The 70,827-nt window shown below is 40.4% G+C and overlaps 5 protein-coding genes across 5 annotated transcripts in view; all 5 read right to left on the reverse strand.

The window, feature by feature from the left end:
- Positions 1-2,094: 2,094 nt before the first annotated feature.
- zgc:136908 lies at positions 2,095-9,698 on the reverse strand. The gene is made up of 18 exons (XM_019261746.2): positions 9,298-9,698; positions 8,904-9,015; positions 8,642-8,814; positions 7,701-7,843; positions 7,371-7,501; positions 6,796-6,927; positions 6,589-6,691; positions 6,311-6,444; positions 6,094-6,229; positions 5,887-5,999; positions 4,568-4,732; positions 4,362-4,484; positions 4,047-4,259; positions 3,762-3,940; positions 3,521-3,650; positions 3,265-3,423; positions 2,821-2,972; positions 2,095-2,727 (listed from the first exon to the last, which is right to left on the reverse strand). Exons 1-18 carry the CDS (start codon positions 9,318-9,320, stop codon positions 2,622-2,624), a joined length of 2,427 nt encoding a protein of 808 aa, XP_019117291.1. The 5' UTR covers positions 9,321-9,698; the 3' UTR covers positions 2,095-2,621.
- Positions 9,699-11,750: 2,052 nt separating this feature from the next.
- samd1b (sterile alpha motif domain containing 1b) lies at positions 11,751-23,272 on the reverse strand. The gene is made up of 7 exons (XM_019261747.2): positions 21,609-23,272; positions 20,204-20,489; positions 16,809-16,933; positions 13,974-14,022; positions 13,746-13,863; positions 12,322-12,436; positions 11,751-12,196 (listed from the first exon to the last, which is right to left on the reverse strand). The coding sequence occupies exons 1-7, from the start codon at positions 22,815-22,817 to the stop codon at positions 12,053-12,055; spliced, it is 2,046 nt and encodes a 681-aa protein (XP_019117292.1). The 5' UTR covers positions 22,818-23,272; the 3' UTR covers positions 11,751-12,052.
- A 1,124-nt stretch (positions 23,273-24,396) lies between these two features.
- prkacab (protein kinase, cAMP-dependent, catalytic, alpha, genome duplicate b) lies at positions 24,397-40,883 on the reverse strand. Its single transcript, XM_010739005.3, has 11 exons — positions 39,910-40,883; positions 37,751-37,812; positions 36,445-36,573; positions 34,654-34,752; positions 30,996-31,078; positions 30,657-30,783; positions 28,903-28,998; positions 28,117-28,239; positions 27,031-27,090; positions 26,832-26,936; positions 24,397-26,745 (listed from the first exon to the last, which is right to left on the reverse strand). Exons 1-11 carry the CDS (start codon positions 39,953-39,955, stop codon positions 26,620-26,622), a joined length of 1,056 nt encoding a protein of 351 aa, XP_010737307.1. The 5' UTR covers positions 39,956-40,883; the 3' UTR covers positions 24,397-26,619.
- Positions 40,884-42,323: 1,440 nt separating this feature from the next.
- asf1bb (anti-silencing function 1Bb histone chaperone) lies at positions 42,324-46,262 on the reverse strand. The gene is made up of 4 exons (XM_010739006.3): positions 45,748-46,262; positions 44,929-45,044; positions 44,629-44,805; positions 42,324-43,377 (listed from the first exon to the last, which is right to left on the reverse strand). Exons 1-4 carry the CDS (start codon positions 45,854-45,856, stop codon positions 43,180-43,182), a joined length of 600 nt encoding a protein of 199 aa, XP_010737308.1. The 5' UTR covers positions 45,857-46,262; the 3' UTR covers positions 42,324-43,179.
- Positions 46,263-47,387: 1,125 nt separating this feature from the next.
- LOC104925397 (complement C3-like) overlaps positions 47,388-70,827 on the reverse strand; it is a 30,360-nt gene continuing 6,920 nt past the window's right edge. Inside the window, exons 11-44 of the mRNA XM_027282993.1 lie at positions 70,814-70,827; positions 69,911-69,995; positions 69,730-69,824; positions 69,453-69,638; positions 69,120-69,275; positions 68,913-69,042; positions 67,859-67,927; positions 67,398-67,598; positions 67,189-67,309; positions 66,764-66,852; positions 66,520-66,659; positions 64,583-64,795; positions 64,391-64,454; positions 64,198-64,287; positions 63,805-64,011; positions 63,568-63,643; positions 59,937-60,096; positions 59,715-59,810; positions 58,115-58,265; positions 57,726-57,811; positions 56,674-56,751; positions 56,366-56,521; positions 55,519-55,581; positions 55,069-55,120; positions 54,780-54,828; positions 50,470-50,560; positions 50,277-50,366; positions 49,672-49,789; positions 49,398-49,487; positions 48,410-48,502; positions 48,253-48,336; positions 48,101-48,133; positions 47,805-47,949; positions 47,388-47,642 (exon numbers count right to left, since the gene is read on the reverse strand). The exon at positions 70,814-70,827 is cut by the window's right edge and continues 133 nt beyond it. Of these exons, the coding sequence (XP_027138794.1) occupies positions 47,501-47,642; positions 47,805-47,949; positions 48,101-48,133; positions 48,253-48,336; positions 48,410-48,502; positions 49,398-49,487; positions 49,672-49,789; positions 50,277-50,366; positions 50,470-50,560; positions 54,780-54,828; positions 55,069-55,120; positions 55,519-55,581; positions 56,366-56,521; positions 56,674-56,751; positions 57,726-57,811; positions 58,115-58,265; positions 59,715-59,810; positions 59,937-60,096; positions 63,568-63,643; positions 63,805-64,011; positions 64,198-64,287; positions 64,391-64,454; positions 64,583-64,795; positions 66,520-66,659; positions 66,764-66,852; positions 67,189-67,309; positions 67,398-67,598; positions 67,859-67,927; positions 68,913-69,042; positions 69,120-69,275; positions 69,453-69,638; positions 69,730-69,824; positions 69,911-69,995; positions 70,814-70,827 (3,713 nt within the window). The 3' untranslated portion in view covers positions 47,388-47,500. The remainder of the gene's footprint in view (positions 47,643-47,804; positions 47,950-48,100; positions 48,134-48,252; positions 48,337-48,409; positions 48,503-49,397; positions 49,488-49,671; positions 49,790-50,276; positions 50,367-50,469; positions 50,561-54,779; positions 54,829-55,068; positions 55,121-55,518; positions 55,582-56,365; positions 56,522-56,673; positions 56,752-57,725; positions 57,812-58,114; positions 58,266-59,714; positions 59,811-59,936; positions 60,097-63,567; positions 63,644-63,804; positions 64,012-64,197; positions 64,288-64,390; positions 64,455-64,582; positions 64,796-66,519; positions 66,660-66,763; positions 66,853-67,188; positions 67,310-67,397; positions 67,599-67,858; positions 67,928-68,912; positions 69,043-69,119; positions 69,276-69,452; positions 69,639-69,729; positions 69,825-69,910; positions 69,996-70,813) is intronic.

The following is a 70,827-nucleotide window of genomic DNA, read 5'->3' on the forward strand; positions in this document are numbered from 1 at the left end:
GCTGGGCATAACAAGTGGAGGCTCATCCAATTTTGAACTTGGTGTGGTGGAGTGTCAATGTTGGCACTTGTGTGGCAGTAAAATTGGGAGGCTTACAGTGGCTTGTTTTTATGAGTGTAGTGTTGACCAGAGGGGTAAATGGTGTGGTGCTCTCTTTGTTGACCTGCATTCAGAGACTGGTGGCTTTAAGTTGTGCTGTGTATGGCTGTAGGGTAGTTGTGGCTAGAGCAGTTTTGTCCCTCTGCTGTAGTGGCAGTTGTCTCACCAGGAGGGGTTGCTCTGTTTTTCTGAACAACAGGGGGATGAGCATCAGCATCCTCATGAACAGGAAAATCGTCCTGATCATCAAGAGGATGAGGAGAAGGACGACAAAAATGTTTTCAACCCTACCTCCTCACTTTGGCACAATCGCTGCGTCGACTTTTCTTTCAGCCTGGGCTACGTCCTTTGCGTCTGGCAAGGCCAGTGATGGTGCAGGAAGCCCTTGCGACTGGCAAGGCTGTCGATCCCTCATGTCCACAGCAGGAGAGGAACCATTAATTTGGCTGTGTGGTGAGAGAAAGAGGAAGATGCCAAAAAGCTGCAAAGAAGAACAATACAACAAAGTACTTCCACTCTCACCACCAAGAAAGCTCCTCAAGGGAGCAGTTTAAATTTCATGCAGCTTGAAGACCCCTCCAAAAACATTTAGCTAACGCCTTCTGTTAGCTCCTTAATCTTCACATGTACAAAAAAAGGTAAGTATGAGCTTCTCAGTTCTAAGCAAATTCAAATGATTCATTCAATAATTCATAGACTGTCTTACTAACCAATTTTACTCTTCACTCCAAACAGAAAAAGTAAGTGTGTGTGTGTGTGTGTGTGTGTGTGTGTGTAATTAATAGTAGTTAATAGTAAATAGTAAAGTAAATAATATTTTATTTATTTTATTTATATAGACAAAACCAAAAGACAAAATGCAAAGGAAAACCGAAATAATAAAGAAAACCCAGGGGACAAAATCATAAAACTACGACAAAGCAACAAAATAAAAATGACAAAATAAGGCAATGAGACAAAGTAGAATCATGAAAACAAAAGTGAGACAAAGCAGCTGTCTGGCGTGGAGTCGGCTGGGGGGAACAAGCAAGCAAGCTGGTCTGCAGCATAAGCGTCAAAGTCAGCCAAACTCCACACTGAATTAACTTTTATGCATGGAGATCAGACCCCCATTCAGGGTGTATTGCACTGGTTCTCAAACTGTGGCACTGAGTACTACTGGTGGTACACAATCTTCTTGTTATTGTACTTGGAGGAATCTCTGAAATTACTTTTGGAAATGAGATAAATTAATTCAAAAACACACAGGATTATCAAAATACTATGCTGGAATGTGATTTAAAATAAACCTTTCATTTCCTGTAATATTTTGTTTCAGTATCAGCCTAATGGGGCAGGTGGAAGTGTGGATCAGGAGTATGTGTTTTCCACCAAATTAACTCTGGCTCTTGAGACAGTTCTGTTCAGGATTATTATTAATTATTAAAATAAACAAGGTTGACAGTACTATAACGTCTGTCAGGGTGGTGTTACTTGGACAGCCGAATATTTTCTGAAGTGGTACATGGCGTAAAAAGTTTGAGACTGGTTTATTGATTTATCAAACACTGCAAATTGAGGTACAACGAGGTGTGTTTGGCAAAATATAATAGTCATTTGTGTGAACCAACTCCTTAATATACATTTTAAGGCTCTCACGTCGAGGAGCCTCTGTCAAATTTAGCCTTATCATGGTAATTATCTTGTTTATATTGTGTGTTCATGATGCACATACATTTGTGTTTGATCCAATCGTCCTGTCTCACAGCAGACATCTCGACTTGTCACAGTAAGAAAAGCGCAGGTGTTACTAAAAACAATAAAGGTACATTGTGTGCATCCAGTGGTGAGATTGCAATCAACTGAGCATCCATCGTCTCATCCTACTCCTCCAAGTCTTAAGGAAAATATACAGTGGCTGCAAAACTTACAAGAAAGAGACAGTGTTTGGTTTGTCTTGGGAACACATGGGAGGCCCCGTGGAAAAGGACCCCGCACCTCCGTAGATATAAAAAGGCTCATTCTACAAAACAACTATCCTGTTTTTTGACAAATTCTGTCAATAGATTACTCCTAAATCTTAAACCCTGGACCTTTAGTGAAGGCCTCCGAGTTCTATAAACTGCATATGCAACCGGTATTCCAGGCTAAACCTTGTCAGAGTGATCATAGAGTTATACAAATAAATTTATTCATCACATTTTAAACTCACACATACAAACAACTTACATAAATATCATTGTGCAAACAGATTACAGTGTGTTAAAACCCAAAGATTTAATGTTATTATGATTATGGCATTGAAATCAATATTATAACATAGATTATAGACAGACATTTTTCATCTGATTTCTTTGTTTGATTCATGTTATTTCCTGTGTGTTTAAAAGTCTTCCTTATAATTATTATTACAGTATGTTTTCCTTTGTATTTTGCCATTTCCACTCCCATTATTCTTCTGCTAACATTTCTCCAAGGAAGCCAAGCACCGTAGTGGAAAAGGAAAGCATTGTGCAGCTGTTCAACTATACAATGAGTTTTTATCACTGATAGAGATCATCACTGCCTTCATCTCCATACATGTTCGGCCTCCCTGATCCAGAACCTGACCCCTGATCTCCAGACCGGGTACCAGTAGCTGAAGGGAACCTAGGTGAAGGGGGAATAAAAAGGAATGAGTCTTAAAATGTGTATTGAAGAAATCAAGATTTCATTTTCTGTGTTGCACATGAATATGTGTACCTGAAGTTTCCAAAACCTCGGCTCTGCTGCAAAGTTTTAGCAAACACTTCATATTTGCGGATGTCATTGTCACTGACAGAGCGACGTGCAAATCGCATCGCCTCTTCAAAATGGTCCTTCCTGATCTCTGGGACTGGATCAAAGTCCTCATCCTACAAACAGAGAAAAACATTATGAGGGTGGAAACAATACACACTCTGTGTGTGTGTGTGTGTGTGTGTGTGTTCCCAGTCCAAAGGCTGAAAGTTAGGAAAACACACAGCCGCCCTTTAGGGAACTTTTTTATCTTCCACCATCTCTATCTGTACCGAGCACACACAGCCTGGTACTGCCTTGAGGAGTGGAGTGTGTGTGTGTGTGTGTGTGTGTGTGTATTAAGGAGAGGAAAAACTCCCAATTATCATTTTATGGTGTAAGTATGCAGTGCGGCAGTAGCAGTCTGACCATGGGGATGCCTGGTCTGTTCTGCCTCTGACGCTCAGCCTTGATCTCGGCCTCGATGGCCTCACGGATGGCCAGCTTACAAGCCCGCTGGCAGATCTCTGTCAAGTCAGCTCCAGAGAAACCATCTGTGATGCCAGACAGGTATTCCAGGTCCACATCCTACAGAGAGGAGATGCAAAAGGAAGGTGAAGGAGCAGAGACTGAGACTTAAGACACAAAAAATGTGACACTTTGATGATCAACATTCAACACTAACTCGTGCGACAGGGGACTTGCGCAGGTTGGCGTTTAGGATTGATGTGCGAGATGCTTTGTCTGGGAGTGGGATGTAGATGAGCTGGTCTAAACGGCCCGGCCTCAGGATGGCAGCATCTATGATGTCTGGTCTGGTGTGATGAATAAAGAAAGTGAGATGAACAGAGAGGAAAATCAATCTCGAGTCCCAGTGTACCGACCTCTCAAACCACCAGTCCCTATACAAATTCCCACATGTGCACCTGTTCGTGGCGCCAATAATGAAAACATTCTTTTTGTCCGACATGCCGTCCATCTCTGTGAGTATCTGGTTAATGACTCTGTCAGCTGCACCACCTGCATCCCCAGCTCCGCCTCCTCTGGATTTGGCGATGGAGTCTAACTCGTCGAAAAACAGGATGCAGGGGGCCGCCTGTCTGGCCTGTGAGCAGAGAAGAGCTCAGCATGGTTACAGTGTGACACACAGACACTACAATTGTCTATCCTGTCATGATTTATTCATTCATCTCTTCTTTCTCTGCTCTCACCTTGTCAAACACATCTCTGACATTGGCTTCTGATTCTCCGAACCACATGGTCAGCATCTCTGGTCCTTTGATGGAGACAAAGTTTGCTTGGCACTCATTAGCAATGGCCTTAGCCAATAGGGTCTTCCCACAGCCTGGAGGGCCGTAGAACAGCACTCCACGAGATGGAGTCATACCAAACTTCAGGAACTTGTCTGGATACTCGACAGGGTACTGAGGAGAGTGAGACAAAGAAAGATGGATTGTTGGTGGGACTTGTGTTTACAGGTATGTGTGGAGTCTCTTAGCGTGTGTGTCAGTGTGTGTTGCTTCCACCTGGACGAGCTCTTGAAGTTCCCTCTTGACCTCGTCCAGTCCTCCGATATCCTGCCAGGTCACCTGAGGCACCTCAGCAACGGTTTCTCTGAGAGCTGATGGGTTGCTCTGACTCAGTGCCCACTGATGGAGGACATGACGGTGTCAGAGAAAGGGGACGGACTTTGATGGATAGTCTGTATGTGTGTATTTGTGTGCATGTGTACTTGGAAGTCATCCATAGTGACAGCCAGTGAGTTGAGCAGGTCAGCGTCGATGGAATCGTCCTCCAGGTCTATGAGGATCAGCTTCTTGCGGATGGCTTGCAGAGCAGCTTCTGAGCACAAAGCAGCCAGGTCGGCGCCTACATGACCATGCGTCTCTGTGCCTATCTGAGATATAATAAATAGTTAAATAATTAGGCACATTCAGACAGGATCCGGCACTGCAGAGAAAACAGTTTTTTTCTCTTATTTGAGTGCAGGTAGTGCGTTTTGGCTGAGCCGGTGCGGGCTGCTGGGGTGTCACAGTGACCTGTGGCGAAGAAGAGGCTACCAGGAGGCTATCCAGGATTCATGGACTAAACTCTGATACTCTACCTGTTGTGTTCTAGCTTTGTTTATTTCATGTCTGGCTAGCAATTTACGCTGCAAAATAGTGGCATGAAGAAGTTTAATTTGTTTTGTGTCCATTATTTTAAGAGAGACAGAGAGGGAGCGAGTGAGCTTTGGTCTAGAGACATGGACAGTTAATGACAGTTAGTGAGTTAAGCCAGTTCATCAGTGAAATAAAAAGTTATTTACTTAGACACAGTCATACTTTACAGGCAAATATGTTGATGGAGCTGTGCTGTTACACACAGTAATAGTAATAAATTTAATCAGCATGAGAGTGAATGAAAACTGGGCTCTGTTGAATTTATTAATACTAGACGGTTAGCATGTGACAGTGCTTTTTTTTGGAAAAATTTATTTTTACACAATACCTCATTCAGTAGTTTATATTGAAGCTGCAAGTAAGAACTCTTCATTATCAGTAAATTGATTAACTGTTTGGTGCATAGTATGACAAAAAATACTGATAAATCCTCATCGTAATTTTCCAAATCCCATCTGGCATTATCAGATTTCTTGTTTTGTTTAACCAACATTGAAAAACCCAAAGATGATCAATTTACAATCATATAAAAAAAAAAAATCAGCAAATCCTCAGATTTCAGAATTAAAGTTTGATAGTACTTTGAGTCTGGCTTTTTAAAGGACCAGCATGTAGGATGTAATGACATCTCGTGGTGTAGTTGTAGATTACAACCCTTTCCAACAATCCTCCTGTTTCAAACATGAAGAAGAAACTACTGTGTCCATGAAATGCTAGAGAAAAATAGGTGATACGTGATTATACACTAATCTTACACACTGGACATTTAAACAAAAAATTTCATGATTAAAATAGTTGCAGACTTATTATTTTTGATTATCTAAGTGTTTCAGCTTAAACTATTAAATCATTTTATGTTCGTTTGACCTGAACTGCTGCACTTAATCACCTTCTCCAGGTCGACGTCGTCACCCAGTTTCATGTTTTTGGTGTGAATCTGCAGGATCTCCAGTCTGCCAGTTGAATCAGGGATTCCAATGTCAATCTCACGGTCAAACCTACCTGGATGGAGACAACGCAATAAATGTAAATGAATGTGTGTGTGTGTGTGTGTGTGTGTGTGTGATTGCTTTGTGTTGCGTGTGTGTGTCCTGACCAAAGCGCCTCAGAGCAGAGTCCACGCTGTTTGGTCTGTTTGTAGCTGCCATGACAACCACATGCACTCTTTGCTTCAGGCCATCCATCAGGGTCAGGAGTTGGGAGACTATACGCCTCTCCACTTCCCCATGGGTCTACACAAACACACACACACACAGAGTTACAGACGCTATACAGCAGATACAGACATTTTGTACGTGTTCTCTATTGTTTACCTTTTCTCTCTTGGGAGCGATGGCGTCCAGTTCATCAATAAAGATGATGGCTGGAGCGTTTTTCTCTGCCTCCTCAAACGCCTTCCTTAGGTTGCTCTCTGACTCTCCAGCCAGCTTACTCATGATCTCAGGACCTTCACACAACAATGCAGAGCATCTAAAGCATATTTTCACTCAAATCTACAAATAAGAAAACCAATGAGTAAACAATCATTTACAACCAGGTTCTAGTAACTCTTCTTCAACGCTATGTCACTATGAGAACAAAAATCACTCACCATTGATGAGGAAGAAGAAGGCACCAGTTTCATTGGCTACAGCCCGGGCCACCAGGGTCTTCCCTGTGCCTGCAGGGCCGTACAGCAGGATCCCTCTTGGGGGCTGAGAAAGAGGAGGAGAGAACACACTGAGTCATGAAACGAGAAATGTAAGAACCAAAAGAAGCAGGACAATAAGTGAATGTGATCATTGTGTATGTATGACACCTTCACTCCTATAGCCTTAAAAAGGCCGGGGTGTCTGAGAGGAAGCTCCACCATCTCTTTGATCTGGGCCAGCTGTTTCCGACAGCCTCCGATGTCGTCGTAGCCGATGTCATTCACTGTCTCCTCCTCGTCCTGTCACAGGGATATATGCAAGAGTCACATCTCGTTGAGTTTAATCTCAGTCGTGGATGTGGTATACACTTAGTGGCTCCGGTTCCTAAAGCCAATAAGGTTAGCCCTGCCTGTTTTTAACAGCACAGGCCTGAAGTGTTATCCTTGCACCATTATTAAGCCTATTAAAACTTCATAATTATCATTTAAACACACTACTTTTGCACTACTTTGTAGAAACCCCTGTATCAGTTACTATATAAACTATTCTAATGTAGTTTTTAAAGAGTAACTTTCACCTTTAAAAAAAATACAAAATTAAGTATAATTTAAAAGTTCCTGTTTGTACAAATAGTTGATTGCGAATAGTTGTTGCATCAGAAGGTCTTCCTTATATTAGTTAAGTTGTCCACTAATGTGGCCTCTTGATGCTGACGTTCAACAGTGCAGCGGATCTCACAGACCTCTCTCTTGATTGGCTCTCCCTCACAGTAGATGACAGTGTCCGGGGCGACGATGCAGTGAGGGCTGGGGTCAGTTTCTACCACCTTGAACTCCACCGCCCGCATGCTCCCCCTCACCAAGAAGATGTCATCTAGGTGAGGTAAGACAAAAAGTTACTACATACAGGAGCATCTGAATGTACATGTGTGAATGTATTTATGCTTTTGAAGAACAAACAAGCTGATATGGACAAAAAGTCGTCACAGCTGTTGGTAACATCTTTGAGGATATCATGGTATGAACTGAGCTGTTTTACTGGAGTATGATCAGAGGCAGAGGTGTTGCAGTACCTTTATGTATGGGTCGGTAAGCCTCCAGAAAATATGGTTTGAGGAAAACATCAAAGAGGTTTCCCGTCAGGCCCACAATGGTTTCATCTATTGGGAGGACATGGATCTTTTTCCCATACTTAATATCAGGGCAAGCATGAATGCTGTGATGAAACACAAGGAGAAACTACAGTGACTGCTAAACACAAGAAAAATGTGAATGACCCTAACCAAAGCCAATGATGAGTTTTGGCGGTACAACATGGTGGACTCCATGGAAGAGGACCCACATATATGGATATAACAGTCTCATTTCAAGGTATCAAGAACATAACAATTCTTATTTTCAGGTGATTATACACTAATGAAAATATAGTTACACATTACTTTATATTTCTGCCATTCTGTAAATAGATCCTCTTAAATATGATACACTGCACCTTTAAGAATATACTTGAAATACTTGTACTTTCTATTTCTATTTTATGCTACTTTATATTTGATTGTTGGAAACTGAAGGATTAATTGTTCCTTTCTGGGTTGATAAAATCCTTCTTCTTGAGATAAATAATCTACTTAAAACCCTTTTTGGATTAGCTGAAAATGTCTGTTTCTCTTGAAAAATGTACCTTTGGAGAGTTCTCACAGGACAGTGACACCACAGTACGCAGCAGTAAAATGAAACATACACATGAATGCAGCAATAATATTAAATTCAAAAACACCATATATACTGTAATAGTGAAATACCGGCAGTGACCTTACATACTTTAACTAGTAAAAGTGAGCTTGTTGGATGCAGTACTTTTAGTATTTTCACAGTGTGATATTAACTCAAGTGTAACAATGTGTGCAGGTATTTAGTAGTGTAGTTGATTAATTCAGAATTTGGGCGTTGAGTTACACTTTAAGTAACGGATCTGAAAACTTCTTCCACCACTGGACACAGGTGTGAGATTTACCTGACGACATCACCGAGCCGGACACGCAGGTTGTTACGCGTCACACGATTCATGTAGATTCGTTCATCCCCACAGGTGTCATCAGTCAGGACGATACACACTGTTTGGCGACGCTTCCTCCCTCTCAACACCACTGTGTCGCCCCGGAAGAGCTGCAGCTCCTCTGTCTTATTCTAATGGAAACACACACAAACACTCAGAAATCTCAGAGGAAATACACAGGTGAGGAAATACACACAGTTTATTTACACCTTACACAGACCTGCGACAGGCTGACAATGCTACTGTCTTCATTGAGGGCTTCGTCCACAATAAGCCTGTTGGGTCTGTGTTTCTGTTTCAGGATGGCAGTGGAGAAATCTTCTCCCTTTGGGCTTCCAAACAAGAAACACATTATGACTCTCTCACATGCAGGCCTGCACTTGTAGGTCAGATTTCCTCATGTGACACTGAGCTGTATTTAGACTCTCTTTGGCTTTGCACGTAGCAACTATATGAGTCTGTAAACATATCCAAATATCTTATAGATATTTATGAGTGTAATGTAAATATAATGTTATGACACAAACATACTGTATAGGGATAAAACATGTCATTAAAATATTGTACATGCGCGAGTCACACATGTACTGCACGCATGCAGCTGTTTCACTCACTCTGCTCCTCCTGAGCCCGGCATGACTGCTCTCCTTTTGTCTCGTCAGATTTCAGATATCCTCAGTTTTTCAGTCTGGTCCCTCACTGTCGTCTGCAGTTGTTTACTGTGGTACATTCAGGAACTAATCTTGTACGGTCTTGTATTTCTGCTGTGATCACTGCCAAAGGTTTCTGGTTCTGCCCGACCTGACCTGTTCTGGTGTGGTTTTAGTCTTCCTGGAGCCCAGAAATTCTCATAGTCTCAGTCTTTTTTCCCCCCTCTGTTGCCTTGAACCACCATGTTTGTGGGAGCTGCACCGTGCCTGTTTATCAGTGGAGGTATAAAAATACCCATCTGCTTCCCTGTCTTATTTGTAACCCCATCATGCACACACACACAAACACACACACTTTCACGCATGCACACACGTAGAGATCCCGAGTACTTACCTTGGAGAGTGTCCCAGGACAGATATAGTGAGATATTTCCTCCTCCCCCTGCTTCTAAGCAGCAGATGCTGGGATAAGTGCCTTGCTGGTCATGGAGAACACTTCCAGACTTACTGTGAAATATTTACGAGTCAAAATAAATTCTGCATAAAGCCAATTTTCCAAAAGAACAGACTTATCGTCTGTCTCATTTGGGTAAGTCTTTCCTCTTTTAAAATGCAGCATGGTTCCTCCTCCTTTGACTCTTTGTCGTTGTGACTGAAGGGAGCTGCTGGTGTGGTGTAACCCAGCTGCCCAGCTCTAAACCTGTGTTCGATTCCCTCCCTCACACACACACACACACACACACACACACACACACGAACGCACAAACGCACAAACACTCTGGCCACATTTTTGTGTTTTAATTGAAACTTTTATTACTAAAATTGTCCTTTAACAAATAAGTTGAGACAAGCAACAAAGACGCTCTCAAACTCAAACACAACTGTCCTCTCCTACAGATTAAACTAATTCGAATGGAATGACCTGAATGCTAACATTGTAATGTACACCATCAACTAACTGAAATAACCTAAAAATGTGTTGTTGGAAGTTGCAAACAAAGTGAAAGTGGAGGGAATGGTGATGAAGAGGTAGAGGAGGTCTGAATGCACAAAAGGATTGATTTGAACAGTGTGTGGAGAGCATGCTGAAAATAGGATCATACAAATATGAAAAACAAAACAAGACATTCATTTCTATAATGCATGCACGGAAGAGATGCCAAACCTGGAATGTGAAGGTGAGAATGAGATGTGTGATAATTCAACAGCATTTGGTTTCTAAGGTTTGACCGGTACAAACAGTTAAAAAATGCTGGTGGCATGAGATTAATTGATTGATTGACTCAGCTTTACCCTGCGATAACGTCTTTCTGTTACATCGTTGTTTTCCCATAATTTACAAATGGAGGCTGATGTGTCAAATGGACTTATTTTCAATATATTTACATTTTCACTATATTACATTTAGTTGAGAATTGATTGTTGTACTGATTTCAGTTCAGCCAGTTGGTGCGTTGAACATTTCGGCAGCCGACTCTGAGGCCGGTTTCACAAAAATTATTTAGTCTGAATTATTCTGAAAAGATTGTCACTTCATGCCACCAGGCTAACTCTGAGCTAAGGGACATCTTTCCATGGTATCAAGCAGTGACAAACTGCTGATTCGGGGCATCGACTAACAAAAAAGAGGAAAACGTGGCTCAAAATTTGAGCCTTTTTTAGGAAAACATACAGAGAGTGAGGACATCATCAGCTGTTCTCATTTATCTGAAGAAGCTATTGTGAGCCTGACTAACAAGTTAGGAGAAGTCATGTCACATTAAGAAGCCACGGCACCTCAGCTCAGGCTCAACAATGGGTCCGAACTGTGTTGAGAAATAATGTCCTTCTGGAAAGCAAATGTTTTCTGCTAGAGTGAACAGTCAGACAGTTTTGACATGTAGTTTGTTCTAAACCAGCCAAAGTCTATCTTTGTGAAACTGGCCCGCGATGTGGCATTGCACAGGCCAGAACATATCATGTCTAGCCCTGTTATGAAGTTCATTTCATAGATTACCATCTGAAACGTTACACAAAATCAACCACCTGCCGATCTACGAGCTGACAAGGTTCAACCACGTCTCGAACATCTAGGAGGAGCTATCAGCTTATTGCTTTGACCAACGACCATTTGCACAAAGTCGTGAACCCTGCACTGGATTTTATCCCGACATTCCAGCTTCTGGGAATGTATTTAACCTGGTCACCTTTTCATTTGCTTCTGTTCAACCCAAAATCCTCTGTCAGTCCTCCACACGTGAACAGTATGTGTACAATGACAAGCAAACACCCACAAGCGAGAAACCCTTGACCTCTTTTAAAATGTGCAAAAAGGTCAGCACAAAGTAACAGTTTAAAAACAAACCATCTTGCACAGTTTAATTGAGAAATTGCAAAGTGCTTGATCACTGTAATTAAAAAAAAGGAAAAAAAAAAAAGAGAAATTGCATGATTTATTTTAACCTCTGCATCTAAAAATCTTTGAGTCTGCTTCACTTCCTCCAAAATGTGTGCTCTGTTTGGTAGAAAATCCTTGTTGTCCACGAAATCCAGTCTTTTTTCTGTGTGTGTCATTTCTGGACCAGAGCAGTCGTAGAGGACCAGGAGGAGGAGAAACAGAGGTAGGTGTGTGTGTGTGTGTGTGTGTGTGTGATCGTATATCATGCATACATTTTATATGATTACTTGGGCTATATGTAGATACAGACAACAGTCTTTGTGTGTGTTTCATGTCTGTTTTTTAGCAGTCGTCTTCCTCAAAGTGCGTTTTCTGCAGAACCTTTACATGACGCTCATAGATCTTGAGGGCGGGGCCGAGTCTGATTGACAGGCCAGTCAAAACATCGTTACGTTGCATGAGTAGAAGAGACTTGCCATCGATTTCCTAATGAAGAGAGCAAAGCAGTGTGGGTACGTAGATGTAGGTTACACATGATAGATGTTCAAGTGCAGCCATTAATTCTGTCTCTAGTGGTCTCTAGTGGTTATTAAAGGAGATTACAGGCTCACCTGGGTCCTGAAGGCTGCAGCCTGCTCAGGGAAACCTGCTGCTGTGAAATAACTGACCACATCAGACACTGTCCAGTCCACCGGGCTCCCACTGACCCCCTCAGATTTCATAAACCTAGAGAGATGAGGAAAAGGGCAAACGGCCCATTAAAGGCTTGCAGTAAACGCAAAAGTTTTTTTCAGAGCTGCCAGAGCAAAAAAACAACAACACATGGTTTATTGTTTGTTTTTAAGCCTGAATAAATTGAACCTTTAACCTTGCACCATCCATATTTTTACATGACCACCAACATTGTATCAAATGACAATGTGAAAGACGTCACTGGTAGTGATGAACTTACAGTGAATCATCAACAAGAATCTGCAGCTCCCCCTTTTACAGCCTTTAAAGCATGTGTCAGCTCATTGTTTAGTTGTCCGGCTCGCAACTTTAACGCTCTGGTTCACTTCCACCACATCTCTAAACATCTAAACAAACATCACCACCACTGTTCTTCTAAGGTAAAATGTAAAGTGCAAGTGGTTCCTACCCTGCGGAATACTTGGGTCGAGTACTAATTGGTCAATCAACGAATTCTGAGTTAGACATATTGTGTATTCTGTGTGTATTGTATTCTTTGCTTGTGACTTAAACCCTACAGTAAATGATTGTCCCCAACAACTGGACAAGCTTTAGGAGTATTTATTGGCAGCAATGAAACATAATATTTATCAGTATGTTTTCACTAGTGTAAAATCAACTGAAAATAAGAATCATTGTGTTTTCGTTGTCTTAAAATGAGCCATTTACATCTACAGTGAGAGAGTGTCCTCTTTCATGGAGTCCGCCATGTTGAACCGCCATTTTTCTACAGTAGCCCAGAACAGACAAACCAAACACTGATCTAGATATGGACTTTTGCTTTAAACGTTAATTTGGCAGCAAGAGTTTTTCTTCCTCGCATGGAAGTAGAGGGGCATGGGAGAGTATTTAGTTGGTTGTAGTCTGCAACATCATCACTATAGATGCCACTAAATCCTACACACTTGAATTGTTCCTGAATAAAACAAGAAACTACAATTCACTGTTTGCCAAACAGTTTAAATTCAACTTTAATTAACATCTAATAAGATTCAGCATTTTGATTTTCTCTGATCCACGAATCAAAGCACAGAAAATTGTTGTTTATTATCTTGCACAGAGTTACCATTCCCAGCTAATTCCAACGCATGTACATGACTGCATCTGCTTCACATTAAAAATCATCCAATGGTGGTTACTTCATGCCTTGTTTTCACAAGTTTTCTGGCTCACAGGACTTATTTACAGTAAATCTACAAGAAGGAAAATTGACTTTGTAACAGATCCAAAAAGCAACAGAGGAGCAGACAAAACCAAAGCCAATGAATTTGTTCAGTATCTTCAATATCTCCGCTCTACTCACCCTCCACTGCTAACTCCACCGTTTAGCCCTCTTTCCTCAGACATGCCAGAGTCTCTCGGGGAGGCAGTGGGTGTGAGCAGGCAGGATGACACGCCAACCTCTGTCTTAGACTCCAAACCTACAAGGGGAGAAATTACGCACAGTCTGATTACCTGTCATCATCACTAAGCACTAAATAAACATGCACAAATACACACACACTCTATAATCGTCCGTAGCAGAACTCACTGTTAAAGCCAGAGGAGTTGTGGTTGAGTTTGTCATGCTGGGTCTGATTCTGTGTGTGGAGAGAAGAGAAAGAGGCAAATAAGGGAGCATGACAAAAAGACGATATCTGCTCCCTGGAACAAGTCAGGGTCACACCTTGCCCAGGGAAAAATCATGTTGAAAGCATCAGAGTGATATGACCTCCAACTAAACTCAAGGATTAAAGGAGCTGGCTGCGTCAGGATGCATCATGACAAAACTGCAACATGACCATCTGCTGTGGGAGTGTAAATGATGATGTGCAAGGTAGGAAGTGGACTGGTGGGGGAGACAACGATGAGTCAGCCCCAGTGCCACCTCTCTTCTCTTGTTTTTTTTTTTTGCTTCTCTTTCTGAAAATCTATCAATCTTTAGTTGTCATATAATGTTCAATCCAGAGTTTTTTACACCATGTACCACCTCAGAATATCAATGTCACATTTACAAGTTTTTGAACCATTCATGTTACCTCCACTTACTATTTCCTCATCACATTTTCACTTGTTACTAATCATGGATGCATGCACACTTAATTTATTCATTTACTTAATTAGAAATATATATTTCAGAGATTCCCTCACGTACCATTCAAGGGAGCTCGCTTACCACCAGTGGTACTCGTATCACATTTTGAGAACCAATGGTGTAATCGAATGCTACATGACCATGTTCCAGGATAAATGTACAATAGAAATTATGTGAAAAGTGGAGCACAAATAAAACACAAGAGCACTAGATTAAAAATATATATTAAAAAAGTATATCTGAAAGGTACATAGAAATGAAACAAGTAGACTCAAGAATAAACGCATATTAATAGCAATGTTAAAGTGTCAGCATGAGACAGGATAACATTAATTTAGAACTGAACATGACTATGAAAAAAGCATGAGTGAGGTTTGATGTGAAAGTTTTAAAGTCTGTGTAAAGTAAGTAAAGTAAGATGATGTGTTCTGAGTTTGTCAGACCAAAGAAGAAAGTGTTAATAACAACCCAACCAAATTTGAATGATTAAAAATATTGACAAGTTTATGAAATTAGGTATCAAAATCGGGTAAAAATGAGCAGTATTCTCAGAGGGCCCATTGTGGACGGAGTCAAGCAGCAATTTTGAAGCAACTGAAAAGACTTTGAACGATATATATGCAGGGGCCAAACAAAGAAAACTAAAAATCTGAATTCACAGAGCACGGATGCACACCAGCATAACAAATTATACACTGTACATACATCAGTTTAAATGTTTCCTCTATGCCAAGAACCACCGTGACAAAAAAAATGCATTTTGTACATAAAAAGGACATAAAATGTTTTTTCATCCCAAATGTTTTAAATGAATGTGGTATTGCAATGTTAATCATATATATTCCATACCACATTATTTTTTCTTCATCTCAAGGCAAAATATATTCTGTGGCATCCTTTGATGCATTTTTCTCAAATGTGTTATGATGTAGAATATATCTGTATCACAGGTGAGGCATGTACTACACAGGTAGCTTGGAAACATATCTAATAATAGATAGCTCTTGTCCTTCAGCGTTTCTTACACATATTTCATGTTTTCACTCAGGAACAATTCACATGCACTCTGACAGGAAACTAAATTACATTCTCTTTCATCTCATCATTTTTCTTTGAATAAAGGATAAATACTTTGGACACTGTGTGTCTTTGTCTGTTGAGCCGTTGTACCTACATATTGCTGCTCGTTCTGACTACTGATTCTTCATTGTTCTTCAATGAGTGTTGTTGCTGCTGCCAGAGATTTAAAATACATCAGTGTATGCACCGTATAAGCCCACAGAGATTCAAAACACCATAAAAAACATTTTATGACCTGTGTGAAAATGTCTATTCTTCCTCATAAGAACATTTACTTTTAACACTGAGGTATGTGTGAAGGATGAACCACAGCTTATCAACCACGGAGTTAATATTTGACAATATGCCTTCAAAAGATCAACACATAAAAATGAATCTACACACACACACACATACACACAATATCATGACTGACCACTATATCCAAATACTCAAAATATTGTCTCTAAATAAATATTTCTTACTGTTACTGTTATAAATACTAGACTTACTAGTGTAGGTGAGAGAAAACTGTTACAGCCACTGCAAGTTCACATCAAATAACGACTGAAAATAATTGACATTTATGCTGAATACAAACTTAATTTTACTTCATAGTAATTCTCCTACTTCAAATTTCTACTTCCCTAAATATCGGCAAAGAAATTACATACAAAGCTGCATTGCTATGTATTAAATCAGAGTATTTATTAATCAGAGTATTTAAGCACTGCCCGAATACATGTTTGAATAGTCCAGTGACTATAAACAACATAATAACAGAACACACAACACAAATGTTTTTATTCATAATGAGTACTTTGACCTTTAATGTGGATGTGCATTTACCTTCTTTTGCTTTTTGAATGCAGGACTTGAAATTGTAATGGAGTATTTTACATTATTGTAATGCTTTTAATAAGATACAGGACCTCAGTGCTTTTTCCATCACTGGTAAGGGAACAGGAATGTAGGACATGTTTTGAGTATATGTAAGCAAGTATGAGTAATTTAGGAGCATTTGAGCCTTTATCAAAGACTAATAGAGACATGACAAGCAATGAGGGAAAGAGAGATGCAACAAAGGTCCCCATTCAGACTCAAATGTATTGCATCTTAGCTATGTTTGAGTAATTCTGACTTTTTTTGATATTAAATGGGAAATGCTGCCATCATTCAACAGTAAAAAAAAAAAAAGAAAAAAAGAAAAAAGATGCACATGCTCACACTTACTTGTGCCCCTGTATGTAGCTGATCAGCCCTCTCCTCCTCAGAGTGTGCACTGTTGCACTGTGACAGGGAAGCACCCTGAACAGGTGAACACGGCGTTCTGGTGTTGGGATCGAGCCCGGACATCCCTGAGAGACGAGCAGCCAAGAGAGGGAGGAGAAAGACGAGAAACAAAACCCTTGTTATCATTATCATCATCATCATCATTATCATTATCATTATTATTATTATTATTATTAGTAGTAGTAGTAGTAGTAGTAGTTTATGAAAGCCTTAAACGGTCATATCCTCCATTTTCTCGTGATGGGTTTATTTCATCTATTTTCTTGAGCTCTCAAGTTATTTATGTCTGAATGACTAATGTTTTCCTGAGATAATGCCATAATTAATTTGAGATCTCGAGAAAACAAGAGGATAGTGTATATTAAATCAATGCAACTTCAACAGTCTCCTGCTCCTCTGACATTGCTACACTGGATGGTATTTCCTGCGCTATCCTTTTGTTTTCTTGAGATCTCAAATTAATTATTGTTGTTATCTTGGGAAACAAAGTTTTGTTATGTAGAGAAAATGATCCCATTATCTCAGGATTGTTATTTCAACATAATGACATAAATGACTTGAGATCTCGGGAAAACAAAATTAACTCGTTATCATGAGAAAACGGATGAAATAAAGACCATTTGGGGCTTCTGTAGAAGTAGTAGTAGTAGTACTAAGAGTCAGAGTTTATAATCGCTGTTACATTAGTAAACATGTAAATTATAAGTATTGTTTTATTATTACAATATTCATCTATTTGGAAGAATTAGTCAAAAAAGTGTGTTTCACAGCAGAAACAAGAAACAAAACATGTCAATATATATATATATATATATATATATATATATAGATACTATATACATATACAGATATAACATAGATAATACATATATATAATACAATACATTATATATACATATATATATAAAATACGTATATATATACCATATAGATATATACATATATAATATAGATAACATATACATATAGATCCATATACATATAATAATACATAGACATATATATATATATACATATATATGCAATACATATATATATATATACATATACATATAGATATATAATAATATATAGATATATAATATATATATTATAGTATAGAATATATTATATATATATATATATATATACACACACACTACCAGTCAAAAGTTTGGACACACCTTCTCATTTAATGTTTTTTCTTTATTTTCATGACCATTTACATTGTAGATTCTTACTGAAAACATCAAAGCTATGAATGAACACATATGGAGTTATGTAGTGAACAAAAAAGTGTGAAATTACTCAACACAAATTTTATATTTTAGATTCTTCAAAATAGCCACCCTTTGCTTTCATTACTGCTTGGCACACTCTTGGCATTCTTGCGATGAGCTTCAGGAGGTAGTCACTTGAAATGGTTTTCCAACAGTCTTGAAGGAGTTCCCAGAGATGCTGAGCACTTGTTGGCCCTTCTGCCTTCACTCTGCGGTCCATCTCATCCCAAACCATCTCGATTGGGTTTAGGTCAAGTGACTGGAGGCCAGGTCATCTGGCGCAGCACTCCATCACTCTTGGTCAAATAGCCCTTACACAGCCTGGAGGTGTGTTTGGAGTCATTGTCCTGTTGAAAAATAAATGATGGTCCAACTAAACGCAAACCTGACCAACAGTGTAACCAGCAAATCACCCCCACATGATCACGCCTCCTCCTCCATGCTTCACGGTGGGAACCATGCATGTAGAGAGAATCCGTTCACCTTTTCTGCGTCGCACAAGGACACAGTGGGTGGAACCAAAGATCTCAAATTTGGACTCATCAGACCAAAGCAGATTTACACTGGTCTAATGTCCATTCCTTGTGCTTCTTGGCCCAAACAAATCTCTTCTCTTCTCTTTCCTTAGCAGTGGTTTCTTAGCAGCTATTTGACCATAAAGGCCTGATTCGCACAGTCTCCTTTGAACAGTTGATGTAGAGATGTGTCTGCTACTAGAACTCTGGGTGGCATTTATCTGGCCTCTAATCTGAGGTGCTGTCAACTTGTGACATCTGAGGCTGGTGACTCGGATGAACTTATCTTCAGCAGCAGAGGTGACTCTTGGTCTTCCTTTCCTGGGGTGGTCCTCATGTCAGCCAGTTTCGTCGTAGCGCTTGATGGCTTTTGCGACTGCACTTGGGGACACCTTCAAAGTGTTGGCAATTTTGCGGACTGATTGGCCTTCATTTCTTAAAGTAATGATGGACTGTTGTTTCTCTTTACTTAGCTGATTGATTCTTGCCATAATATGAATTGTAACAGCTGTCAAATAGAGCTGTCGGCTGTGTACCAACCTGACTTCTGCACAACACATCTGAGGGTCTTGACCCCATTAAGAAGGCAAGATATTCCACAAATTAACCCTGACAAGGAACACCTAGGAAGTGAAGACCATTTCAGGTGACTACATCATGAAGCTCATGAAGAGAAGGCCAAGGGTTTGCAGCGCTGTCAACAAAGCAAAGGGTGGCTATTTTGAAGAATCTAAAATACAAAACATGTGTTGAGTGTAATTTCACACTTTTTTGTTCACTACATAACTCCATATGTGTTCATTCATAGCTTTGATGTTTTCAGTGAGAATCTGCAAAATAAATAGTCATAAAAATAAAATAAAAACATTAAATGAGAAGGTGTGTCCAAACTTTTGACTGGTAGTGTGTGTATATATATATATATATATAATATATATAATATATAATATATATAGACATGTTTTTGTACCTCATTTCTGCGTGTGAAACACATTTTTTGACAAATTCTTCCAATAGATGAATATTATAATAATAAACTTATAATTACATGTTTACTAAGTAACAGCGATTATAAACTCTGACTCTTAGTACTACTACTACTACTTCTACAGAAGCCCCAAATGGGTCCTTATTTCATCCGTTTTCTCATGATAACGACTTAATTTTGTTTTCCCGAGATCTCAAGTCATTTATGTCATTATGTTGAAGTAACAATCCTGAGATAATGGGATCATTTTCTCTACATAACAAAACTTTGTTTCCCAAGTGTTTTCGGTGAGAATCTGCAATGTAAATAGTCATGAAAATAAAGAAAAACCATTAAAAGAGAAGGTGTGTCCAAACTTTTGACTGGCAGTGTATATATATATATATTTAAATTACCATGAAAGTATAGTCGACTAAAAGTTTATATTAAAATAAATGAAATTCAAATAAAGTTAGAATGCCATTTTAAAAAGGCAATCAAATAAAATAACCACTCAAGTACTTGTAGATGGAGTAGTAGTACTTATTGACAGCAGAGGGGGGGTCACTGGTGATAATTCACGCACACACACACCTTGTCCGCCGTGTGGCTGCTGTTGATGGGGGCTCTCCACCTTTGATGCTGTCTGGATCTCAGCATCTTCTGTCGTTTTCTCAATGAGCTCTGGTTCGGTTGTCATGGCTACCGGGGATAGTCCTCTCTCCTCATCAGAACTCCTGGGATCCTCCTCCTCCTCCTCCTCCGCCTCCTCCTCTTCCTCCTCCTCCTCATCATCATCCTCTGCCTCCTTGTCTTCCCTTTCCTCTTCTTCACTGGCCGTTTCCATCGGCTCATTCTCCTGTAGAGGGGGGGACGGCGGCTGCAATGACATATAAAGTTAAGAACAAAATGTCTCCGTTTAAAAAAAAAAAGAAAAGAAAAAGAAAAAGAAAAAGAGGGGGAAGTTGAGTGGTGAATGCACTGCACCAGAGTTTGATCGAAGTTCCTACTTTGCTTTAACTCATTGTGCGGAAAGAGGTTAAAAAACAACTCCCACTTGGACAAACACACACACACACATCAGAAATAACGATACCCGCCTACTGTAGCCTACTCAAGTCTGCACCCACAAGGGAGGACGAGAGGGAGGAGAGCGCGCTGTCAGGGATGATACAAAAGCTTTAATGAGGCACGCAAATGGGGGGGGAGGAATGCGGGGATGACAGGAGATGGGAGAGAAAACAAACCTACGACACTGGAATAACACAAAATCTAGTCAACAAACATGATGCTCGGATGTTTTTCTTTTTTTTTTTTTTTGGAGGCTGAGTCTGCGCGACAGGAGAGAGAGCGGCAGCGGCACGTCTCAAGTTTAAGACAGACACCGCCTACTGCGCGACAGGCCCCAGACACTCCGCGCTCTGTTCCGCACTGCTAAAGTTCCTGAGAGCCAACAAAAATAATGTTTCATGCCCCTCAAACAGTGGGAAGAGAAACCCCTGCTCGTGCCCGCGCCATGCAGAGACGCTCTTTATGGTGTGTGTGTGTGTGTGTGTGTGTGTGTGTGTGGTGTGATGTGTGTGTGCGCGCACGGGGGAAGCCGCTCCGGAGCTGTCTGCTCCTGTATGTATGTAAACCCCGCACCTTTTGTGCAGGAAACCGAGCTACACGCACACACACATACACACACATACACACACGCATACGCGCGCACACGCGAGGGGACACACACAGAGGACAAACGCCGCACAGGCACGGTGGCATCCCAGGAACAATTCATCTGTCTAAGAAATCTCCACCAAAACACTTGTGCATTTAAATCATGGAGGTTGGGGCACGAAACAGAAATATTTGGCGAGGGAAGCCGAGCGCGTCTCGGTGCCGTGTGTGTGTGTGTGTGTGCAGGTTTTAAACCAGTGATCATTAATTTATCGGCAATCCATCCAGCGCGCCCTGTACAACCGAGACGTGTTGGAAATATTAAGTTAGCAGTGCCCACCTTTTTCACTGTGTGCTTGTCCTGCAGTGCGTTCTTTCCAAGTCTGTCAGCGGACGCATTCTTCGGCATCGGCTCCTCCACCACCATCCCCCTCAGAGGAAGAGTAATGTTCCCGCAGCGGGTCCTGCGCAGCCTGCCCCTTGCCACTTCTCTCTCCATGACCACTTTGACTTTGCCTCGGGTCAGCTTCTCCTCAGACAGCCGTTCTTGGCTGCTCAGATAACCCAAAATCTCCTTCAACCCGAGCGGCTTCATGTGGCCTCTGGTCGCAGCGCTGGAGGTAGAGGTGGAGGTGGAGGTGGAGGAGCCCCCCCGGAGGCTCCTCTCGGACAGGCTGCGAACAGAAGCCACCAATCTGTCGCCCAGGTCGGAGTTCCCCGCTGTTTTGGTCCCCCCTCCTCCGACTCGAAGTTTGGGCTTGAGGGGTGCGGACTGCTTCTGTTTCTGTTGTTGAGGGAGGTCGCTGACGCTCCCCGAGCAAGTTTTGTTCTGGGTGTCAGCCCCGGACAAACCCGGCTCTTTCCCTCCTCGAACTGCATCGGCTTTGCTCGGTGTTACCCTGCCGGCATCACCGCCGTCGTGTGCGTTTGTTCTGGGGCCGAGACCCCTCGACGGGCTGTCCCCTGCTCCCTGCTGTCCTAATCCCTTGTCTCTCGGTGCACTTGCTTTCTCCTCTTTACAGCCGCTCCCGACATCGCAGCCCGTTGTTGCGCCACACTTGAGGCACCCGTTTCCGCTACTCTGGCTGGAGGAGGCAAGCTTGGGCTTCGTGCTGGTGCTGGCTGATGTTTGAGTGTGGTGAGGATCTGGGCTGGGCTCCGAGTCCTCCTCTCCCTCCTCCTGGTCGGTGAAGCTGTGCGCACTGTCGCCGTTGTTGTTCAGATGGTCGTGTTTGGTCCGCTCCCTCGCTGCCTCCGCGCTGCCGCCGCCGCCGCTGCTGCTTCCAGCGGCCGTAAACTCACTCTTCTTTCGGCTTTTCCTCTGCACCTTCGCCGCGTTTCGGTACGATATGGACCCCTTGTAGCTAACTTTGAGCACCGTCTGCTCTTGAATCAGTTTTTCCAGTTCTGTCCTGGTTCGGTCCGGGTCTGACCCGTGTCGTCTCCGGACCATTCGACAAATTCTCTCCAGATCCGGACGAGCTTTTCTCGAGCGGAGAGAGTCGATTGTTTCCAGGATCCACTCTCGGTACTTATTGGGCTCGGACATCTTCTCCTGTTGGTGCGGATGGGGTTTGGCCCGAGTGCGTCTTTCTTCCCCCTCTGTTGTTTCACAAGTGACGCTGCTGTGTCAAAGCTGGGAAGCCAGAGTGCGATCCCCGGCTGGAGAACGAGGACGGAAGCCTGACTGGTACGCTTGCGTTCGTTGGCCACATTGTGCGCTTAAGGTGGACCGAAGATGGCGCCTAGGTCTCCAACACAGACGCAAATGGCATTTAAGGTGGAATTGGCTGGCTTTTTAGCGCATCGGAGCGATGTTCTTTGTTCGCAGCAGATTGTAAGAGGGGCTGTTTTTAACACAAAGAAAGCACAATCCAAACAGAGAGGAGAGGACACGGCTGAGTTGTTGAGTGTTTATGGCGAATCAGATCCAGAGCCGGGCCGGTCAACAGATGGATGGGTGACGGCTCCAAAAGCCGCATCAGGCGGCAGTGATGGATGTCTGACCTCTGGGCGACAACAACCTCCTGAGAACATCTCAAACATCTGCAAATCTGCAAACATGCATGCAAATACACACACACGCACACACGCACACACACACACACACACACACACACACATAGGAAGCCACACACGAGTTCAGTAGAATTTTACAAGTAAAACTTTATTGGAATGATACTCATGTTGCAAAATATTACACTTCGTGTTTTCATGTCACTGCTCCCGTGACTTTAGACGCTTCCCTTTGCAGTGTGTGTGTGTGTGTGTGTGTGTGTGTGTGTGTGTGTGTGTGTAGCGGAGGGGGGGTTAACATGGTTTAACATTGGGGTCTCATTTCCCTAAAAAGTGCGACAGTATGTACCAGCATTGTGCCTGCATCGAGAGGAAGTTGTATCACTGCAAAAAACATCGAGGAGACACAGAATAATATTGTATTATAACTTCAAACATTTGTCCATGATGATATAGTCAACATTAAACTGGACATGGAGGAAATACAGCGAATGTGAAGTCTCAACAAGTGGTTTACAACAATGTCATAATAATAATAATAATAATAATAATAATAATAACAAACGGTTTGTAAATTTGTCCATAATAACCAATAAGTCAGCTGATAACTACAAGTAGGGTGTGTCCACCTTGCAGCTCTTGTCACCATCTGCTGTATCTACTTCAGATTGATCAATGAAATGTTTTCACCTCTCAGTGAGAAATAAAAGTGGAATCCGAGCATTGAATGTGAGAAGTATTAATAAAAAATAAAAAAAAAGTTGGTTATATAGGGGAGGGGATGGACCCTTTTTGTTCACAAGTCGGTTGCCTTCTATGTGACTCATTTCTTTGATGAACACATTTGAATGAATGATTTATTTGGACACCAGTGACGCTGGATTACCCAGCGGCGCAAAGAGAGAGCCCAAGATTCCTTTACGGGCTCCCCAAAAAGCCCCAGGTTCACTGCTCTGTTATTCAACAGGAACAGAGCCTATTAGGCTGACTGTCATCTTCCGTCACTAGCCAAAAATAAAGAAAAAGGCATCCTATATGGGTTGAATGAAAGATGATGACCTGTCAATAGCGTTCAAATTCAAAGTCACCCAAAGTCCTTCATTCAATGTACATATAAACCCAATTTTAATAATGTTATTTTGTCAGTGCACATTATTTAAAACCCTAAAAAGAAAGCCAATATCAGATAACATCTTTACCTCTTTACCTCTGCAAAAGTTGATGGACTGAATCATGGGGTGGCCCCTTTAAAACCTTCATGAATTCAGCTTATACTGTGCTGATTTGTGGTTAAATCAAATTAGCGCACAGTAAACCTGGGGCTATGTAATATTCAGCGTGGTGATACTGGAAATATTGGACAGGGAGTGGGAGGAATGGTGGGTAGGGGGGCATGGGAGGTCTTCTATCTGGTTAATCCGGGCCATGGACATTGGGTTGCAGGACTAAAATATAATTTGAAACAAATCAAATTTAGCCCACCTTAAAAATTCCTCGATGGCGGGGTCGTTTTTAATGTCATTTCATGGAGTGGTATGATTGTAATGTGTTATTGTGTGTGTGTGTGTGTGTTTGTGTGTATCATCGACACACACAATTACACATTACAAGTGTTCTGAGAAAAGGCAGAAAGGTCCCATGTGAAATATGCAGATTTGAAAACGAGCGCCTGTACGAGCCAAATATCTTCAATACAGTGTCACATTAAAATGCAGCTGTCAATGTTTGAAACAGACACCAAATTGTGATTGACCAAATCCTACAACGACCACCATTTTGGGCTTTGTTCAGTGCCACGTGTCGTGTACTTCACTTAGGAAGGTTGCACATCGTGCTCTAACATCGTTTTTGTCTATTCTCAGTCTATTCCTCTCCTAACTTCCTCTGTGGAGTGCCTGTCATCTTTACATCATCACCACGTGAAAAACTAAATCAAACTGTGCATGTTAAACAGAGAGTTGCTGTCACATGTAAGACTGTCAACATGAAAGGTGGTCCAAAGGAGAGGGCTGGGTGCTGGGGAGATGAACATAAACACAGGTTTCTATAAAAGACCATAAAGCATCCAGATCACCTTCAATGACTGGTGCTCTGGTGACCGAACAGCCACAGGCAGTTTTAGGTAATCTGCCTCAGATGGTCTATTTTAGGTGGAGTCGGCGAGGGACAAATGGCTGATTCAAAGTGCAGAATCGACTTGACTTGAGCTCTGAGCAGAGACTGCTTTTCAGACCAAACAGAGCTGTCCAGTTAGCAAAGCCAAACTTTTTGGACGGGGAAAATGTGGAATACGCTAAACCAAAAGTCTTAATATTGCCTTGTGTCCCTCTTAGTGTTAACCACAACTTTAACCTCCCAAATATGTAAGCAAGTGTCTCACACGTCTTTCTTCACCTGCTAATGCTTTATGTTGATAAAATATCTACTAAGTGATATGTTCGAACCTGAGATACCATTATGTTATGGCGTTCCTTCACAACACCATGAAAAACACGTTTCCTTTCCCTTGTCCACATTTCCTTGTTAGTTAGTGTGACATGATACTGGAACTGCTAAGTATCTAGTAACGTTTAAAAATCGAGTGCTGTAGATATGCACAAAGTCTGGCTATGCTAACAATGATAAGAAGTATAGATGGAGCTACACAGTAAACTTGCAAAAGTGTCCTCTGTCTCTGAGCAAAATTTCTTTTCTTTGTGCCAGTGACTCAAAGTATGCTTTCTATGGTATTAAACAGTTCAAATATTTAAGAAAAATTCATGACTGCAAAACATAAAAGTGCTTATGTGTGTGATTAATTTAAATACTCCTCTTGCTCAACAGGGAAAGAGCAAGTTCACCGGTTTGTCAGTTTAAATTTTAGAAACTTGTTGTGCAGACTGAGACCTCAACTTGTACGACTCAACGGGCTTCATGTGATGACCGAGAGATTGCAGTGGATCAGAAGAGACTGACTGATGTGGCCCAAAAGTAACTGAATGATGAATGAAACGATAAAAGAAGAAGGGAAGATCTTGGGTGAAAATGTGTAGAGGCGACTCTAAGTAAGTGGGTGTTCCCAACACCCATGAATCTGAAGCACACCTTCGTTATAAAGGGATCCATAAATAAGACAGAATAATAAATAAAATACAACAGAAATGCAACAGAAAAGGCAACACTGCTGGTTATCAGTCTCCTTGCTCTTTTTCCCTCCTCTATCCCATTTTTCCTCTTTTTGTAGCTGGTGCTTGTGATTGGACAGGAGACAGTACTCTCTCCTTACGTCTCCCACTTGACCAGCCTACCTTTGACTCTCCCTACTTCCTTCTCTCTTCCTCTCTCGCTCTCTAACTCTAGAACTCTGCAAACTCCTTGGCACATTTCTCAGTGAAGGAGACGCGGATCTCCTCCTCCTCGTAGTCATCAAAGTTGCTGGTGTCGCCTGGTCCTTTGAACTTGGGGACGAAAGGAGCTTCCACCTAAAGTCAAGTAAGAGTAACAGCTGAGAAGTGAACTTTATAGAAAGTGACAAATCTAAATGGTGGACACGCACAGACACACTTACCTTTTTCTGGTAGATGGCAATCCAGTCTGTGGTTGCGAACCACTTGTGTCCCTTGATGTCATTGACCCCGTTCTTGAGGTTTCCGTAACGTTTTGTGAGATCCACCTAAAGAAGACACCAATGCATTTTCCTAATTTTTTCCTCACAGCAGAGTAAATATAACCTTAACATCTGAATGAGATGAGATATTTGTTTTTACCTGTAACAGGTTCCTCAGGAGGTCCTTCAGGTCTGAACTGAAGTGAGATGGGAAACGCACCTGAGACAGAAGACCAGAAGATGAATGAAGCAGCAGTGTGACCAGATGTTTGTCATAGAAACAGTAAGTAACAAGTCAGCCAGACGATGTTAGAAATTCACAATGAAATAAATATCTATTTTTATACACTGGCATTAAGGATGTTTTTTAAAATTTTTATTTTTTTATTTATCCAAGCAGGGAAAAAATGTCTGAGAATGCCCTGTTGACACTCATCACACAGGCCTGCACAAGCCAGCCTCAGTTTTGGTAACACTGGTTCAAGGTTCAAACACAGTGTCCATGCCTGCTTCTCTAACCTTCAGGCCAGCACTGCCCCATGTGGTCGCATTTGACAATTCTGACACCGCCTAAAACACTGAGTCTGGAATAAATACAATAAATACTCATATCTTACTAATAAAGTAGACATCACAGCATCGACACTGGTGATAAAATGATCTACAGAAACCATCAATCACTGCTTATCACCAAAGGTATACTCATTCAGGACAAGGCATATATACTATGTAAAGTATCATTAGAAAGTCAAGAACTCAAAGTTTGTATCTTTATCAGCCTTAAATGGAAAAAAGTCAAAGCAGTCAGCAGAGTACACGAAGACACCCAAAAAATTTTAAAAAGCCAATAAAGTGGCATTCCAATATTTTTATTTCTTCTAAAATGGAGCTATACTACTATAGCCCACATGACAGTAGTCAGGAATTGGGGATGAGAAGTGGGTCTTCTAACCTAAAGCAGGGGTTCACAAACCTTTGTATGTCAAAGACCCTTTACAGTAGATGCACAATAGACCACAGACCCCCAATATGAGAGCATCTGGTCTTAAAGAAGCATCTCTGAGTATTTCTTATTGTTTTATGTTTGATAACAGTCTTCTTCGTCCTAGTCTAGTCAACTAGGGTCACTACAAATTCCAACCACTCAAAATGGCCAACCTTCCCTTGTTGCTCCAACTTCCAAAAAATGTGATAAAAGTCAGTCATTCAAAGCAGCACAAAGTGTTAATCAAAGAGTCAGACTCACCTTCCCTGATACGATCTTTTCATAAATCTGAATGGGCTGGTCAGCAAAGAAAGGCGGGTACCCTGCTGCCATCTCATAGACGAGTACGCCCAGCGCCCACCAGTCTACTGCCTTATTATAACCCTGGTGAATATAACAAGGAGGGAGGGAGGAGGGTAGAAAGACAGCATTATAGATGAATCAATCAAGATGTAATACAAAATGCTGTTTTTGTTTTGACATCATATGTTTTAGCTTTATTAAATTTAAGGCATCCTATACTGCGTTTCCTATACACCTTGCGGGAAGAGTCACAATTGTTGCATCCAGAAAGCCAGTGGCAGTAATTTTAAAGACCATTTCATGGAGGGCAAATAGCTGTCCATTAATAAAGGTGACATGACAATTGTTGTGACACTTTCCACATTTCTGATTTAAAGTAAGTGCAATATTTGGCTGACTAGTCAAACCTTGTGAAATATATCTTCATGACAACTTGATACATTGTCAGTTGCAAGAGTTAATGGCAGCATGTGACTGGTTTCAGGTCACATGTTCAGGTATAAAAATGTAGTTATTCTAGTTTTAAATGAGTTGTATCTGCTTTCCTTAAACCCACTCATGATCAGTGACCAGTAGGACCATAAATAACAATATTCTGCCAGCTGAAATTAATGACTGCCCTGGAAGAAAAATGTTTTTATTTTGTGCAACAGGTTGATATCATTGTCTGTTCGAATGCAGAAGACCTAGTTGTGAAAGGAAACACAGCTGACAATTTAGACAAAGGGAACAATGGTGGCTCACCTTGCTGAGAATAATCTCTGGGGCCAGATATTCTGGGGTGCCACACAGTGTCCAGGTCCGGCCCTTCACACGTTTGGCAAAGCCAAAATCTGTCACCTGAGCAAGGAACAGAAAGAGCGACAACAAATAATGAGAAAGATAGTATGAGGACATATTCACAGAGTGCCTGCCTGGAGTGTTAGCGCATGAAAGGCAGAAGGAAGGAGATACAGATGACAGACACACAGAGGGAGAACAGCAGGGATCCCTGGAGCAGCAGTAGGATTTTAACACTAGTTGTTATTTCACTCTTCACCACTAAAGGGCAGCAGAATCTGTGCTACAAGGCAGCCTTCAGTCCGCCAGTACATAGTACATACACCAGGCATGTCCGGCCAATCACAGCCCATGATCAGATTTCATGTGGCCCGAAGATATATATATATATTATATATATATTATATTATTATTATATATATATATATATATATATATATTATATATATATATATATATATACACAATTTATGGCCTGCTAGGATTCTCAGATACTGTATGGCTCGGAGATTTGTTTTTTTTTTGGTTGACATAACGAAGCATTTAAATCTTTAAGGACATAACTGCTGGTGTTACGTACCTGTAGATGTAACACAGAATATCACTTTCTGAATGATTTTGTTAAAGACAATAGCAAGAGTGATATGTTTTAAACTTAAATGTTAACAGACTTTGCATTACTCATAATAAGTCATCTCTAAAATGAACATGAGGTTAAGATTTGCATCGACTTCATGCAAGTTTAACATATTCCACACAATGTGGTTTTTAGATTTGTTCACGCCTGATTGGCTTACATTTGGTTACAATGTCATTTAAATTAATAATTGTGACAAATTAAAATATAATTGTTACAGAACATTTATCATCTATCTATCTATCTATCTATCTATCTATCTATCTATCTATCTATCTATCTGTCTATCTATCTAGAATTACTACATGTTACATTTAGCAAGTAACCATCAATCACTAAATGGTGCCACTCATATCGAGCTAGCAGCAAATGATAAAGTTGGTATCTAAGTATCACTTAGAAAGATGTATCTGTTTATTTCATGTATAAAATGATAACAGGCTGTGAAATACTGTGAAACAAACATTAGCTAGCTAGCTTACGTGGCTTCTGTACATCAGCATATGATTACTTTGCCAATAAATATTAGACCTGCAATTAGTAGATTAATCAATTAGTCCATTGACAGAAAATCAGTCATCAACTATTTTGATAATCTCTTGATCATTGTCATGTTTCAAGCAAAGATTTGATGGTTCCAGATTCTCTAGAATCTGAGAAAAGCATAACAACACATCGCCTTGGTCTCCAGATAACCGTGATGGGCATTTTTCACTTCACACAGTTTTATGATGTTTTAAAGACCTAACAATTGATAAATATGGATTCAACTGCATTGGCATTGAAGTTTTTCACAGTTCAAACCTCATCCACCTTTCTAATGCTGCACAGCAGGAAATTCAAGATTAGGCTGTAATAGGCTGAAATGTCATTGTGGTTGAGGAGCATTCCCAGCGAACACACAACACTGGACAACTCCGCATATTGAGAAGAGAAAAACACAAGAATGGCTGCCATTGTTTAGCAACACTTGTGAACTCCCACTGATGTACAATGTTTAATTCAGGCCTCGTGTTGTGCCTTCTATGAATACATACAGGAATGTATAAATAAAGAAGTAAACTTTTTGAGTGTTATTTACCTGTATGTAGCCCTGTTGGTCTATGAGCAGGTTTTCAGGTTTCAGGTCTCTGTAGATCAGGTCCAAAGCGTGCAGGTACTCAAAGGTCAGGACGATCTGAGCAGCGTAGAACCGAGCGTGAGGCTCACTGTATACACGAAGACATGGAAATAGAAAGAAAAAAAGATCAGTTCAGTTGGAGTGTACAGTACAGAACAGAACGGTCATGCACAAAGCTTAAAAAAAAAAGCAGACCTGAAGAGAGCACAGCAGAATAGAGGAGAACCAAGCTACACGATTTACCTCTATGTGCCTATAAAATGCTTCCGGCTGTAAACGCCATTGTATACAGACACTAACCTAAATCTGCCAATTCTCCGTAGATGGGAGAACATCTCTCCACCTGGTACATATTCCATCACCATGTAGAGGTTAGTGTTGTCCTGGGGAAGGGAAGACAGAGGACCTGTTAGTCACACTCGCTCACGTACACACATGTAGTAAAACACCACACACACACACACATAGGATGGGCAACTACACAACATGGAAACAATGAATTTTATTTCAGTAATCGCCATGTAAAAATGAAAAAGAATCATATGCTCTTTAGACCCTTTAACAGAGCAACACTAGCTTTATATCATAAAGGAGGATTTAACTTTTAACCAGCTTCTCAGCTGACATCTGCAAATACAACTTACTTACGTCTGATACGTCTAACTAAGCTGAGTTAATATGGGTTGGTTGTTGACTCCTCTGTCTGTGTGCAGGATGAGGCACATGGACAGGAATATTCTGTTAATAGGTTTATTTGAGGCATCAAGGATATTCAATCCCCGGGCATCCAAGGGGCATCTAAACAGCTTAACCTGAATAAGGCTTTAATTGGAGTACGGCCATTCGCAGGGTTAGTCTGTACAAGTACAAAGAGCTACTGATGAAGCCGGGTGGTGAAAATTTTGAGAGGGGAGAGAGAGAGAGAGAATGTGTTTTCATGGTCATTGCACATTGGGTAGATCAAGTTAATTTCACTCCATATATGCAGATGATCTCTTTAATAAGATTAAATGATGTTTGCAGTGATATTAAGGATGATATTGGTAAATTGACAGATTGCATTAGAATGATACAATATTGTGTGTTTTTTGTGTAAGATTTGGAATCATTTTTGTGCTACTCTGTAATCAGGTGAATGGTGCCTGTTAACCCTCATCACCCACGAGAAGTATGTAATACTGTGTGGCACTGTGTCACACACCACCAATTATTTCACAGATTTTGGTGAAACTGGATCATATTTTATGGAGAAATTATTTTCTGGTTTTCGCTCTGATGTCCACTGGCTCTCTGTTTACAGAATTTCCTGATGGACAGTAAACTCCTGTGAACTATAGCTGCTGTTAGCTGATAGAACTGTTAGTTCAGTTTGTTAGCCGGGCTGCCCGAACTGAGTGCTCAGAGTTTTCAGGCCAAGGCGAATGCATAGCAGTGAGCGGGGAGCAGTTGCCGTGCCAGAACCGGAGCAGGGCAAGCGGGCAATGTAACCAGGCTCAACAGCCTCTATGGACATAATGACAGAGGCAAAAAGACGGAAGGGGGCGCTAATGGAGGAAGCTAAGACAAGAAAAAAAGAGAGTGACCAAACAGATATAAAGCTGCTGAAATAGAGTCAATTCAAGACTAACTTTTAGTCTTTGGCGAGAGTTTTGTTGAATAAAGGCAGAAAGACAGATGCCGAGCGGGGCTTCTTGCTGGTGAACTAGTAAGTAACTGGATGTTATGGCTTGTGTTTTTGCACCTTTTGTTGTCGATTTACTAATTTCTGATCATCAGTAATATAAAAACATGTGTACAACAGTCCATATAATCGCAAAAAGTCAAATTTCTACGCAGTGTTGCTTCAAAGAGATGTTGGCCTGGGTTGTGATAACCCGAGGTTCTGTTGATGATCACGATAAATACTAAATACATAAAATGTTTCTTCAGCTTGAAGAAACTTAAAAGGGCCGCTACACGGAGTATTTTAGACCACTTCAAAAGAAAAAAACAAATCAATAGCAGTTTAAATGTACGCTATATTAAGAATATTTTCACCGCTTCACCTTACAGTCACCAACAACACTTTTTCTTTGGCATTCACCATAGAACTTCTGTACTCCTACGCGTAAGCCAACTGCGCCATGCACTGTATTACGCCGCTGTTTGCATCAGAGTTACAATGGCACAGCCAGAAAAACACAAGCACACAAGGGCCGACTGAAGGAAAGGTAAAGCAGTGAAAATATCCTTAATAAAGCATACACTTACACAACGGATATTGACCTTTATAATTGGGCTAAAATATTTGTTGCTGACCCGGTTCACAGCAGTGCATAGCTCTGCTTCTGTGCTGGTTTACCTGTCTGCTTCTTCAAACTGAGGGCAAGCTGACTGGTTAAGACACTGACGAGGGAAAGGTACCTACCCAAACGATTATTTTAAGGGTTGCTTGACATTTGCCATACTTTTCAAAGCATATCTGAGTACAAATAGCTGGATGTTTATTATGTGAATAACGGGTTTTAAAATCAAAGAGCTTTCTTTTCCCCATTTGGAATTCTCAGCCAGCCAGGCTTTAGATTTGGGATTGTCGAGCCAGCCCTTGGAAAACTACTGTACTCTGCAGAAAGTTGGATGATGTTCCACTGTTTCATATCTCTGTCCAAAAAGGAAGTAAACTAACCACTCCTTATCCATACTCAGTAGACACTGGGCGTATTATTTTCCCTCAACATATAGAATAAATACAATCACTTTTCTGATAACTACACTGTAGTACATTTATAAGACACTTGGGGCAGAGCTGTGATGTACAGGCATAGCGGCAGCTCATCATGAGAGTGTGTGTTCAGTCGCAGGCCATACTACTTGCCTTTCTTTCAACATTATCAAGTTCAATGTGGGCCGCGCTCTCTTACACAGTGGTAAACATTTTGGCTGCCTGTTCCAAAAGCCATGAAAAACATGCGCTTGTATGATCCATTTTTTTTTTTTGAAAGTCTGAATTTTATATTTTAAAAAATGAAACACAAATATTTGCTTTTCTCTTTCTCTCTCAAATTCCATACTTTTCCATACTACATAGGAGCCCAGTGTCTAAATAACGTGTTATTATTTCTATCTACAATATACAGTGTGTTAATGTATACTGGAATAAAACAGCCCCATTTATTTACATTATTATTTATATTATTATTTAATCTGTCACTTCATTCTTTGAGTAAAGAATATTTGGCACCAAACAAAGCTACAGGTTTAAACTTCACATGCAGTGTTTTGGTTCTTAGTTGAAATATAAACTCTTACGTACAAATGGACAAATAGTCTTCGGCAGTCAGGGCGAGACTCTATTACGTACATTCAAAATACATTAAATATGTTGAAAAGTAGTTGCTAAAAACATGTGAAAAGACTTTGAATAATATATTACTAAAATGTGGGGTTATAGGTTAAAACTAGCAGAGAGATAGAGATTAATTCAACTCGCTCAGAGTGTTTCAAAGTTAGTCATGTCATTTTCTGAACTCATCTGACACGTTTCAGTCACAAATTGCTGCTTGACTGCTCCCACAAGTGGCTGTGGCTTCAGCACATTCAGCGGACACGCCCCCACAGTCCTGGAGCTGAGAATACTCATTTTTACCTGATTTTGACACCTAAATTCATAAACTTGTCAATAATTTGAATCATTCAAATTTGGCTATGTGGTTAATAACACTTTCTTCTTTGGTCTGACAAACTCACAACACATATTAATTCTTACTTTATACGGACTTTAATGACCTAGACTGGTAAAGGTCAGGTTATGCTACAAAAGAAATAGTTCATACAAAGTGATGTACATTTTTGGAAAAAACTGAAAAGCTGGTATGAACGATGGATGGCATGTTGATGAGCAGGTGGAAGGACACACAACCACGCTGTCCTGTATACACGCAAACACACACCGATAGACAACATCTAAAATTGTCCATACCTTGAATGAGTACTCTAACCGCACCAGAAAGGGAAAGCTGACAGCCTGAAGAATCCTCTTCTCATTTAGAGTGTGCTCTATCTGCTTGAGCTTCACCACCTGAAAAAGAGACATGGAGGAGGAGGAGTTATATTGCATCATATAAAAAATGAATGTCAATAAAAATAAAATACTGTGTTATCGGAGCAACATAATGTTTGCATTGTTTTGCATTAACAGTCAACAGGTGCAATACTCCTAGATAAAGACTATGGGAAAACTACGGGACACTGTCAAAAGCTGCTGTTTGGTTGTAGTTCATAAATACAATGTATGTATGTATGTATGTATGTGAGTGAGTGCATCAAGTAATTTTAGCTTAAATAGAAAAAGCCAACGAAGAAGGTAACAAGGCCATAGTGCTGAGGAAGAAATGATGGGGGAAATAAACATTTAAATCACTCCTAAAATCTGGGCTGTATGTGCTATTTTTCTAATGACATGATATATACCTATATTTAATTCTGTACACATGTGTATAATATTTCATTTTATTTCAGACAAATAAATAAATACAATTCTGTCCAAAAGTACTTGCTCATCATGTTTTTCTATCTGCATAATTGTTTCTAAAGTGTGAAAAGGCACCCATCCGTATCAATACCCTTGTTTTCTTCCAATTTAAAACAATTTGAAACTTCACAGTCCGCATCCTTTAGGTCGCAACAGCCTCAGCACAATGCTCCACATTTGAGTATTCAGAGTATGGCATTACATTTATTGCATTGCCAACATGTGCATGAATCTACAATCAAATTATATACATGTCTGAGTAAAGTTCTCTAACTTGCTGTACTGGATGCAGAGTAAGTTAGTAGATACTTGACTTCCACAAACACAAGCTGGAACACACAAGTCAACATGAGTGTCACAGACATCACCGTCAAGACACATATAGTAACTATGGTGCAAGTGAGTGGCACGAACTGGCCTGGAATAGGATGAATATATTATGAGCAGTAGGTATATAATCTAAGCAGGTGTCTTAAAAAATGATCCCCAGCAGACAGCAGGGTCATTTTCCTCTCCTTTTAAGACATGTCACAAGGTGAAAATCTACAAAACATAAAGAACTCAATCTATACATCTCTCCATTTCTATACCTGCTTATCATTTTCAGGGTTGTGTGGGGGGGACTGGAGCCTATCCCAACATGGATTTGGCCAGGCAGTTTGCCAGATCACCAATACATTACACAAAAGATATCACTCACACTGACAGCTCCCTGTAATTTAGTGTCCAATTCACCTAACCTACATGTCTTTGGACCTTGTTACAAATTAGGACTGCTTCATGGAAACAGTGGTTTTACAGGATTTTTGCTTTTATGTGATGAAGAAACATTTTTCAGGTATTAAATTCATTGGATTAACCAATTAGCCAAAAACAGACATGCCCATCTGTGTATTCTAGCTATAAAAATATTTATGTGTCATAAGAGGGGAGCAGAGTGGGCGGAAAAGCAGGCACAATTTAATTCTAAACTGGGTACCAAAATGACTCTGCTTGATGTGATCTGCATAAAGACGACTTCAGCTCTGCCACTCCGATTGGGTTCAAAGAGGTTCAAAGGGAAAAAAAAAAGAAAGGCTTGGGCCTGAATTTGAGCCATGCGAGTACAATTTTCACATCAATGGCGTTTCCATATTTTCTACAACTGTCCTGTAGGATCCTGCGAGTGTCCTCAAATAGTGACACATTTAAGCACCCTTCATCCCTCTGTGACCCTTCTGACCCCCGACCCAGACTGACCTTCTGCTTGTTGAGGATCTTCATAGCATAATGTTGTCCCGTTTCTCTGTGCCTCACCAGCATCACACGGCCAAATGAGCCCGTGCCCAGGGTTTTCAACCTCTCAAACTGCTCCAGGCAAGCAGTGTTCTGAACAGACGAAACAAAAAAGGGTTAGTTGGTTTTTGTGAAAATGGCATGGGGAGGGTTGTGGTGTGGAAAGCAAATTTTATTTATTTTCTAACGTGTCTTTATGCAAGCAAATCCCTGAGTGTATGTTCATGTATATTGTGTATTTTATGTTTATATACTGTATACAGTGATCACAAATACACTGTTACCCATAGAGTTGGAATAATTTTGTTTTTTTTAGACACTTTCCTCTTTTTTTTCTCCTCAGATTATTTGTGGTTTAATTTTTACTGTGATATGTTTGTAAGAGATTGTTTAAAAAAGTTTTGAGAAGAACATCAAATCACATTGTTACAATCATTTCATGAAAAGAGGTACAAAATATTTATTCCAAATTTACAGACAACAGTGTATGTTTAGAGTATGTAATACATATATGAACATGTTTGTTATATACACTGAACAGGATATGACATTTCATATTATTTACTATTTCCTGTAAAATCGATCCTGATTGAAATCATCTACGCAATGTTGGGTCAGAGAGAATGTTGGATGCACTCAACACTGACAGAATATTGAATTGAATATTCTTATCTGTGTCCGTAAAATGTTTCTGCAGCACACAGAATATCTTTTTTCATCATATTTTTAAGGGTGCGTGATACAGAGGAAATCAATAATATATTATTAATAAGAATATTTTTACTCATTTTACGATACGTAAAGTAATATATATTTAAAAGTGGAAAATAAACAAATTTAGAGTTCAGTGCAATGCATTACATTGAACCAAGCTCTTCACACGTGTAAAAAAAACCCCACATAATTTCAGCTTGAACTTCCTATGCTCACTGAATAATCACTCTACGTACATATTTTACTTGCCCCTCGCATTATTTCATAATCCAAATATATTAAAATGTGCAGACAGTGGTTAACTGGTAGAACAGAAAAAAACATATCAATTTGGGGTGCCATGAATACAGAAAACCAGTGAAACTCCAACAATGATGATGGTAGTTTTAAATTGTAGATAGCATGCCAGACACAAATATTAGCATCTTTGGTTCACACCCCTCCTCCTGTAGGTTTACGCACGCATGCCAAGAATCTGATAACAATAGAGGAAATACAATACAAAAATAATGTCTCATTCCTGATAGATGAACACATCATACAGCCAAACACTGACCTGTGCAGGGTTCTCCCACTTCTTGAGAAAGTCCTCTTTGGCTTTGGCAAGGAACTCCTTGACTATTGAAGACAAAACAACAGGAAAGGCTTCAGAGGTGTGTGTATGTGTGTGTGATTGTGTGAAGAAAGAAAGAATCCAGGAAATAAACAGTAGGATACCTTGTATGTTTTCTGAAATCAACTGAAGAGAGTATTTTTTTAAAGAAATATAGCACAGTTAATGGTGTTTTCATCTTGCTTATATTTTAGGGATACTAGTTTTAAATGTAAATGAAATATTGTCTGAGATTAACCTTGCTGTGTTAAATCCATCTTAAATCAACTAGACACAACTAACACAAATGGAGAAAAAACGCAAGACATGAATGACGTGTCCCATTGAAGTTTGTAAGGACATGGTGTTCACTTAGCCCATTTTAAAGTCCACTAGAGCCTCCTGAATGAGCCTCAGCATCTCCAAATGTGCTGATTCTTTACATGCTGCATCCACAATAATCTTAAAAACAGGTACTCCAGAGATGTGTTTACTTGTCACGGGGAGTAGCGCTGAGTAAAGTGAAACAGCTGTAAATGTTTTCTGTAGTTCTGGAGGGAACTTTCATGAAAATAACCCTGATGATGTCCTCAGATTGGCCGTTAGACATCAAAATGTTGGCGTTTGAAAGATGAGGGCATTTAATAGGCAGAGAGTGTCTCATGGAAGATGCTATTGAGCTGCATTATGAGAATTGTGGGATCGAGTATTTTTTGATGCTTCACTCATAATACGGACTAAAAGCCAGAATATCTCCGTTCCTGCTGTTTTGATTTCCGCCCTTACTTTAAAAATCTGTCTTTTGTGAGACCCCAACTTGAGAAGCTCAAAACTAAATCCTCCAGTGTGTAGGATTTACTGACATCTAACAGGGTAGTTGCTGATTGCAACCCCTTGGCTCACCTCTCCTTCCTAGCATGAAGAAGGTGACAGTGAAAATGAAATAACACCTAAGCGAAGAAGAAGATCTGTGGCATTTACAGATGTATACTCTTAATCTCAGGCAACAAAAACATATCTACCACATTTCTGCCATATAGTGGACCTTTAAGAGGTAAAAAACAAACAAACAAGTGAAGTAAAAGTGAATAAAACCAAATAAACATTTCAACTAAGTTTACTTTCAGGGCAGGTAAAGCACGTCTAGGCTTGGCATTAAATATTACCTAATCTCCTTCGACATGTCAATATCCTGCTGTGAAAATGTAATCGAGTTAAGTGAACTAGTAACACCTCAACAACTACTCGCCCCTTGAGGGAGGCACTGAAGCCTCATCGACACAGGCAGAGCTGCTCGGTGTTCAAGAGTACATGACATGTGTTTGTACAGGGCAGCACCAAGATGTGAACGTGATGATGATACTGGATACTGGAAGATGTCACACACACAGCTGACATGCAAGTGTGAGCTACTCGTACTCATTGACGCTATAACTCAGAAAATTAGTCATCATCATGGTAAAAAGCACTACTAAATAACTACTCGAGGATGCTTTGGATATTGGAAACCTTTCATTGGACATCCAGTGCAGCAGACACACTCAGCCCAGCTCAGCCAAACCGGCAGACTTTTATGGGTGTACTAAACAAAATAGTCTCTATGTAGACACACACACACACACACAATTTCAGTAGCATCTCTTTCCAGAAGGAGTGAAGCAACAGGCCTATATTGTTTGGGGAAATATCTGCCACACACAGTAGATTGTTTGTTGTGATGCTTGCATCTTACAATTGCTGTTGGCTGTTTTTGCTGTTTCTCATACAGAAATGTGGCTTATGGAAACAACAGTACATCCTGCCACTGCATCCACTGAAATCAAATGATAAAAACTGATCAGTACTTCTGAGCCTCACTCTCTTTTCCTCCACATGTACAGTCAGTGCTCGTGGATCTCAACGCATCACAGTGGTTCATTTGGCACAAGCTAAATCGTTTGCAGCAGCGACTTGTCATGGACGTACCAGTGGATCTTAATGAACCGGAGAGCAGGAATAGGCCTCTAATTAACAGTGTATGGATTGTTATGTAAAGCTAACATAGCCTGCTGTACCACAGCGTCCCTGATCGTTTCATGATGCTGTAAGCGAGCAGGTGCTGCTCGGGAGTGATGTGTACCCACCGCTTTCCATCTCGCTGCCCTTCCTGGCCGTGGGCGCGTTGCCCATGATGACAACTTGTCAACGGGCAATCCGTGGCTTTTTGGCCGCGCTGCAGCCTTTCTCAAGCCGGTCTAAGCTCGACTGGGTCTGGACGGTATTTCCTAAATCCAGCTGTAAGAGTTACCAAGCGTTAACTCCGAGGTCTTGATCTTTAATAGCCCGACAGCTGCTGATGCGGTGCCACGGCGAGACGGGGTAGTGCAGCGGTGCTCGCTCGCTCACTCACTCCCTCCACGGTCATCAAACACCGGCGACCGATATAGAGCTTAAATCCACGGGGAGCTATCGTTGTGGTATCTCGGGCGCTGGGGCTCCACTGGACTGTCAGGCCGACCTCGGCACAGTTGGCCTGAACACGGAGGATCCAGTCTTCTCCTGTCCCTCCTTGCAGCCCCCTCCAAGCGAGGCCCCCCGGCTCCCCACCTCTCCCCCAGCCCAAAAAACAGCGATAGCGACGGCGGGGTTGCAATATTCTCAACCGAAAGCCTGACGCTTTTCGTCACCGAACCCAGCTTCAAAAATTAAACCTCGGCGGGGTCCGACAACGACGGGAGTTCGCCCAAATCAACATTGGCCCCCTGTAGCCTCGGAGACGAGCGAGATGACGGAACTACAGCCGAGCGAACGTCCCGCCCTCTCGCCAGAACCGGAGAGGTGATTGACAGCTGAGGGCTAGGCTGCGGATTGGCCACATCTCCACGGCGGTGATCCACGGGGCGCTCTGATTGGCTGTTCGGAATCCATCAAAAAACGGCAGAGTCCCACCGCCCTACAAAAATCAAGCGAGGGGAACGTCACCGATTATTTTCCTCCCGACGACGTACGCGCCCACTTTCTCCGGTTTCTCTCCTCCATTGGCTTGGCGTGGCCAAACCGTGGGAATCTCGGTGAATGCGAGGATGTCTATTGGTTGTCAGCAGCGGTTGACAGAAGTGCCCCCCCTCTCCCTCTCCCTCCTCCTCCTCCTCACTCCTCCCGCCGCCAAGCGACTGATACACGTTTGGCTGAGTGACGTCAACGCGCTATTTTTAGAAATGTTGGTCAGAACTTAACGCACGCGCGGCGCGGTCTGGCTGGCAGGACTTCTGAACAGCTTCGCAGACGGAGGAGAGAGTTTATCTGGTGGGAAATGAATCACAGGAAATAATAATAATAAAAAAATCTTTAGTACAATCGGTGCTGGATGAAAACATGCAGAGTCACAGACTTGTGTCTGTGTGCCGTCGACCTTTTACAGTCGTACAGTTCTCCAAGAGCATCTCTCTCACCCCACACCTGGTGCTACCTACAGGGCGAGTGCAGCAGATGCCCAACGGTCCTCAAAAGGCACGATTTCACAGAGATTTGCATCTGAATATCTAATTTCAATAATAATTTGTGTTGGTAAAAAAAAAAAAAAAGACTATAAAGAAGGACTCCAGGTCTATGAACAAGCAAACACCCAAGCTATAAATAGGAGATCCCTACAGCTACTTCAGGGTCTGAAACTATGACATTGTGGCTCTACAGCCACCAAGTTTATCATCACAAAACCACCACAGCTGTATCGTGGTATGATTACTATCACAAATGCTTTCAGAAATTATTGCTTGCCTGACGTACAGGACATAAGCTTTGAGTCACTGTCAGGTTCATTGTGCCATTTTTCTGCACCCATCTGAATTTCAAAATTACAGCTGAGCCTGAGCTGCATCTTACTTGTTTGCATTGTCAATTATTTTCATGATTAAGCCAACAGTCTGTAAATTGTGACAAAATACTAAGGGTAACATCCTCAAACAGACTGAAACTCAAATATCCTCAATAAAATGGTGATAAGCTGCAAATCTGCACATTTGTAAAGCCGGAAGCAGCAGATGTTTCAACGTTTTTTTTCTCCTTGAAAATGACTCGTCATTCATTTGTTATTCATTGACTACTCATTTGAGCACTACGACAGCCAGCTATCAGAGGGCATGGCAGTCGATGCTGCACACACATTTTACTGTTTTACAGACATCTGCTTGTTTTGTTTAGGCTTTAGCTATTATACCCACAGTTTTTTAAAGCAATTTTAAACAGTGTAGACATGTTAGAAGCAGACAGAGGTAACAGATGGACGGAGGAGTTAGTCCCCTCAACTAAGAAGAGATAAAATGGGTGAGAGCAGACAGTCCCCCCCTCCCTTTTGTGCTGCAGTTACCTAGCAACATGAGGCTAGAGTGAAAATGGCAGAGAGATGCTGCTGCATTTTATGAATGAAATTTGGGGGGGGCGCAATGTGCGCACGCACACACGCAGAGTCTCGTTGCTGTTGCTGTGCTTCCCTCCTCACTAGTCAAGGTGGAAAGCAGCCGTGTAGGTGATGCGGCGAGTACCAGAAAGCAGCACAAGGTTCACAAAACAAACTTTATTAACCCCATTGCTGTTGTTACAAATACTGAGGCAGAGAATACATAGGAAGTACAAAAAGGTCTTCTCATCTCGAAGACAAAATAAGCGCTGGAAAATCTTTATTTACAGTATGCTTAAATCACCCAAACAACTTGACTGCAAAATGGCATCCATTATAGCATTAGCATTATCACAAACCCACATCTTATGTAATATTTTTAGGGAACATTATCCAACTGGGGCCTGTTTGAAGAAGCATATTTATCGAGTTATATGGATAACACAAGGGTAAAACTTGCAAGCACAAGCTTGTACTCCTCTGTAGGCCTCTGAACGTGGCCCATATTTTCCACAGGTACTCCGAATTTACATTGGGTGAGACAAACCTTCAGAACAATGAAAAGCTTACATAAGAGGCCACATCTATTCTGACTGACAGAGCACTGCACATAGCTTAATCTGTGCTTAAGGGGACAGTTTAAATGGCAAAGTATGGGTAATAAACATCAGTGTTTGAGTATGATTTGCAGGGTTGAGAGGATATGATGATCAGGTCTTAAGATCGCCTCACCCTGAAGACTCAAACTTAGCTCAGCTTTGACATCATCACCAAGACAGAGATACGGTAAATTAAGGCAATTTTGGTTGTGCAGACCTGTGTGTGTGTTTTGAAAAAGAGTGAACAAGAACGAAAAAACAGTTTGTAACAATTCCACATCCCATTTGCGTATGCTGTAGAAAAATGTCCCTGCTTCCTGTTATGTAGATCGATCCACTGCCTCCTTGTCCAAAAGTGTGTCTGTAATGAGTGTACAGATAAGAGGAACTTCTTGTCCATTATCTTAATCTGATGACTCTTACATGCAGTCCATGGAGTTGTCTGGCATCAGTCCAAGCGGTGGCATCTTCCCTGGTATACAGGATGGAGGGAGCATGCCGCTGATGTTGGGGGATGGGTCAACGTTCTCGCTGTCCTCCAGCTTGTCTGCCAAGCCCTCCCAGTTGATATGGAAGCGGGTGACACGGGGATTGGAAGCCAAAATATTCCTCTGGAGCTGAGAGAATGAAATTAAATAATGTTTATGAAGAATCATTTGAATGAAACAAGAGGCTGTCGAGTTATCCTGACTTTTAGTTCCAAATGTGCCTGGTAAAAAGCTATGCATTATACAACTAAATTTTTAAAAGTTGAGTGATACCCCCCATGTCTAGCACACTGATGTGGACGTGTGAATTTAAAAAAAAAAAAAAAAAAAAAGTTCCCTTTTGACTTTAGGGATAAATAACTAAATACGGTACAAACATACAGTGATCAAAACTGGATCCCTGACAAGTGAATACAAAAAGGCTCATAGAACAATGGCCAAGTGTTAGGGAGAAGAAAACAGTTAGTCAAAAACAGAAGCCAATATAGACTCTAATATAGACAGAGAATTGTATTAGAATATCCTAAAAATAACAGGAGAACTGATCTGTTTTTATATCCATAAAATATGTAATTTAGTCAGGAGTTGTCAGTTTATTCACAGAGAGAAAAGAAGTCTTTTTAAAAAAAAAACAAAAAAAAAAACAGTTGGGAATCACTGGTGTAGATCACATATTGAAGTGATTTCTCATACAGGGCTTCTTTCATCAGACTTTCTAAAACCAATGCTGTGGGACTCTTATGTGTACTATAAGTTGAATGACTATTAGATAGGGATGCTTCGAAAAGAACTGTCAAAGATGTGTTGTATGGTAATGAGTGGTTTGTTTTAGTTTCTAATGTGAACAATGTTATAGAGTAATGTATTTTTGTATTTTATTTATTTTTAAGTTATTTACTCCCACACCACCATTTTTCTCAAGTTCTCTCTCAAGTTTTATGTTGGAGTTACTTGATGTTATTGAGAAATAAATATTCAAAATTCATAAGTTTTGACTGTTTTCTTTATATACAAAATAACTTTAAGTACCACACATATACACAAAAAGTACAGAAAACAGGTACTGATATATACTCGGTACTGTATCGGTTCAAATGTGAAAAGGTACCCATCCCCAGTTGTCCTTCTTTCTTGATGTTACTGTTGCCTGCAACTTCAATTTTAGAGCACCAGAGGGCAGTAGAACACAACAGATCTCTTGCATGGCTCATGTACTGTACCATTATGTTTACGCTATCTGCAGATCAGGTATTGCAGGAATCTTTAAGGTTACAGAAAACCAAAACACCTTATCCGTTTTTTGATTCTGTCCAGTAAATACAGATTGTTCTGTCCATGACAGAAATCTACTACTGCCATCTGTGAGTGTGTTTGTGTTACCTGAGTGTAGTCTGGTTTGAGAGGTGGATTTTCCCGTAGTTCTGGGTCTGTGTATTCGTTGTTGACATAGTAACCAATGCGGATGAACTCCTGTCCACGGTAGGTGCAGGTTATAAGGACTACAGTCACTCCTACAGCGTCACTCTCTGGAATCAGTCCTGTGTTAGGAGCATCAGCCTGAAGGGATCAGCAAAAGCAAATGCATTTCTTTGATTTCTAGCCCAAGTATCCATTGGGTTTTATGGCCTAGCTGTATTTTGAAACAGGATGGGAACTAACATGTGACCAAAGCTTACTTACCTGAAACACAAACATGTGTCTGCCAGCTGGTACCGGGCCAACTAGAACAGAGTCCAGAACCTGGTCATATTCCTCGCTCTCGGCTGAACCCACATAGATGATCTTCCACTCCAGATCTGACATCACAGAAAAGTGAGATATAAAAAAGGTATAGTTCTGTTTGCAGAGAAAATGAGTTACACAGAGGCGATATTCATAAATGGATATTAGCACCATCCCTTGACAATGTGCTTGGAGATATAGAAACTGGTGTCAAGGTGGGCATCGGTATCATCAGATACCCTCAGGTTGTGTGTGTGTGTAAAAATATAAAAAGCCAGTGTTGATATATACACATATCACCTACCTATACCCTTCACCACCACCACTACTACTACTACTACTACTACTACTACATGCACTCCAGTATACACGCTACTGTTTCCCTGTTGTCTCCATCTCGCGGTTCGCGGCAACTCGTTGAGCTAGTCTGTTGCTACAGTAACGTACTCTGATCAACCAATCAGCTCCTCGGATAAACCTTCGTAGAACGTGCCTGAACCAATCACTGCAGGCTGGAGGCGGGGCGTTGGGCACAATCGCGCCAGCGCCAATTTTCAACCACTTGTCAAATGAAACATCATTAAGCAGCCTCTATGACTACTAATATTGTTGTATCATCTATCTAAACAGCGCGTTCGTCAATTACTTACAATGCACCGCCATCAACCTGCAATGTACGAGTTACTAATTTACCAGAATGCGCCCAAGAGAGGTAGCAAGTATTCAAAAGCTAACACATAAAACATACAGACGTTAGCAGAGAAAAAAAGTACCCACCTTCTGGCAAATCCTCCATGCATTCAAACGTTATTTCAAACTGAAAGGGATTTCCAAACGGGCTCGGGTTGTCAAGCACAGCAACATTCAACACTTGTACCTTGGCCATAACGGGATCTTCGGAAACACCAATGAGCTTTTAGGCGAACAAAGTTGAACGAGTCACTCGGTACTTTACTGTCGCTGTGTTCCCGGGTTGGCTTACACGCTTTTGGCGTTGCCTGTCGTCAGCAATATAGGTTGAAGTATGACTCTTTTATTCCCCGACAACACGAACACAACCCGGCGGCATCTGAGCTACAGGAAGTACGTCACTCTCTTCTTCCTTTTCTTTCAGCTGTAGCGGCAGCTGCCATCCTACTGCCATCTTCTGGGGTAAGTTAACTCCTACAAATGTCCCGTTCTCCTTAGGAAGCCGACTCCAGAGTGCTCTTTAATGGACCTTTTTTCACAGCAGACATTTTGACATGAGTAAACGCAGGTGTTACCGATGATACTAATTAAGGTCCCATTCCATTCAGGTCAAACAGAGTCTGCTGTAGTGGAAAGGCTCTGCTGCAATACATGTAACGGAACCAATTAGTATCCTCTGAAACAGCTGTGTTGACCCTGGCTGCACACACACATATGTTTACCTTAATAAACAGAAATAAATAGGAAATGACAAGAGACAGATTCGTAGCCAGGGTTAATAAATATAGAGGACATGTTTAACATTTTTTCTGCTGTCTACTGAACATGAACCCAGCCACTCCCCACAAATACTTGGGTTATGCTCTAGCCTAGCCTGCATCAAACAAGCACGTTTTACAGTTTCTTGTAGCTGACATTGTTCACAAAGACCGGTTGTATGCTTCCTATAATGTTAAGTTGTTTAGTAAGCCATTCAGTATTTAGAGAAAATGTTGACATTTGATTCTTTAATTGGTAGATGCACATTTGCCATCCTTATAAGGAGACACAACAATGACTGTTTGTTTAGCTTTAGTTTGTTTAGTAAATGTAACTTGAATGAAGATACAAATTCATCACTGTGCATCTATATATATAGATTTGATGACAAGATTTGATGACAAGAGTCGGCAGTCATATTAGCAACTCTGTGAGGTTGCTGTTTAGTTGAATGCTAATGTTTGCATGCTAACATGATAATGTTTTAGCAGATATAATGTTCATCATCTTAGTATTGCATGTGTTTTATAATTAGCTCTGAACACAAAGTAAAAAGCAGATGGGAATGTCAGTCTTGTAAGCTTTTTGTTATACACTTAAGTTTCACCAAAGTTATTACGAATTATACTGAGGAAATATCTGTACAAATTTCGTGGTAGTTCATTCAATAGGGTATCACCAAAGTTCTTAAGATACATCCTTTGGGAATAAATGTCTGTACAATATTATTGGGAAAAATCTTGACAAGACAGTCAAATGCTGGGTCATGCTGGCATTCTTGTAGAATAAAATAATTATATTTTAACTTAGATGCAAAACTCTGATGGTGAATATAGTAAACATTAGACATCCATCTAGTAGATGTAGAGAAATTGACTGAAAGAGGATCACTAATGTCAGATTCATCTTCTGGGCACCAACGTTGTGTACCAACTGAGCAACATTTACATGAGACACAGACCATAAAATAAGATACCATTACATTTTATTCAGCAGAATGCATCATGATTTTTGCAACCTGCATCTCATAGCAGTCAAAGTTTGACATTAAAATAATGCCAATCCAACGAATGTGTTTCTTTTATTGTTCACATCCAAATAACTTGTAGGTATTGACCAGCTCTTCCATGCCCATGCAGGTAGGTCTGTGTTCCTTAGTCTGACACTCAGCATCTGTGGGCCAGTACTCAATCCAGGTTCTCTCACCGAGTATATACTGAAACCTGAGGACGGCAAAATTGAAAACACATTGGATTTTTATTTAACCCAGTCAAAGTCAAACAATCAAACACAGCCTAGGACATGCTGACATCAAATAAAAAAGAAAAAAAAGAAAAAAATCATTACAAGTACAAACTCAAAAGTTGTGTTCCTTGTTCACTCACAATTGTTTCTTCTCGTCTTTGTGAATATCGTTGGCCATGCCCATGACGAGGTAAGTTTTGCCCAATTTCATATTTAAAGCCACCCTGCAGTGTTGATAACTGAGGAATGGACGAAGATTGCCTAGAGGTCCCACGTCACAGTTTTCTGTTATTAACATCCAAGAAAAGAGAAAATAAAATTAATATTGTAATTACAGGTACAGCGTAAAAACATCACTGTTGTATTCTTATATTACTATAAGAAGAAAATATGTTATTTCCTTTTACAAAGGAGACAAATGTTCATTCTTACTCACTTATTTTCTTTGAACGACACTCATCATAACCCCCTATAATTAAAATATCAGAAAAGAGAGTCAAGATGCTTGAATATAATTATATAACATATGCATTATGCATAAAATTGACACACATTGACACTGAAGGTTTAAAGTAAATAAGTACCCACCTTCTTTGATGACTTCCACAACCCGCATTGTGTAAATGTCAGTGGCCAAACTTTGTGTGAAATTTTCCAGTCTTACTCTGTACACTGAGGACATACAAGTTGCAGTTGAGTTTTTTCACTCACTCACACACTCAATCAATCACTACCTCACTCTTACCATAATCTATTCTGCCGCTCACTTCAGTCTCACAGGCCTTTGTTGTGCGGTCACCATTGTCGATTTTTTCCATCTTCTGCATGCTGCAATTCTCTGGAAATACACATTGGACACAAACAACATAACATTTCTATAAATAACAAACAGGGAAAAAACCCTGATCATTTAGGTTATTTACACGATAATCATGGATGATTTTCAGGAAGATATGAGATGGTCAATTAGAACAGCTGTTAATCAATCGTGATGTGAAACACCACTTTTTGGTAGCACAAAATAACTAATTAAAAACAAACTTATCAAAAAAGAAACATGAACATATATTAGCGTGATAAGAATACTATTACTATACTAGAGTAATACACTACTACTTCCCTAAAATGACAGAAACCATCTTTGGGAAAATGTTTAACCTGATGTATACTTTTTAGTTTGGGCCACATCCCATCTGCTACTATAGAGGGGGTAGGATTTATGACCTATATTGCAGCCAGCCACCAGGGGGTGATCAAGACCAACAATGGTTTGGCTTTAGTGGCACTGTCATAATGGAGACAGGTTGGATGTCTTACATGAGTGTCTGTGACAGCAGTCTTGCACTATGGCCTGACTTGAGCCAACCATAACCTTAACGTTACCTTACTTTCACACAATGAGGTACAGTCTCTGTAACTGTGTGTGGAAAACACTGGATTTAGTCTTCTAGTCTTCTAGTTAGTGTTTCTCTGTAGGTAACTGATAGTGAGTAAAGAGCGTGAAAGGGGTTTGTGGGATTGCAGGTGATTTCTGCTTCAATTAACATGGAGATAACAAAGTCATGAAAGTTTGGAAATTCAGTCAGGTAACTTTTGAATCAGTTTGTGATTTTCTTTAACATGAGGCACGGCTTCTTTGTTTTTACTCTACTTACTGTAACAGATGCGACTTACAATGTAGTAAAATACACAGGTGTACACAAAACAGTAGACATTTAGTTAATCTTAGTTACCTTCTGCACATATGCATCCACTGCTTTGACAGAGCCTGAGTAGCTCACCACTAATCCTTTCTGGGTGGTAGAACTTCATACAAGGTGGCTCTGCAACAATGAAGAAAACACTTTTAAGATATTTTGTTTTGATTCCTCGTAGGATCATAGTACATCTAGTACTTTTCTGGTATATAGCCTCTTGTGGTTGGCAGGTCAGTTTTTAGAGGGTACTGACTAATGACCTATCTTGTTCAGGTATGTCTGTATGCTTCTGGGCGTCTAGGAGACTCACGAATATTGTGTTGATGGTTGTAGTATTCATAGACAGACACAGCAGCTGGTTGTAAAACTCCCACTTTCTGCTTCTGATGGATCCTAAATACGATCTCCTCTGGTTTGGTGTGAGAAACCTGTAGAGAGACATAAAGCAAAGGTGTGTGAGAGAGAGACAGAATCAGAAAACATCTTACTGTATTTCCTCAAAAAATACCTGGTTGTCAAACAAAAGCTGGGTCACAAATAAAGGCCGGGAGAAAAAACAGGATGTATAAACTATTGTGCATGCTAACTAAGCATAATGTACATATCCATTGCTTTCATTTAACAAATTCAACAATATAATCTATTGCTATTTTTAACTTTTGATGTTCTGGATTGTTGCTGCATACGTGTTAATGTCTCAAACTGTATGTTGTAATGTACAAGTGCCATAAGATGACAGAATGTTCCTGCAAATATTTCACAGTAAAATTACACTGCCAAATTATTTCTCTTGTTCCTGCTATACCCAAGTAACTGGTGTTTAAGCCAAATTAAGTTGCAAGTGTTTTTATTCTTATCTGAATTGGAATTTGATAAAGACAGACAGAGAGAAGGGGAGGGAAGAAAATTGGTTACCTTGTTCAGGTAGATGATGAGTGAGCCTCTTTCTGACAGGGCTTTGTTGATCTCATATTTTGAAATTTGACGGCTATGTCCAGTAGACAACTACACACACACACACACACACACACACATCATCATCATCAGATTACCATAAACATTACCCTGTGAACTTGTATGTGTGCGTGTGTGTGTGTGTTAGTCTTACTTCATTCAGGTCGTCTGTGTTAATTTGGTAGCCAGTTAATAAGCCAATATCCAAGATTGACATGGTTGCGTCCGTCTCCTTGTTCTTATAGCTGTACAGAAAATGACAAACTATTTTAAACAAAGGATTAAAACAGGCAGGCAAGTGGGGAAACAAAATAAATAAATAAAAATGTGTATATATATATATATATAGCTGCTGGATAGTACAGTGGTTATGCTCACTGACTACGACACGGGAGACCGGGTCAACAAGGTCTGTGTCAGTTGCTAGGCTGATGAGAAATGGGCTACTGGAACACTGATGGACGAGGGCAAAAAAGACTGGAAGAGTTGCTGGAATGCTACTATACAAGCAATCCCAGAGAGAGGTGATATATACAGCGAATGTGGGACCATTGGATACTTCGAAACCCACAATTAAGGCTAACAAAGAAACAGCTATTATTAGCCCAGTGTTCCAACATCCGTAATCGAAATCTACTATCACAACTAGAGATTAATGAAATACAACAAAGATAATACAACGACGGCAAGGGGGAGCCAGGAAGACAGGTCAGCGGGGAGATGTCATCATCATCCCCACAACCAGAGATTGGGTACCAAGCCCCAACAGCTACCAACAGCCTCAACACAAGAGCTGCTGACCTGAGAAGGAAGATCGTGACCCAACTGTAAACCTAGAGCCCCTAAAGAATACCGAAGCTGAGTTGCCAAGTACCTTGAGAAGATCTACTAGTGGATGTGAATGCTGCTCTGAAGACACAAGACCAACAAGCTGATACACAGTACAGCAACAGTAATCATGGAGATGCTTGGATACATAACAAACAGTACCCACCATGGAAGAGACGATTAGAGGCCAATATAAAGGCAGCACAGAGAGAAGTTAGCCAGAAACATGGTGAATAAAGGGGCACCCAGGAAGTACAACTCACTCTCCATACCAGAGGCACTCATAACTGCCAAACAGCGACTAACAGCTCTGGCCACCCGGTTGAAGAGATACACCAAGGAGGGAGAGGCCAGGAGAATAAACAAGCTGCTCTCCACTGAACCAGCCAAGGTGTACTCTCAGTGGCAGGGAAACAACAACCAGTCAGACCCACCAAGAGCTGAGGTGGAAAAATACTGGAAAGACATATGGGAAAGAGAGGCATCACACAACACCAAAGCCCAATGGTTAGTGGACCTAAGAGCTGATAGCAGCAACCTCCCAGAACAAGAACCAGTAACTATCTCAATGGCAGACATCCAAGAAAGAGTGTCAAAGATGAAGAGCTGGACAGCACCAGGCCCCGACATGATCCATATGTACTGGCTGAAGAAGCTAACTGCACTCTATGAACGCCTACCAGCACAGATGAACCAGCTGCTGAGGGATGGGACCCACCCAGAGTGGCTAACCCAAGGCAGGGCAGTCCTAATCATGAAGGACCCCCAGAAGGGACCCATCCCATCCAATTACTGGCCAATTACCTGTCTCTGCACAACATGGAAGGCCCTGTCAGGCATCATTGCGGCAAAAATGAGTAAGCATGTGGCTCATTACATGAGCGAGGCACAGAAAGGAATTGGCAGTAACACCAGGGGAGCCAAGCACCAGCTACTGGTTGATAAAACGGTCGCCCGAGACTGTAAGAAGAGACAGACCAACCTGTGCACTGCCTGGATTGACTACAAGAAAGCCTAAGACTCAATGCCGCACACATGGATACTGAAATGTCTGGAACTGTATAAGATCAACAGGAACCTAAGGACCTTAATCAAGAACTCAATGGAAATGTGGAAGCAACCCTAGAGACCATTTTAAAACCCATTGCCCAAGTAAACATCAAGTGCGGCATATACCAAGGAGATGCGCTATCACCACTGCTGTTCTGCATAGGCCTAAACCCCCTCAGTCAGATCATCACGAAGAGCAGGTACAGGTACTAATTCTGTAGTGGAGCAACAATCAGCCACCTGCTCTACATGGATGACATCAAGCTGTATGCCAGGAATGAGCGAGAAATAGACTCACTGATCCACACCACCAGGATCTACAGAGATGAGATAGGGATGTCATTCGGATTGGACAAGTGTGGCCGGATGGTCTCAAAGAGAGGCAAGATGATCCAGACTGAGGGGATTGACTTACCAGAGGGCAACATAGGTGATATCCAAGACAGCTACAAGTACCTTGGCATCCCACAGGCTAATGGAAACCATGAAGAGGCCACAAGGAAGTCAACCACAGCCAAATACTTCCAGAGAGTAAGGCAGGTCCTGAAAAGTAAGTTGTTGGTAAGAACAAGATCCAAGCCATCAAAGTGTACGCACTACCAGTCATCAGATACCCCGCTGGCATCATAAAAAACTAGCCAAAATAGGAGATAGAAGCCACAGATATCAAGACTAGAAAGCTCCTCACCATGCATGGAGGGTTCCACCCCAAGTCCAGCACCCTGAGACTATACACTAAGCGGAAAGAGGGAGGCCAAGGGCTAGTGAGCGTCAAGGCCACGGTCCAGGATGAAACATCGAAAATACAAGAATACATCAGAAAGATGGCCCCGAAGGATGAACTGCTAAGTGAATGTCTCAGGAAGCAGAACCCTGATGAGGGTGCAGAGGTGGTGGTCAAAGAGCAGAAGAAGGTAGTGATGATAGATGTGGCGATCCCAGTTAACGCCAGCATCAGGAAGAAGGAACATGAGAAACTTGAGCAGTATCAAGGGTTGAAAGAGCAACTAGAACGGATGTGGAAGGTCAAGGGTAGCATGGTCCCCGTGGTAGTGGGGGCACTTGGGGCAGTAACCCCCAAACTGAGTGGCTCCAGCAAATCCCAGGAACAACATCTGAAGCCTCAGTCCAGAAGAGTGCAGTCCTAGGAACATCGAAGATACTGCGCAGAACCCTCAAACTCCCAGGCCTCTGGTAGAGGACCCGAGGGGATATATAATAATATATAATATATATATATTATATATATATATATATATATATATATATATATATTATATAAAACTTTGAATATATGGAGTGAACCTGATTATATTGAATGAAACCTTGAATATATTGAATGGAGTCGGAATATAGGGAATAAAACTTTAATATATGAAGAAACTTGAATATATTGAATGAGTTGAATATAGGAATAAAACTTTGAATATATTGATGAAACCTTGAATATATTGAATGAAGTCTGAATATATGGAATGAAACTTTGAATATATGGAATAAAACTTTGAATATATTGAATGAAACCTTGAATATATTGAATGAAGTCTCAATATATGGAATGAAACTTTGAATATATGGAATGAAACTCTGAATATATTGAATGAAACCTTGAATATATTGAATGAAACTTCACTGATGTCAGACTTCGCGGCAGTGCCTGCAGCCATCTTGTGTAACAGTCTGTAAAAGCGAAAGACAATGAGTCAGGCTGCCCGCAATCTAGTTGCAGCGATATTAAGCAATGAGGAAATGATAAATACACTGACGAATGCGTGCCGAAATCCTCCCGAAAAAGTTCGCTCAATTTTTAACCGTGGCAGGCCTACAACAGGCATAAAGTTTCGCTATAATCTCATTATGCATTTGTCTGTCTGTCTGTAGTCCGCTGTGTGAGTAATGTGCCCAAAGCTGACAATGTGTCGCGGATCATAAAATACGTTCAATACTAAATAAAAATATATAAATATTCACCCAGCATTGGTCTATGAATGTGGGTGATTCTTATTGTATCTAAACAATATATGAAGAGCTTCTCTTTCGGTTCATGAAATCCCTGTAACCGCAGCAGCTTCTCCAGTCCCGGAGAAGTGTTGAGTCAGAGCGCAGTGCTATTATACACGGCCATTCACTGTGTTTTACCTTCATTATATCACCTGAAAACTATATCAAGCTAACCATACAGTGTCTTGGACCCTTACTTGTGTACGGGTGGAGATTGTACACTGGGTGTTGTGGGGCACTTCTGTGAGGTTGAAGGCATGCTGAGGTTGGCCTGATAAACAGCTGCCTGGCCTGTTTTATGTCTGCCACAATTAAAAAGGGAGCGAACTTCCTTGTCAAGAAAACGGTATTGATCATTAGTGAATTGCTACTATAGTTATTGTAACAACACAAAATGATGTGTAACCACTGCAACATTGCTATTTAACTGCATCACATTTCTCTGGTGATGGGAGCCAGTGAACACTGCTCAAAATTAAGGATGTAAAGGGCATGGCAAATAAAAGATAATGGTGAGCAAACAACAGAAATGCAGGGAAGTTCTGTATAAAGCCATGTTACTGTAACACTTCTTGATTTACTTACAGAACCTTTATTACCAGCTTGTATATCTTCTCAACTGTATCCATTTTATCTGGAGAAGTAGAAAAGAATATTACTTATTTGTGTAGCAGGATGAGAATCTTGAGTAGATATACAGTTGCACTTTTATTTATTATTATTTTTATCTATTTATTTTCCAGTTTTTCCAGTAAATGGTAGATGGATTATTGTTTAAACATTTTAAGATAAGTGCTTGTCTTGGTAGTTTTTATCATTATCTTTTCTATAATCTTTGATCTATGCCATGATAGTGATGATTTTGAAGTAAAACCAAAAGCTTGAAACTGTAGCTGTACATCTGCCCTTTTATACATCGACACCATCTGTCACATAGACAAAGGTTTTTCTTAAACATTGATTCTAGTCTCTTATAGCTTGGCTCTTATTTTCAGAGGTTAGGGCATCATTTATTTTGGTAATAGCACATTGTACTCATAAGGTTAATTGCTAAGATCTGGGAATCATTGCTAAAAAAAATGTAATAGGGCAAGCTCTATTGTTATATATCATGTGTAGTCTTCATCATTAAAATACATTTAAATAAAATGATATAGCTTTATCTTTTACAGCAGTCATTATTAGTTTTCAGGGAATGTAAATTACTAAATTACAATAATTGTACTACTCTTACTACCTGTACTGGTCTTACTCTGAAGGCCTGAGATGCACAACAACAATACATGGCAAATGATAAAACTCAGAACAAAAATGTTACACTCACTGTCACTGTTGCTTCTCCTGTTCCACTGGCAATCACTTTCACATTCTTGTTTATTTGGTGAAACTATTGGGGTTTAAAAGATGCACATGTGCATACAAACACACATACACACAAACACAAACCAAACAGTAGAAGGTTCGTTAGATATTTAGTTACTTTAGATACAGAAATTACAGAAAGAGGACTTGTGACTTGCACAGGTAAAAGAAAGAATTATGCCCAACTTTACTCCGCTTTTAGCCAAGTTGAGTCGTTGTCTTGGGTTTAGGTACTATGCATTCATATGTATTTGCATCAACCTATAATTTTTCATGGAACTATTTTCAGTGTGTCAGTCTTTTAAACACCTTTGGATTTGAATAAGAAACTGTGTGGCGCCACCTTTAAATTGATTAGGGCACTTTTCATATATACAGCACATCTACACCTATGCTTTATAATATAATTTACAGAGACTTGTCTTGTGCTGTTGCACTTGCATGATGTTTAGCTGTAAGTCGTTGTTGTTTTTGATCCTAAGTGATATAATCATAACAAATACACGTGTAAGACTGTTGATATATTTATCACAGCACTGTATATGGTTATTAAAACATTAACATTAATACTCTAATTAGCTGATGCTTCATTAGGTATAACCAGCTGCGTTGAGAGACGGGGGTAATCCTAATTCTTATTCTTATAATCACATGCTGTCATTTAAATCTGCAGGGCAATGTTCCTCTAAAATTGGACCAATCACACAAATGCGATCTTAATCTTATCTATCGGTTTGTTTTGGTATACTTTTGCCCTCCAGTGGCCAACAATACAGCTGTAATTGTATGTAAGTTGTATGTATTTTCACCTTGGCTGTTTTAGTGCCATAGTGGTTTTGTCTGTTGAAGTTGCTGCCCAGAGGTATGCTTCTACCAGGAATCTCAATGTCCACATTCACATTATACTCCTCTTCATGAGCATTGATCCAGTACTCAGCTATTGCCTGGTATACCATTATAGTAGCCTGGAGAGAGATAGAAAGACATTGTAGGAAGAGAAAAAATAAATTGATCAGCAGTTTAAGCCCCAGATTGCCAGTATAACTTCACTAAAAAACATCAAATATAGATACATAAATGCATAAAGAGAGAAAGAGATGGAGAGAGAGACTCATACTTGGGTTGATCCATAGCCTCCGCCATCTATCTGCTGTTTGTTGAACCATCTGACAACAGGTCTGGCATCCTCAAAAGCCTTTAATAATGAAAAGTCAAGACAGACAAGGGTTGAAATCTCTATGGCTGAGGGTGAGTTTATTAGATTGTATCATTTCCTTTATTGAAAGTCCTATTAATTATTCCTTGCAAGTGTACTAATATATAACAATAGTTATTTAATTAGATAATATCATATTAATCCGAGTACCTATCACAGTGTAGCAATATTTAAATCTAATCTAACGATAGTTGTGATGCTGTTCAGATATGTTACCAAGCCACTATCTGATTTGCTTAAATTTGCTTGGTACATCACTGGACTGTAGTCTGATTTTCTCAGATACTACTGCATACAATGGCTCTTCAGACTATGTAAGCCTATGTCATTTTGCAAATAGTTCACAAAGCTATGGCAGGTTTATGATGGAATTCCTTATGTTTTTATCCAGTCTTGTTTAAAATTATGGCAATGGTTGTCCTTTGTGGTGGTTTTGTAATATTTAAATTGTTATATATTCATGTTTAATATACATGTTGTTCTGTGTTACTGTTTTTATCTTAACACCATGTGTACCAAAATGGTGCCAAACCCATAACTAACATAACTATGGTCATACCTTAAATTGTGTTTTTAACCTGGATTTGAGAATATCATTTGTGGAATCACTAAACGTGCAATCATCGACGTTTTTTAACACTGTCTTACCCCACTCTTCATACACTCATCTTTAACTAGCAAAGCACTTCAAATTTCTATGCACTGTTCAAAAATCAATCTATAATCTCAGACCACGGAATTGGTTGAATCGCTCTCATTTGGTCTTCTCACCTACACCAGATATTTCTGGTGGAAGGAAAGTTGATTTTGCAAGCAACTATCTGTCCTTTGGTGAGATAGTATGAATGATAGATCTATGATCTATCTATGATAGATTGATGATTATATTGAACTGTATGATTTCCACAGCATGGCATGCAGCTGGTTAATGCACATTAATGGGATGTGCTCACCTTGGCCTTAACCAAAGCCAGAAGGGCATAACCTGTGGCCTCCAGTGTGAAGAGTTGTGCGTTGTGTACAGGCCAGTGGGTTAACTCTAAAGAAATCACATTTTTTATTTATTTTTTTTCAAAATCTTCACTGAATTCAAAAGTGCATAACCTCCTTTTTAAATATATAAATGTTCTTACTATTAATTAATATTATTATAATATTTTTGGCTTAATCATCTTCACACTCACAAAATTAACTGGTCTTTAGTCTAAGTGTCAACAGTGAGTACTGGTATTATAATCATTAAGCCTCATCTGTGAATGTGGATGAAGTTCATGTCCATTCATCTTATCGATAGACTAAGTTGTTTCTCAGTGTGTTTAAAAATATTGTTATGGAGCAAAACCTGATGAGATAAATTTAAAAAGGGTCTTCCGGTCTAGTTTGTTTTCATTTGCCAGGGCGTATGATGTCATCGCTGCAGCATATGAGTTGTTGAGATTGTGCTGACGCCTTTCCAGGTAGGCCACTGCTTTATCTATCCCATCTTTAAAATTCTGGAAAGAAAGAAATTACACACATTAGCTATATTAAGGGGCAGAGAGAGTTGAAGAAAGAAAAAAACACCATCAGTTATTGTCCATACACAGTCTTTGCTCCAAATTTGGATGACACTGATTTCAGGCCTCTGATGTTTTTATAGATTTTCCCTGCCTCCAGCTCTAACATGCATGGTCTGCAGTGTTAACTTTGTCACCCATTTTTCAATTTAGTCTTAGTCTTAGTCTTGGGTCAAAGTTCATTCTTAGTCTTAGTCACTTTTAGTCTTTCACAAATCATTTTTGTTAGTCATATCTTAGTCGACTAAAAGTCTCAAAATTTTAGTCTAGTTTTAGTCAAACATGAACACAGGGTGTTTTAGTCCAGTTTTAGGCAAAACATTTTAGTCTTTTTCTATTTATTTCAGGAATATTTTTTTTGTTTATTAATTCCAGTTCACTTGTGTTCCACAGCTAACATATTGATTAAATGTCTCGATTGAATTGAATTGAATGAATTCATCTTCAATGCAACTTTGCTAAATGTCTGTTGTTTCAATACACACTTAATATGCACTTGATTTCATTTTTTAATCTACTAATAGCAGGTACACCCTATTATGACATGTTCTGTCATCTTCTACATGCAATTGTTCAATTTCAATATAAATACATTGATTTTATGCCAGTTGCATCTACTAAAATGTTAAAATTAAGATGAGTCCAAGAGCAGCAAGAGGATATCAAACGTGTGATGTTGCTACAGTAAAAGAAGTGCTGGCACAAACACATGACAGCAGGACTGGATGTTGCTTTTTTTCTTATATAGTAGACGAAAACAAGGAGGACGTTTTTGCTCTTGCATGACATTTTCGTCTCGTTTTTATTCGTCAACAAAAACGCACATTGGCACACTTTCATCTTCGTCAAGGGAAAAAGGCTCGTTGACAAACATATTTCGTCTCGTCTGACGAAATTAACACTGACGGTCTGGCTTGTTTGTTTGTACTCTCACATGAGTGCTTGTGTGCCTACACCTCTCTGTTTCTCTGTTGCCCAGGTGTTGACATTTGAAGCATACATAAACTGGTACTCTGTTCAGTTCATTCACTTAGCAACAGATGTAATCATCAGGTAGTACACAACTTCCCTAAAGGATAATCAACTGTAACACCCTCCTCCTCCCTCCTCAAATCCAGCATAAGAATGTTTTTGCTTCTTGCCCCTAACCCTGTCCAACACTACCGAGAGCTTTCAGAAACCACCATACTTAGGTTGCTGAGAAATCTCTCATCCAAGGACATCCGAGCTTGCCTCCTTCATCTCTAAATGTTGGTATTTTGATGATTTCTCCTTGTGTGCATTTATACATGTATGTCCACCTTTCTTAGTGTTGAGGAAATAAACCATTAAAGAATTTATAAAGATTGGAGGGTAAAATACTCTGTATATAGGTGACATACTCACCTCAACAGTGTCATTACAATATGCACGTGACTCCTGTATAGCAATGAGGCAGAAAGCTGTCATGGAGACATCTGAATCTGCGCCCTTCACGTCACCCTACACATGAATGCACACAAAAAACCATCCATCAGCCATCATTATCATTACGATCAACATCAACATAATTTTATTTATAGACAATGATAGTAAGTAAGTTATAGAATTGATGTTATTTGCACACACAACCATCTCTCCATGGATAATGCTTCCAACTTCTCTAAACGAGCCGTCATGGTTCTGCGTTTCGGAAATAAGAAACTTGATGGCTTCACAGATAGAATCATTTGACACTTTCACCAGACTGTTGGCCATGGCAAACACTTTGGCAACATAGGCTGTCAACCTTAGAGAGGGGAGGAGAAGAATAGAGAGGGTACAATAGTTTTTTAGTATACAGTTTTTAATTTACTTTGGTTAAGTAACCTGTACATGAACTACATCTTATATTGTACGGTTAAATTGTTTCCTTAGTTCTTTATTGTCTTGAGGCTACCTCTCCACTACATTACATTCAATATGTATGGGGATTGGCCCCCAGCTACTTCTTTAAGACACACACTTGCCCAGTCACATCCTGGTGTACCTGTTCTGGGGCTGAATTATCTCCGAGGGACCTTAAAAGCTGGTGAGATAGCCTCTTCACTCAGAGAATCAAGGTTACAATGTAACCACTCTCTTGCATATCCCATACATATGGGGAAACTCTTTAAGACACACTGTGAGCAGATGGTGCAGCCAATAAGCCCAAAACACCAGTGCAACACCAGTGTTTACAAATGTACACTTTTTACATACCAACCAGGTCAACTCCCTGCAAGGCACAAAGGCCAAGCCTGAGAGGCAGAAGGGCTGCTTAGGTCTGTCCGCCAGATGCAAGACTGACCCAGGAAACACAGGAACAAGATGTGAAGTTCCTACGAAAAGTGACCTCTCAGCTGATCTCAACTGGTTGACTTTGCTCCTGCCGAGGCAAAGCCAGATCTCCATTTTTCATGGATTTGAGCCCCCTCATGATATGATGTCCACTACCATGTTCAATGGCCATGGCACATGTAGAGCTCTAAGTGAGCATAGGGGGGAGTGAGCCCACTGCACAGTTTGGTTGCCAGCTTGCACATGATGGGGGAACTGTTGATGTAGGCTCCTGTCACTCTGCTCTCGGTCCTGACAATTAAATAGTGAGCTCTCGATCTCTGCAGGAACTGCAGGAGTGTGAGGAAGACAGCTCTCAGCTCCAGGACATTTATGTGCTGGGTGACCTAATGACCCTTGTGGACAGCGCCACGTACCATGTAAACATGTGCCTGAAATTTACCGGCAACCTCCTCCTTGTTATGCATGTTCGAAAGTCTTCTACATGATGCGGACAACTTGCTCATAGCAGCCGGTGTGTTAAGTTGCTTACAAACCAGGTCTTCAAAGAGGCACCTGCGCTGGTTTTAAGGTGCACATCCCCATACTTCTCAAATGGAAAAGTGGTTACTCCACAAAGGGCTTCTCTGGTATGTGCAGACATTCCTTCGACAATATTGCTGATGTCCCAAACACAGCACACATGTCCCTGGCTTGCCATACTATCACCACTCCTTGCACAGTAGGGGACCAGTAGAAACCCAGAAGCTCAAATCCTTGTTTACAACCAGACATGTGGAAATACTAGCCCTCTTGCTAACACACTAGCTCTGTGTAGTTGTTAGTTTCTTATTTTCTTTTGTAGGAGAGAGGGAAAGGAGACGGGTCCATAATTTTTGACAAAGGTTTGTACACTTGATCTGGAGGACTGGAGTGAGGATTAGCCAAAATGTATAAACCTTTGTCAGAGATTATGGATCAAAGAGATTTTACAGTAGAGTAAATATTGCACAAAATGCCCTTTTCAATTCAAAATAATGAACTTTGAGGCTGGATTTCTCCAAAATGATTCAAAATAATGAACTTTGAGGCTGGATTTCTCCAAAATGATACAGTATACTACTGATACTGAGTGAGTGAACAGTCAGGATGGTCCTGAGATCAAGTGTATCAACATTTGTCAGAAATTATGGATCAAAGGGATTTTACAGTGGCGTAATAGGTTTACTCATACTCAGACTATCGTTTTGTTTTCTCGAGATCTCAAATTAATTATCTCACAGGAAAACAGAGGAAAATGATCTCGTTATCACGGGAAAACGGAGGAAAATTATCTCGTTATCACGGGAAAACTGAGAAAATTTATCTCGTTATCATGGAAAAATGGGCGGAATATAATGTATGACCCTTTAGGGCTTCCGTAGTATAACCTTTTGACTGCACCCTACATGATCCCCACCGTCAGTGGGACTATTGTTTTTGATACCAGCAACAATACAAAAAGACACAGAAGAAAAGGAAATAGCACGGTTCATGGAGGCTGTCTGTTTACAGACACCCAAACTACTGAAAACAGGATCATTTCGTTATTTTGTTATTGTTATGGTAAACATTCTCAAAACTATGTGACAGTATCTGTATTTCTGTTTTATTTTGTTTGATTTAATGATATTGTAAGATAAGATTTAATTAATTTATAATTTTAAAATTTAAAATGATTAGAGAATTGGTATAATTTCATTCATTCATTTCATTCATCAAGTCTTTGTATACTATCCCTTAATTCAGAACAGAAACTATATTTTATGATACACCTTGCATTTAACAGGTGATTGTTAATATTGGAGGAGTGATATGTTGTATCACATATTGGTGAGTGTTCAGTTGTCCTATTGTTGAGACGGACATTAAAGTATTCATGTTACACAGAAGAAACGGTCCCCATGCATTTGCTTGACCCACAGCCCATAACTAATTTAATTTAGTCAAAGTCAACTTTATAGTTAACGCTAAGAGTAACCAGTGTTACAATATTGTACATGTTTCCAGGTTACTTGTTGTAGCGAGGGGGACATGCTGGCATGTTTAAAAGTTGTTTGTTCAGTTGAAAACGTCCTGTAAATGTATGCGTCAGGTTGTCTTTAATGTGTTGGTGTGTTTTAGTCATTATAAAAATGTTTTTTTTTGTTGTTGTTTGGTCCGAGTTAAGCCTGATTTGCATATTTTCTGGCCTGCTGCAGTTGCTGAGGGAGAGCTTGTACCTGCATGTGTGCTCACTGTGCACCCCTGCTCTATAGGTTTGTCATTTAATTTGTTAATTTAATTATTGAAACTGTTAATTTTATAATGAATTGTACAAGGTCTGGATTAGAGGGATGAGTGTGTTGTACATATTAATGGTGCAAATAGGAATATATATTTTTTTATTTTATTTAAACAGTTACTTTGAATATGTTATATTTTGTTTAGGTTGTTGTTCATTATTTGTGTTGTGTTCTTAATTTTAAAATGCCAAATTAATGGTTAATGGCACATTTTGCTGTGTACATCTTATTTGTAATTATATATGTATATATATATTTTTTAAAACAAATCACAACTTGGTAAGTGTGTTTGCAGTTGCTGAGGGAGAGTTTGTGTGCTCACTGTGTCCCCTTGCTCTATACGCATTAAAGTGCAAATCACAAGTCCTGGTCATCAGGATGTTTCTTCCACATGCAACCAGAATACAGCTGCTACATTGTCACACACTGCACCCTGACTCAGGTGGAGAACAAACAATCAATAATTGCACACCAGATAAACATTATAGATAAACCATAGGGCTTAACTGGGAATGCCACTGTGTCTTAAAGAAGTATCCATGTACCCTGACATGCAGAATATATAACCGAGTGGAGAGACGACTGGTACCTAACTTAAATTAGAATGTGCAAAATAAATGCATGTTTTGATGCTTCACCAAGTACTGCTTTTATACTCTGGGAACACAGCAAAACCCCCATCCTTTTTACGGTAGTGAAGCTCGTTCTGGTAGCCTGGAAGCAAACAAAACACACAACCCTTTTTAGTGACTGCTATTCAGCTATCTCCTCAATCTTATCCATTCAGTGCCAGTTTGAGTGCCTTTTACAATGATCTTGTCAGTTAAGCAACATTTCTGGAATTCATGCTAAACATTACATTTGTGTGTGCTTACCGGTCTTGATATGTTCAAGGGCTTCCTTACGTTTATCAAAACCCACAATTTCCCACTGGTTGGTTTTGTCTAAATATGTGGTTGCAATGACAGGCAGGGTCATGCTGATCATGTTCTGCTCTCCACAGCCTGAGGGCTGCTTGATCAGACTACCCATCGATTTCCCACTAATGGCCTTCTCCACCAGTGCACTTATTTGCTCTCTTCCTGTGTGGAAAAATGACAGGATCAACAAGAAGAAACAAACATACAAAGGTGCCCCCAACCAGTTGAGGTGGTCATTTTCAGGAAGAACAACTGTTTCTTACTACAACTTTAAATTAAATTAACAATACATCATTCATTGTGCAGGTGTTGTTTCACATAACATGCTTAAATACAACATTACATCACCTGTCACAGATATGTATGTCCATTCAGGTGTGTTTGGAGCCATATCTTTCATAGGGATTTCACTGTTTATAATTGTCTCTTGTTTGCCACCTTAAAGAAGAAACATTTGGCAGGTTGGAGTATTGCTAAATGAAAAAAAACAGATAATACACATTTTCTGTGTTTACTGGAATTCTTTAAATAGTAAACTCACCTTCACCTTCCTTAGCAGGGTTGAGGGTTATAATCTTTAAAGATGTTGTCAGTATACCTGGAGGCTGGAAAAACAACAGTTACACCTATTTGGAATCACTACTATTTTCAAACGTACCTGCTACACCAGGAGAACAGTTTTTATATGGTATTCCAACCTCCAAACTCACAAACACAATTCTGTTTCACTTACCACCACCTTTAGCGTCTTTTTGACTCCATCCTTGGACCAAGAATCTTTAACAGCTGCTTTGACCTCAATGGGGAAATGTCCTTCTTTCATTGGAATAATGATAAATGGTACAGATAGTGTAGTTTTGGCTCCAACTTCAACTTCCTGATGATACCTCTTACGCTTAGAGGCTGAACTGCACACATCCTGCGTCTCAATCAGTTCCACACGCACCTTGAAAACAAGACATAGGTGGTTTGTGTGTGTGTGTGTGTGTGTGTGTGTGTGTGTGTGTGTGTGTGTGTGTGTGTGTGTGTGTGTATTTGATTGCAGATGAAGGCCTCTTCACAGAACAGATAAGATTCTTTAGGCAAGTTGTTTGATTGTCATAAAATAATAAAATATCTTTGTAAAATGTATATATTTTGTAAACATACATTTTACATGGTATTATTGTGTAATGATAGATTATTATTTTTGGTGCCCTCAATTTATGTTTTATGTCAAATAAGATGGTAGCAAATCTGGCAAAACCACATGACAGTCTGTGTCACTGTCTGACCAACTGTCTTTGTTGGACAAGTGTTTATCCATGTTGATACATGCACTGGAGTCCTCTATTTGGCCATCTGTTCTATGTCAGCCCAATATTTAGGGCCCGAGCACAGCGAGGCCCTATTGTATTTCGAACGCTGAACGACGTTGAAGAGTAAATCGCATTTTCCACAGCCCATATCCCCCCCAAAACTCACGAATATTTGCCTACCCCCCCAATGTCAGGCGTAAAATTACGTATTTTGGAGGTCTCACACATGCACGCGCGCATACGCCTCCACAGCGCCACCTAGGTGCGCGTTTTTGCCGGTGCCCCTCGCCACGGTTTCGCCCACGTGCACGAAACTCGGTGGGAGTATGTAACATGCCCAGACGCACAAAAAAGTCTCTTGGTGCCCCGGGTGACAGTGAAGCGTACGGCGTCCAATTTTGCTCAGATTTGGCCTTTTCCCGTTTTTGCCTCATTTCCAGGGGTCGCATTTGAACGAACTCCTCCTAGGGATTTCATCCGATGTGCTTGAAACTTGCCGTGTGTGTTCTCAAGGCCTCGACAATGAAAAGTTATCAAAATCACAACTTTTTATCAGAGGGCGTGGCCGTGACGGTGCGTCAAAGTCGACGCTGCCGATTTTTTCACAAAAAAACAAGACTCCATTGACTTTTGGCCTGATTTGACAAGGGGTCATGTTTGAACGAACTCCTCCTAGGGATTTCATCCAATTCACTTGGTAGGTCTGTTCACATAGACTTCCTGATTAACAGTTATCAAAATGATGAATTTTGGGGAAACGGTGTGGCCATTTCCACATGCGCACATTTCGACATGCGCACATTTCGACATGCGCACATTTCGACGTGCGCACATGTGCGAGGGCCCGACCATCGCTGCTTGCAGCTTTAATTACTGTTGCTTTTGCTATGATTTGTTAGGCCCAGTCCTGAAAAAATCGGGGTCTGGTTGACTTGCCAAATGTGTGTTTTGGTGTAATAGATGATCTGAAACCATTTGATGGTACAAAACTGCAGATTGCTTTGAGTGTGATTGGTAGTACAGTAAACTGTTATCGTATTCTGTATTACTTTGAAAAGCACTAAATACATATCTGTCATCCACTAATCAGAAGATCGGTGGTTCGATCCCTGGTTCGAGCCCCTCCAGTAAGTCGAAGTGTCCTTGGGCAAGATACTGAAGGTGTATGAATGCTTAGCTCCTAAAATTGATGAGCAGTTGGCACCTTGCATGGCAGCCAATACCATTAGAGTATGAATGGGTGAATGAGATATGTCCTGTAAAGCGCTTTGAGTGGTCGGAAGTGGTCTATTTACCATTTAGACTGAGTGACCAAACTATGCTAAGTTTAAAGCCTCTGCTGAAACATAGGAAGGTAATTGCTCAGACTTACAGTGACTTTTTCTGATTCGTAGTTGTGGAGGATTGCCTTGATTTCTATCTGCTCTCCACGGACAGCAGAGTAAGGCAGCCTAAGATCAATGAAGAAATCCTGCAGTACCTTTACTTCTAATGGTTCACCAACACAGATACCTTGAAGATGAGGAGAATCAAACTTGAAGCAGAGAAAAAGAATTGTTTCTTTTTGTCATGAGCGGTCATGATTTTAAGATTACAGTGGTTATGGGAATCCTTACCATGAGTTCTTGAAATGCTGATACCAGTTAACTGCCAGGTTGTGATCGAGTCTTTCAAAGGGACATGTATCTCGTTTGTTGTGGTGCGACTGAAATGCATAAAAAAAAGCAGTGTACATTTCAGAGACAAAAGAATATTAAGATTTTAGTGGTGATGAATGAAATTTAGTCAGCTAACTCAAATGGAAACAGATTATGTGAATATAGAATACTGTATGAATAGCAGCAGCAGAAGGTGTCGGCTTTCAAGTTAGTGATGTGGCGGCTGGCATGACAAAAAAAAAGAGTGAGCAAAGTACTGATGGCATAAATACCCCTTCTATGCTTCTATGAGAGGAGTACTGTATGCCATGAGTATAGTCTGCCACAGGCATCATTTCTGTTATCAGTATATTTTTTGTGTATATAGGTTTCAGTTGACTCACCAGTTTAGTGAATTTTTTTGGCAAGAAGGCAGCATAACTTTAGTCCACAGCCAACTTTCAGGGAACGAGGAGCGAGAGACAATAGTATTGCTGTCTATGTAAATGTTTTCATCTTCTTCACCTAAAGTGTCATACAAAAATATTTTTTAATGAGTGGCAATGAGTAACCAATGCTGCCTTTCACTCCATCCCTTGTCCCCATCTCTTACTGCGTGCCAGTATGAGGTCCTCAGTATGCTTCCTCTCAGCTCGCTGGATTTCCATTTGCTTGCAGCAGTGTAGGAAGGCGTTGACACAGTCTGGACCATCTATGATGTACTCGCTACGCCTCTCACAGCTGTATGAGAGGAGGGTTTCCCTCATGCCTTCCAAACAACACTGACGTTCAATTTTTTCTTCAAATTGACTCACTTAAAAGAAGAGAGGGTAGAGAAGAATGCGAAAACAAAAACATTTCTAAATTGAAAAGAATAGAAATGGAAATTTCCATTTTATGTGATACATGGTGTACATAAGCACTTAGGTTATTTTGTAACTGTATGGTGCTGGGTGCACAAAATCTAACCTTGGTGCCCAGTGAGATACCAAGATACCAAACGCCACAGTCAAAGAAATAATCTAATTAAAATGCTTATTTGTCAGATTGGAACCCTTGTGGTGTGATTCTTACCTAAGCTCGTTCTTACATCCAGTATATTGTTGGCTCGTTTCCTCCTGCTGGGAGTTGGACATATATATTCTGGAAATGCAAAACAGAATAGCTTAGAAACAGAACCCAACATGTTTAAACTTTAAACTGTGTTCTACTTAGTATACATTGATGTGATACTGTTAAAAAACAGAGTATGGTAACTTGGCTGGTTTGAAACTGTGACAGGGTGTGGCAGTGTAACTGCAAGCCAGCAGAGAAATTGTGGCTCTGTGTCCCGAGCATGGTTAAGGACTGAGAAAGTTTCATTAGCATTGCAGGTTTTGAAAGGGAGCTAAATCTATTTGTGTGTGATAGAGCCCAGATTAAACCCTAAACTAAGCAACATGTGAACTTTATTCGTGAACATACTTCAAAATTTTAGATTTTGGTTCAAAAAGACACAGGTCTTTATAAGACCCAGAGAAGGTGAAAGGTGTGATGATGTGCAGGTACTACTGCTGGTGACACTGTTGACGATTTACTCAAAATTGAAGGCACACTACCAGTATGGCTACCATAGCATTCTGCAGCAACACGTGCCATTCCATTTCAAAAAGAAAATGACCCAAAATACACCTCCAGGCTATGCAAGGGCTATTTGACCAAGAAGGATAGTGGTGGACTGCTGTATCAGATGACCTGACAATCAAAAAACAAAGCCTAAAAGATTCAGGTGACTATTTATTTACTATTCTCTATTTATAATGTGTGTTATTTCAGTCAATTCTATGTTACTTCTGTAGGGCAGTTTTCTTTTGAAAATAGGATTGAAAATTCTTCGCTTATTGAAACAGATTCTTAGTTTGTGTCCTGAACTGAGTATTTGGCCATGTTTCATTTCAGTGAGTGAGACCATGCAGTTGGAGCTCTAGTCAAGCACTGAACAAGTTGACTTATCTTGTGAACAAATCTGATTCTAGTGATCCAGTGCACTGAATAGACTGCTTTGTCCATCATTAAGACATAATACATGTCTGGAATCACACTAGTCAGAAGAGGGAAAGGGATGTGAGCTTGAATAAAAAGGTTACACCTAGTCTGTAGGGAGTCCCAGAAGCCGTGTTGGACTCGAACAACAGTCCAGCATCGTAAAACACACTCATGCTGTCCCTCCCTCCACCAGGTGTGCAGCCTGTATCGGACTTCTCCACTAGATCCCACACCTAAGCAAGGTGGAAATCATAAACACACACTAACATATCCATTTCAAATCATTTTAAAGAGAATTTTAAAAAATTGCCTTTTTCTGGGTGAGGCGGTGCTTGTTGTTGAGGACGTAGACGCCTTTGTCAACTGCTACCAGTGCCACAGTGGCTCCAGGGTCCCCTGTGACCTTCAGGTGAAACATCTTACCAGGCCTATAAGATGGTGCAGCTGTCATTGCTTCCAGCTGCAACTAAAGGAGGAAGTAAGGGCAACAAATGAGACAGATTCGTATTTGTTAGAACAAGCATATAAAAGCAACCCATATGCATACTTGCATCTCTAGAAAAAAACAAACTTAAGTTTTATATTAAGTTTGTGCATTGGTTTTCCCAATTATTATCTTTTATGTCAGTCTTCTGTGTCTCACCGAGCCCATGCAGGTGTCCTTGACATCCACCCAAAGAGAGTCTGCTACCACTTCGTTGTTCTTTGTAAAGTAGTAGGCTACGATGCGGAACGATGGCAACATTTCTTTGGTAACCAACAATGTCATGGCTGTCAGAGTTCTTGTCATGTATTGGCCATATTTCACCAGTTGACCTCTGCTGAGGATCTGGGGATACAGATTAGCACATCAGCATTTATATACATATATACATATTCAAGCATGTCCACAAACAAACACATGCACAGGTGTCTCTCACCAGGTATGTAGTGTTGCCTTGCGAATTATTCTGCTGGCTGAGGTAGAAGGAAACTTTTAGATGGCTTCCTAGTTTTATGTCAGCTTGATCCAAACCTGGAATAATGGCATTGCACATTTAGTGCTAACTAAAACACTGTTTGTCACTGTCACTACAATCATTATTTCAGGATGTTTCTCACCTATGTGGATGTAACTTCTGCTGCTGGAGGTATATGGGTGAGCCACCATGTTGGCTGATGCTTGGCTCATACCAGGAACATCGGCCTACAATTAAACAGAGGTTAGCAGATGTATACTGTTATTTAAAATGATGTACATGGAAACTTTCTTTTCTTTCCTTAAAATATAATTGCAGTTAGACCGTGGCGCTGATCTATGCCCCTGTTCTCAAATAATTTCAAATTAACAAAAGTTTAGTACCTTTCGCCTATGCCTACGTACAGCTGTAGCTGCGTGAATGTGAGGACGTAAGCAGCTTTAGGACAGACATTCACAGGCTAACTGTGTATATTTACCTTTTTGCAAATTTGATTCGGATTGGGTTGGGATGTTGTTAAGCTGGTCTGTGCAGATACATAGTTTTATTTAATCCTTTTAAATGCTGAAATTGCAGCATGGGAAGAAAGTGCAACATCCCAGTATCTTATGCAATTGCAAAATCGCAGAAATGTTAATTGCTGTTCTTTAATTTACATAATTATGTCTGTAAGACTGTAGGCTACAGGTAGGCAACACATGCAGTAGGCCTAGATTTGATTTGATTGATTGATTGATTGGTTGGTTGATTGATTGATTGATTTGAAATTGTATTCACCCCATAATCTAATGCCTCCCCTTCCCAATAATTCTGTTGCTGGGTCTAATTGCAGTGACTGACAGAGTTCAACATACTGCTACTTAATAAACCCCCCCTAAAAGACACTCAGGGAAACGATGCTGGAAATAAATAAACCGCAATTAAGAATCACATTTGCCTTTGACAATACATTCTGTATGAGTAAAAAACAAACAAAAAATTGTCAACCACCTGTCAATGATGTATAAAATGCTTGTAAAAAAAACTAAGAACTTTAGACACTCACAGTAATGTATAATG

The sequence above is a fragment of the Larimichthys crocea genome, chromosome X (genome assembly GCF_000972845.2).
Source record: "Larimichthys crocea isolate SSNF chromosome X, L_crocea_2.0, whole genome shotgun sequence".
Lineage (NCBI taxonomy): Eukaryota > Metazoa > Chordata > Actinopteri > Sciaenidae > Larimichthys > Larimichthys crocea.

Bases quoted from the DNA above. Each gene is read 5' to 3' on its own strand.
- zgc:136908 (XM_019261746.2), bottom strand. From the start codon at position 9,320: ATGCCGGGCTCAGGAGGAGCAGA. The intron at 6,445-6,588 runs GTGAGTGATTTT...TGTTGTGTGAAG, and splicing joins CTTCTTCTTCCTCATCAATG to GTCCTGAGATCATGAGTAAG. The intron at 6,230-6,310 runs GTAAACAATAGA...GTGTTTGTGTAG, and splicing joins TCGCTCCCAAGAGAGAAAAG to ACCCATGGGGAAGTGGAGAG.
- samd1b (XM_019261747.2), bottom strand. From the start codon at position 22,817: ATGTCCGAGCCCAATAAGTACCGAGAGTGGATCCTGGAAACAATCGAC. The intron at 14,023-16,808 runs GTAAGTGTGAGC...CTCCACACACAG, and splicing joins AGCTACATACAGGGGCACAA to AATCAGACCCAGCATGACAA. The intron at 12,437-13,745 runs GTGAGTAGAGCG...TCATCTCTCTAG, and splicing joins GGTGGAGTTAGCAGTGGAGG to GTTTATGAAATCTGAGGGGG.
- prkacab (XM_010739005.3), bottom strand. From the start codon at position 39,955: ATGGGCAACGCGCCCACGGCCAGGAAGGGCAGCGAGATGGAAAGCG. The intron at 26,937-27,030 runs GTAAAAACAAAT...TGTCTTCTTTAG, and splicing joins TCCTGAGGAACCTGTTACAG to GTGGATCTCACAAAACGTTA. The intron at 26,746-26,831 runs GTAAGTGTGTCT...ACTTGACTTTAG, and splicing joins TTGCCATCTACCAGAAAAAG to GTGGAAGCTCCTTTCGTCCC.
- asf1bb (XM_010739006.3), bottom strand. From the start codon at position 45,856: ATGGCCAAGGTACAAGTGTTGAATGTTGCTGTGCTTGACAACCCGAGC. The intron at 44,806-44,928 runs GTAAGTAAGCTT...TGATCCCTTCAG, and splicing joins GACACATGTTTGTGTTTCAG to GCTGATGCTCCTAACACAGG. The intron at 43,378-44,628 runs GTAACACAAACA...TCATTCTCTCAG, and splicing joins TCAAACCAGACTACACTCAG to CTCCAGAGGAATATTTTGGC.